The sequence below is a fragment of the Euphorbia lathyris genome, chromosome 3 (genome assembly GCF_963576675.1).
Source record: "Euphorbia lathyris chromosome 3, ddEupLath1.1, whole genome shotgun sequence".
Lineage (NCBI taxonomy): Eukaryota > Viridiplantae > Streptophyta > Magnoliopsida > Malpighiales > Euphorbiaceae > Euphorbia > Euphorbia lathyris.
The window spans coordinates 70200601-70272689 of NC_088912.1; the positions used below are offsets into that span (position 1 = coordinate 70200601).

Consider the following 72089-nt stretch of genomic DNA (forward strand, 5'->3'; position numbering starts at 1 on the left):
GTTGTCATGGATGTTGAAGTGGGTGTAGAAGGCGTTGGTGAAGGCGTCAAAGTTAGCCCTATCCGCTAGCCTTTGAGCCTCGAGGGCATCGAAGCGGGAGTCGAAATGGGCCCGATTTCGACGTTGGTTATCCTCCAAAATATCCAACCGAGCATAGAGAGAGCTGAAGTCGTGGAGGGGTGGAGGACTAAAATTGAGACCCAAGCTCGAGTCAGAGTCACCTTCCGCATTGGAGTGGGCCGCTCCCGAAGTCTCGCCCGGGACGGAGGTCGAACAGTTAAGAGACTTAAAGGCGTTCTTCTCCACGGGCCGAGGCAAAAGGCTCGGGAGGCGATCGAGGGCAGCTTCACCGAGAGCGGTGAGGGCAAAGATGGTGACGAGGTGGCCAAAACCGAGCTTGGCCCGCTTCCAGACGGGCGTGGAGTGGAGGTGAGCAGCCACGTGATAGGCGAGGTCATAGGTGAGCCTATTGACACAACAGTAGAGGGCCAACAGTTCGTGTTTGTTGACCTTAGAGGCCTCGGACTTCCCCGAGAAGTAAAATAAGATGAAGCGGTGGAGAAGTTGGAGGATAGGGTCACGGATGAGAGATGGGCGGAGGTTGGAGACGTGATAGTCATCGGACCTGGTAATGGAGGCCCAAAACTCATGAGCGGCAACGCCGTCGGGCCAACTGGATCTGCCCCCTTCCGTTTGGGAAGTGAAATGGTGTTGGAGCCATTGAGTGTCAATGGAGAAGGGGTGGTTGTGGAGGCGAAAGTTGAAGAGGGCGGCTCCGGGGACGTTTTTGGAGGTGAGGGTGGTGTAGAATTCCACCACTAGTGATGGGTACACCCGCTGATGCGTAGAGTAGATGTCGTACCAACCGAGGGCACGGAGGCGAGCTTCGAAAGGAATGCCCAAATCATATTGATCAAGCATGCTACGTTGGATATAGGGAAGCTCCATGATAGTGGTGGCACAAAGATCTTCGTACCTTTGGGCCTCCTCCTCGGTTAGGAGATGAAACGGAGCCCGATATTGGCGGGTGAGTGGTGGAGTTTCCTCCCGTTTGGGAGGTGGAGGTGGCGGTTGGTTTTGTGCGGACCGGGAGGATCGGGCCCGAGTGGACCGTGGGGGGCGTATGTCGGCGGCTCTTTTTCGTGCCATGGAAATAGTGAGGAATGGAGAAGGAGTAGAAAGAGTGGGAGAGAAGCGTTGAGGAAGAGTTGGGGTAATGAGTGAGGAAAAAGAAGGGAAAAAGGAAGGATATATATAGGAGGGAAGTGGGGATCCAAGTGAAACTCGGACCCCTAGGAGGGGTACGCGCGGCGTGAAGCGGCCACGCCACGCGTATCCCACCTCTTGAGCGCTAATTACACAATAGGGGCGCGGTACGCGGGGCGTGCATGGGAGTACGCCACGTGTAGTGCACCTCCTGCCCTTTTTGATGGTAGAAAAAGGCAGGGACGCGGGGCGTACAAGGGAGTACGCCGTGCGTAAAACGGAATGTGGAAAATCTTTTTCGGTTTTTTAGAGGTATTTCGAATTTTTTTTTTTGGAGTTTTGATTATTAATGAGGTGTTAATGCTTTTTTATGGTTTTTATGTTTAATTAATGTTTTTGGGTGTTTTAATTTTGAAATTAAGAGGGTAGTTAATGTAACTTTATTGTGGAGGGAGGTTGAGGATTTGAATTTGAAAGGATGGAAGTTGATTGGATGGAAGAAGAGGTGGAGTGGAGAAGTGGGAAAGATTTTTGGGGAAGAGAAATGATGGGAGGTTATGAAGGAAAAGCTGCCTTGGGGAGTTGTGATTCACAACTCCCCGAGGATACACGCGGCGTACCCTAGGGTACGCCCCGTGTGTCCTCTACGTGGCATTTATTGGGATTAATTGGAAGACACGCGGGGCGTATGGGGTTATACGTCCCGCGTACCTGAAAATTTTTTTGGATTAATGTGAGATTTGTTTTTCTTTTGGTTTTATAAAAATAATAGAAACTAAGCTAAAAATAAAAATGAAAGCAAAAATTAAAACACAAGCGAAAATAAAATGTAAAACAATAACTCAAAAAGGAAAAATAAGGAGAAGAGAAAAGAACAAAAATTTATAATACATATAAACAAAAAGGGTTCGAGTAATTCAAACCAATGCTACGTTTATAGTCGAAGTAGCTCGACTTTCTCATGCCGCGGCTTAGGGCAAGATGTCCGGGTTGGAACTTGACGGGTCCGAACTCCTATTGTTGAGGAGCGTTATCACTTGTCCGGATTCCTGATTCTTACCCCGCGGGTTTTGTTCAGTGTTCGCCGGGAGGGTTCCTAGTGGCCTTTCTTGTTGTTGACGGTTTAGGTGGGCCACCTGGTGGCTAAGATCCCTGTAAAACACTTCGCTATCAGAAAGGAGGTTAATATGTCCTTCAATAAAGACGTGACCGATTGGTCGTGTACATTGTTGGAAGGTGGAGCGTTCCGATTACCGGGCGTGGCTTGTGATTGGGGTGTTGGTACCGAGGCCTCCACCCGCCGTTATTATTATTATCATTGTGGTGAGAATAGGAGTTCGGATGGGAATTATACCTTTGGTTGCCTCCTATATAACTTACGTTTTCAGCATCGCCGGCGAAAGGGCTACCAATTTGGCAATTAAACGCATCATGGTATCCACCACAGTGAGTGCACATCAGGACCTGCACACTTTTATTGAGGCTCAATTAGGCGATCAACGAGTCAAGTTTCTTGTTCATTTCTGCTATGGAGCTTTTCGGAGCCTCTTTCTCCACAGCGAACGTCTGGTGTCGCGACGGGTCGGCAAGCCGATCCTCTTGCCATTGTACACTTTTTCTTGCGAGCTCATGAATGAGCTCGTAGGCCTCACTAGCTGACTTCCGAAATAGATCCCCACCTACAGCGGAATCAACAGTTGCACGGTTAGTGGGGGTTAACCCGTGGTAAAAAGTGCTTACCAAGTCGTGCTTCGGGATGTCATGGTGGGGGCAGTTTTGGAGCAACTTCCGGAACCTAGCCCAAGCTGCATGAAGGGCCTCGCATTCCAACTGCCTGAAGGATGTGATATCGGTCCATAACTTGACTGTTTTGGACGGCGGAAAATAGTAGGAAAGGAACTCTTTTTCGAGCTCCTCCCATGACGTGATGGATCCCGCCTCCAATGAGTGTAGCCATTCCAGCGCCTGTCCTGTCAATGAAAAAGGAAACAATTTTAGTCTCACAGCCTCAACGGGAACACCATTTTGCCGAGAGGTATTGGAACACATAAGAAATTTATCTAAATGCTCATTGGGGTTCTCATGGAGTTCCCCTCCGAATTGACCACATTGTTGTATCAATTGGATCATTCCGGTCTTGATCTCGTATGTATTGGCCGAGATCGTGGGAGCGACAATGCCATTATGATTTTAGGGACGATGCGGAGCAAGGATCTCCATCATCGAACGCGTATCATTGCCCCCGCGGATGTTGTTCACATGCGGCCTTGGGTTTCCGTTGGGTTGGTTGACCTCGGCGTTGGGGTTTGCCATTCTCTCTTTTCGAATCCTACAAAGAGTACGTTCAATTTCGAGATCAATAGGAATAAGAGAATCACTTTTCGATCGGGTGTGCATAAAGTAAAAAGAAGTATAAAAGGTTATCAACAAGAAAGAATAATGTTAGAGAAAATATATATAAACAATTTATACAAAAAGAATGCTTAAACTAACACTGAAACGTTTTTGTCTAATATTGTAGGAGATTATAAATCCCCGGCAACGGTGCCAAAAACTTGATAGCGCGACGCCTAGTGGTAGAGTTTCTACGACGAAATGTATATATTATGAGTGCGGACTCTATATCTATGGATGTGATCTTTATAAATTGCTCTTAACTCTACTAGACGCTACGACTACTTAGGGGCAAGTGTACCCCATCGTATCAAGTAATAATCCGGTTAAGACCGGGTATCGAATCCACGAGATTTATAATTAAAAGTATTAGACGACTCGGTTTCGTATGTTATTTAAGCGGCGATTACTTTGGGGTAAAGTAAGATACAACTACACACTATCCCTAACTATTGGCGACTCAGATTTGTGTAGCTAAAACCCTATGAAGTGGGATGGATATCGATAAGTTATAACCACGATAAATAATGACTCTAAATGTATACGGATAATAATTTACTCTTGCAAAGACGACTAAGTGTAGTAGGACCGACCCGTGAAGCACTTAGACTACGTGATTCCTAGTCAAGGCGTGTCTAATGCGGGGGAATTAGAAACTAGGGCCCGTAAGTTCCGTGGTTTGTCAATTCCTATGGTTTTCGGTTTGTCACTTCCGGTAGGGCAACACCTATATAACTCCCTAAAGATAGCCCGAATGGCATCGGAAATCGCGTTCTCCTACACAATAATCAATTATCAATATCAAAACAAGTAGCAAACACTAACACGTAAAGGGAAATAGAGATTATAAATCATAAAATTATAAATATGAAATGTATATAAATGGAATACAACCAAGCCTAGTACATAGGAAGAGTACAAGCTAATTAGCACGTAAAATGGGAGAATCCGCCCTTGAAACTAGCTAACCGGACTCAAAGCCGTCTCCTAGGTCGTGGAGGTGGAACTCTCGAGCTTGGTGACGAATGGTGGAGCGGAACTCTGATGGAATGCCGAAACAACCGAACAAGCTCTCGAGGTGGAAAGTTTAGCTACAAAAACTGAATCTATACTACAACAATAATCAAAACAAGTATAGTTTGCTCTCCAGTGTGTAATTATTTCTTGGTGTCAAATGAAGTTCAAGAGCTTCCTATTTATAGACATCAAGCAAGGGCAATGTTGTAACTTCACAAAGTACAAGTATGGAGCAACATTATTTGGTGCAGAAATCCCATGATACGCCCCGCGTGAGGTGGTCTACGCCCCGCGTAAGTGCCCATTCCGTCAGAAATCTCCTGCATGTGGACCAATTCCGTGTCTTGTTGTCTTAAGCACGCCCTGCGTAGCTAAAGTACGCCCTGCATGTTTGAGTCTCTGAAGTTTTATTGCTTGAATTGGAGCTTTTACGCCGTGCGTAGCTGAAGTACGCCCCACATAAAAGAGTCTCTGAGTTTTTATCATTGAGGAATTGCCTGGTATGCCTCGCGTGTATGGTTATACGCCCCGCGTACGAAGAGTTGACTCAGGGAGACAGTGCAGTCTGACTTTCAGGATTAGGCAAATTATTTCCGACATGTGTCATACGCCCCGCGTAGGGTGGCATACGCCCCGCGTATGCTGAGTCAATTCCACATGGTGCCTGCGGATAAGGCAATTATTGCTGACAACATGTTTCACGCCCCGCGTAAAGGATTATACACCCCGCGTATTTGAGTAGATTTTTGCTCCATGCTCGTACCTGAAATACAAATCTTGCGAGCCGAGTTAGCTTGACGTTTTTATTTCCTAAACTAATCAAAAGCACGGAAAATTAACTGAAAGTACGAGATTTATTTTTATTTCTTTATTTTATCAAAACACTTTATTTTTGTAATTAAACTTATTTATTTTATCCAAAATCAACCCGTAAATCACGCTAAAAGATAGGGGTAAAATACCCCTATCAGGCGTCCTCTCCGTGGAGATCTACTTGGAGAAGATGAAGAGCTGGATCCAAAAGACGGATCCGATGGTGATCGTCCACCTCCGCTTCCACGTCCGCCTCCTCCTCCACCTCCACCTCCTCCACCCTGTCCGCCCGGGGGAGCTTGACCGTTACCCCCTCCATGGCCTTCTGAAGGAATGTGCCCATCATCCCCTTGGTGTGGCGGTGGCGGTGGCCCATTCGAACGCGGTGTCTCTACTGGCCTTTTGCTCTGTCTACGTCCAGTAGATGAGGGTGATCTACCCTTGCGGGAGGATCTCGGTCTCCGAGGCGAAGGTGATTCGGACCGCCTACTTTTCTCTTTTCTATGCTTTTTGTGCTTTCGCCCTTCTGATCCACCCAAGGAGAGATTCGACTGTGGTCGCCTTGGGATACCTGATCCGCCTAGGTTTATCCCCTGGCTTGCAGATCCGCCAGGAAGAGTTTGATCGTTCCTTTGACTTCCTCCTGCGCCAGCAGGGAATAATTCCTGATTGAGCGGTAGTTCCCCATGCGCCGCCGTGGAAGTTACCATGGATTCTGTATTGTGAGCTTGGAGAAATGAAGAATTGATGGCATTTGGTCCTAGAGTCATCTGGGGCCATGAAGATATCGTAGACGTGGGCGCCATGCTCCAAAACGGAGGAATGGTCATGAATGACCGTAGGCGATTACCCATCTCAGAGCCAAACTCCTTTCCTATTGCTTCTGCACACATGTTGATGAATGCATCTGGGGGCATACTACTTTCATCTTGTGTTGTGGGAGCATTTGAATCAGCGCGTCCAGCACTAGTTACAGGTTGACTCGATGGTGTTACTAATGGTGTTTCTTCCCCCGATGTGGGGTTCGATTCCCCATTTTCCATGTTCTTTTAAAGTGAACGAAAAACCCTTTATTTGATTAAGGATTCCACGATCACCGCACCAATTGATGACTAGTGGAGAAATTCCGATCAGCTTCCGTCCCTGTGGGGGCGTCGTTGGGTTCGATGGGGGGAAGCTCCGATGCCAAAGTCAGTAAGGAAGAACAAGAGAGCAAACTGAATTGACAAAGGATAAGTGAATGTGTACCTTGATAGCCTGAGACGCAGGCTATATATAGCTATGAAGTTGTAACTTCCAGTAACTAGAAAGTCTCCATTAATGCCCCATTAATGGCGTTTACTGGTTACCCTTAAGTTGGCGGTTAGCTAATTGATAGCTCATTAATGGTCTTTATTGCCGGATCGGCGCAGCCGTTCTAATGGCGGATTGAGAGCTTATGGAGATCCGCCTCACAGGTTCGCCCGCGGGTCTCTCTTGGCGAGTCCTAGGTGATCCGCCCGTCGGATCTCTTTACTTCGATACGCCGCGGAATTCCTTTATATCAGGCTACCAACACGTGGCGTTCTTTAGGCAAATATCCCTTTTGATCCTTGGGATAATATCACAATGTTATCAACTTTTAAAGAAAAACAAAGAAGTATAAACCTTCTATTTATATTCATATCAACTCGCTGTGTATGGATAGAATTCAAGATGAGAAAAAACTGAATGGAAAATTAATGTTTTGAGATAATGAAAGTTGTCATATATTTCATGGGAAAATGCATCTACAAAAATTAGATATCTAAGGAAAATATTTTATTCAACTGTTACTATGAAATGAGTATAATTCAATCCAATAAAAAGTTGTAATCTTTTGGAGAATAAAACCAATAAATGGATAATTCCCTCTATGACCGGTTATTTGTATGAATATTTTATATATATACCTGATTCAGAATATCAGCCTTGGGCCCAGCTGGCCCATAGGCCCAACAGGGCCCAGGAGGAAAGGGGAAAGAGACCTCAAAGGCCCAAGGGGACTTGCTATAAATAGGAAGGAGACTACCAAGACAAGGGAGATCGGGTAACATATTTCCTAACTCATTTCCAACGAATATACAATTCTCTTGAGTGACTAACTGTCTTGATCGTCGGAGTGTACCCAGGGACCGCTCCCCGCATAGAGACGACCCTCGGAGAACACGAGCACCTTTCCCGAAGAGATCTCAGATCACTGTTTCGCGTATCCTAATTATTTGGTGCGGTGAGCGTGGACTACAAGTGACTTCGGAGCCTCCAGCAAGATGCAAACGCCAACTGAGTCCACTCCAACACAAGCGCTGAAAGTGGGAGCAGCTATCTCCATGACAAACATCGAGTGTTCCGGACCGACCATTCTAATTTCCCCTAGAAACCTGGGACCTTTGATGGAAGAGGTGAGCCCGGAAGAAGAAGAGACTTACAATACCACGCAGCTCCTCAGTGCGATACAAGGCTTTCAGACCACTCAAGCTATTCATACGGCGGCTCAAATGAAGATCATAGACCAACAGAGAAGCTTGCAGGAGGAAAACGCCAAAATCTGGCAGTACCTCAAAGAAGCAGCGGAGATACAAAGAGAAGGCGTGCCCCCGGGGGAGTCCTTGCGAACCGGGGTACCCGCAGGGAGAGGGGCCGGTGCGCGACGTGAGGAGACGGCGGTCGCGAGTAGCGAAGACATGTTGGAGCTAAAGATCCAACGCTTTCTAGACAAAAGAGCTCTCAGAGGCGTCATGGGAGGAAGCATCACATCCAGTAAGACACCGCTGGTGCAAAGGATCATCGAGACACGGTTCCCACGAGACTGGAAGGCTCCTCGCCTATCACAATATTCGGGAACCGAAGACCCAAATGACCACGTGGCATCTTTCATGAGCACCATCAACTTATATTCAAAAGATGAGGACATCATGTGCAAAGTCTTTCCCACCACCCTCTTATCTAGTGCCCAAGAGTGGTATCGAGGACTAGCTCCTGAGTCAATTGACTCATTCGATCTCCTAAAAGACTTTTTCCTCTCCCGTTTCGCCGCGGCAGCAAAAGTAAGGAAGATCAGTTCGGACCTCAACGGGCTCAAGCAGCGAGCAACCGAGCCACTGTGCAACTTTCTTTCCAGGTTCCACCATATGGCCTCTCAAGTCAAAGGCCTCAACCTCGAAGTGGCTCATGATGCCCTAGCAAAAGGGACCTCGTGTGAGCCCCTGAAGCAGAAGTGCTTCAGAAAGATGTCGCGATCCTTCGAAGAGCTAATGACCATGGCACAGACCTTCGTCCGGTATGACGACTGCGACCGGCCGGCAGGGTACGAGGAATCAGAAAGAGACAAGGCCAGAGGAGACTCACACAAACAGGAAAAGAGCAAACCAACCACAGAGGCACGAGACGAGGGCCGGGCACGTAAGGAGGCCCCGATGCCTTTTCCTGCTCGGGTTGAGCGAGCAAACCTTGAGCGCAGAGGGGACCGAACTCGCGGAAAGGAGGTGCATTATGCTGCTCAAAGCCAGCCTCGCCGATTCGCACACCTGACTCCACCGGCCGACAAAGGCAGAACCCGTGTCGAGAAGGAGTACTGCAAGTATCACAAATCCTCCGGGCACTCCACCGAGAACTGCTACCAGCTGCAGAAAGAAATTGAGCGGATCACGGAGCAAGGTGCGCCACCGAAGGCAGTTAGACAGAGGGAGAAGAGCCCGAAGCAACGGGACACCAGCCAAACAGACGAACCAAAGAGACCAAGATACCATGGGGAAATCCACGTCATAAGGGAGGGAGCACCGGCACTCTGCCCGCCTCCGGAAAGCTCCCGAAAAAGAAAAGCAATTGATCAGACCCTGACGTTACAGCCACCACTCCGGACCAGCCATTCGGAGGCCCTCGTTGTCACCATCAACATCGTCGGCTTTAAAATGCATCGAGTGCTGGTGGACACAGGAAGCTCGGTGAACTTGCTCACCTGGAGAGCGCTCCGCGCAATGAAAAATACTCACACGACCCTCCGAGACGGAACTTTTCCCCTAGTTGGCCTATCAGAAATTGAAGTCCTCGTAAAGGGAGTCATCTCTTTGTCAACAATCTTTGCCGAAAGCAACAAAGAAGTAGAAGACACCGCAGAATGGGTGGTGGTCGATATCCCCTTGGCCTACAACGCCATTATTGGGAGACCTCTACTGGCTAGCCTAAAAGCTACAATTGATATCGCCGACTTATGCTTGACTTTGCCGCTTCAACACGACAAGATCACCATCCAAGGAGATCGCATCTTGGCCAAAAAATTGCAATGGGAGGCGACTCAACCTCGGACATCGCTTTACCTAGAAGACAGTCTGATGGATATGAGGGGGTACAATCCCACACCAATTGAGCCGATCAGCGACTGTACCATCGGGGAGAACAAGACACTGAAGATTGGGACCAAGCTCCCACCTCCTCTGGCTAGCGAGATAAAGGATGTACTAACAGAGCATTCAGACGTATTCTCTTGGTGCACCGAAGACATCACAGGAGTCTCACCCGAACAGAAAACTCATAGATTGAACATCGACCCCTCCATCGAACCCCTGAAGCAGAAAAAGAGGGTGCAAGCGAAGGACAAGAAAGCTGCAGTCAAGGCAGAGATCGAGAAGCTACTAGCTGTAAAATTTATTCGCGAAGTCCACTATCCGGATTGGCTTTCTAACGTTGTACTTGTAAAGAAAGCCAGCGGAAAGTATCGCATGTGTGTAGATTTTATCAATGTTAATAAAGCGTACCCCAAGGATTCCTACCCGCTGCCTAACATAGATCAGCTTCTCGACCAGACAGCTGGTCGCAAAATCTTATCCCAGTTTGATGCCATTGCTGGTTTTCAGCAAATCGCTCTGGACCCAGCCGATTCCGAGAAAACCTCCTTCATTACGCATGAAGGCACTTATTGCTACAACGTAATGCCCTTCGGTTTGAAGAATGCGGGAGCCACATACCAGCTACTAATAGATAAGATGTTTGCTCACCTCATCGGTAAAACGGTACAGGTATACATCGACAACATGGTCGTCCTAAGCACTGTCAAACGTGACCACCCGCGTGACTTGGCGGAGGTGTTTAAAATTTTCAGGGATTACAACCTCAAGCTGAACCTGGAGAAATGTTTCTTCGGTATTCGTAGTGGCAAGTTCCTTGGTTGTGTGGTTTCAGAGAAAGGTATTGAGCCTAATCCCGCAAAGATCGAGGCAATCTTAGGGATGGAAGCACCGCGTAATTTATAGGGCATTCAGAGGCTCAACGGAAGGATTATCGCCTTGGGCCGATTCATTTCCTACTCGGCACAGCGGTGCTTACCTTTTTACAAAGCGATCAAGAAGGAGCATCCCTTCAAATGGTCTACGGACTGCCAGGCAGCATTCCACGCCATTAAAACTTTCCTTGCCATGCCCCCTCTATTGTCGGTACCAAAGCCAGGACGGGACATTCAGCTATACTTCACCATCGTCGATGAAACGATGGCAGTCGTCTTAACTCAAGAGGAGGAGACGGAGATCTACCCAATTTACTTTTTGAGCAAGGTCCTGAAAGGTGCTGCAATCCGATACTCCGAAGTTGAAAAGGCTCTGTTCACCATCACACAGGCATCCGAGCGTCTCAGACCATATTTCCAAGCACATACGGTTATGGTCAGGACCAATTACCCTCTCAAGAAGGTAGTCCAGAAACTAGAAGTCTCCAGTCGGATTACCAACTGGTCGGTTCGACTATCCCAGTTTGACATACGTTTTGAACCTCGCACGGTGATCAAAGCTCAAGTGCTGAATGATTTCATTGTAGAATTTACCGGATCATCAACTAGCAACCTCACACCGATAAAAGCTTACAACAGCCATATGTGGACGGGTCCTGCGGCCTAGGGCGGGCAGGCGCAGGCATTGCCATTCAGGGACCTAATAATCTCCGACTACGGTATGCCATACAGCTCGACTTCCCAATCATGAACAATCAAGCTGAGTATGAGGCCCTGATCGCAGCTCTTCGATTATCCAAAACAATAGTAAGCGGACATCTGACAGTGTACTCGGACTCCAAGCTCGTCGTTAGCCACGTCAGCGATACTTACAAAGCAAAAGACCCGACGATGTGTCAATATTTGGCCCTCGCCAAATCCCTGCTCAAGGATCTCAAAGACAAAGGAGTAACCTTTGACCTCACACTTGTACCACGAGAAGAGAATGAAGAGGCAGATGCCATTGCCGCTCTCGCAGTAGGCGAGTAGTCTAGTGATCCGCATACCCTTATAGAAACTGCTGCTGCCCCAGCCATTCACACAGAGTGCTCATTACAGATAGACACAGCAGACGCAGCAGCGAGCGGGTGGAGGAGTTCGATAGTCAGGTACCTACAGGATGGGACACTGCCGGAGGATCGGACGCAGGCATCCCTCGTGGTTCGGCGTTCCTGGCGATATGCCATGCGCGATGGCTTACTCTATCGGAAGTCCTCCATACACCCTTGGTTGCGTTGTATATCCGAGGAAGAAGGGGATCACTGTCTAAAGGAAATACACCAGGGCGTATGCAGCTCGCATCAGGGCGCTCGGACAATAGCAAAGAAAGCCCGTCTACAGGGACTTTATTGGCAAACCATGGACTCCGACGCAATGCGTTTGGTTCGTAGCTGCCAGGCGTGTCAACTACACGCCAATACTCATCACGCACCGGCGGCTCCGCTCAAAGGCATTGTCACACCTTGGCCGTTTGCAGTATGGGGCATTGACCTGCTCGGCCCGTTTCCCATGGCCTTAGCACAGAAGAGTTTTGTAGTAGTAGCGGTCGACCACTTTACCAAATGGATCGAGGCAGAAGCAATCGCCAAAATAACCGCCGACAACGTAATCGGTTTCCTTAAGCGAACAGTCATATATCGATTCGGAGTTCCTCACTCTTTCATCACAGATAACGGGAGGCAATTCTACTACAGTCAATTCCGCGATTTCTGCGCGGAATGAGGTATCAAAGGGCGTTACACCTCAGTAGCGCACCCTCAGAGCAACGGGCTCACTGAAGTAAGCAACCGAACAATCCTACGAGGAATAAAAGCATGCCTGTCTGACCAGGGTCGAGCATGGCGTGACCATATCCTGGCAATATTATGGTCATACCGCACAACCCCACACTCCGGCACCGGGCGCACTCCTTTCTTCCTCACCTATGGGGCAGAAGCCATAGCACCATCCGAGGTCATCCTTCGCTCTCCTCGACAGATCACTTTCGAAGAAGCTGGCAACAACGTGGAACTTGTCGAGGCAGGTGAGCGATTAGAGGAAGAGCGCCTTGAGGCCTTGCTTCACATCACAGCCCATAAGCAAAGCATAGCTCGATACCACAATAGACGGGTCCGGCCCCGAACTTTCCAAGTCGGGCACATTGTGCTCCGAGATGCCGCTGCTGCTCAATCTCCGCTAGCTCAGGGCAAGCTCGGACAATCATGGGAAGGGCCATACAAGATTGATACTGTCCTCCACAATGGAGCCTACAAAATCGCCTCCTTAAACGGAGCGGTCTTTGACAATAGCTGGAACGTCCAAACACTGAAGAAGTACTATCAATAAGCTCCTGTAATCTGAATCATGAATAAGAATCCATATTTACAAACAACCCCATGTTTTTACCAATTAATCAAGAAAGCGAGCTACCTGATACGGTCCTCGCACTGAATAACTCAAAACGTTATTCTCAGGCTTCTCGATCATCTCGAAATGCCTCTTAAATCGCGCAAACAACCCTATGTTGCTACCGATTAATCAAGATAGCGAGCTACCTGATACGGTCCTCGCACTGAATAACTCAAAAAAAAGTTATTCCCAGGCTTCTCGATCATCTCGAAACGCCTCTTAAATCGCGTAAACAACCCCATGTTGTTACCGATTAATCAAGATAGCGAGCTACCTAATAAGATCCTCGCACTGAATAACTCAAAACGTTATTCCCAGGCTTCTCGATCATCTCGAAATGCCTCTTAAATCGCGCAAACAACCCATGTTGTTACCGATTAATCAAGATAGCGAGCTACCTAATACGGTCCTCGCACTGAATAACTCAAAACGTTATTCCCAGGCTTCTCGATCATTTCGAAACGCCTCTTAAATCGCGCGAACAACCCCATGTTGTTACCGATTAATTAACGAAGCGAGGTACCATATGTGGTCCCCGCTCAAGTCGCGTCGAAAATTATGCTAGGGCTGCTCGAGCATCTTGAAAGACTTAGTAATCGCATCTCTCAAACGGCGTCTCGCACATTTTAGTGCGCTAGCTGCATACCCATAAGGGAGCAATAAGCGGTCAAATATGATCCCCCAATCGACTTTGTTCGCAGTAATAGAAAAGGAAATCCGAGTTTACAGCTTTTTCATTGAAAATAACAAAACTACATAAATATTGAGAAGATTGACAGGAAATAACTAATACAACGCCAAAACACAGAATAATCCAATCTCCTACACCGATACATTGGCACAGTCAGGATTAGGAATGGCCTCAGCATCCATTAAAGCCAGGTACACTGCCCGCCAGTCAGTACACTCATCAGTGTTGTGCCCATTCTGTCTATGATACAGACATGCTTTCCCAACATGCATCACTCGATGCGCCGGATCGGTCGGAATAGGCCCCAGAAAGCCATGTCTAGAGAATTCAAGAAAAACCACACTACGAGGTTTCAAAGGATCGACAAACGTCGGTCCATGGGGACGAGTCCGCGAAGCATGGCGTCCAGCATGACGATTTTCCATTTCGGGAGGAAGATTCATGACTCTGTCAAGCTCATCGGTAAGAAGCCTCCTTACCCAGGCAGGGTGAGGATTGGTCACAGGCACAACCGACTCGTCGGGATTCAGAAAACCAATCCCATCATACGACCAAGCTTTCTTCTCAGTAGAAGACAAGGCACTGACGACCACGTCGCATGAATCTGTCGCAGACCCAATATAGGGAGCGGAACTTTCACTCTCCCCGTTTTGGCTTCTCCGCGAAACACCCCGATTCATCCACACCGGAGAGGCATATCACACCTTTCTGTCCAGATCAGGATCATCCCTTGGTGAAAAATACACATAAGGGTGAGGCATCACCGAGATAGCTTTCTGCACCTCAAGCACCTTAGCGGAATCCACAACATCCCGAAGTGACATCGCACGAAGACAGGAATAAATAAACGCCTAAGAATACAAACAAAGCAAGAACGCCCCATGAACGAAGAACACAAACAAGAACTAACTCCTATTTATAGAAAGAATAGACAAGACTTGACAAACACATCAAAGAACCTCAAATCAAATCAACATGCAAAGTGATGTTCAAATTTAGCTGCCAAAAGATCCCCAAAGATTCCAACCGTACAAAACATTATTACATCTTTGAAATCAAAAGAAACAAAAGAGCATGCTAGCTCCAATTACAACTATTTCTTCTTAAAACGGTCGCAAAACTCTATGGCTTTTGCCTGGGCCACTTTATCATACACGTTCGGAGAGAATATGACCTCCAGAGGAACCTCATACCCAGCAGAGTGAGCAGCAGCAATAAGCATCATTCGATCCATTTTGATCAGCTTATCCTCGCGCTGTACCGCAAAGGCATGCAACTCGCTAGCCTCTTTCTGAGCCACCTCAAGTTCTCGCTTAAGTCTCTCGTTCTCATCGGACAACGCGACTGCTTGCCTGACTCTCTCGTCGAACTTCTCCTTCACTCGGCGGGTCCATAAGGTGGCAAGCTTAAGCATAACCTTGTAAGAACGGAGCTCCTCAGCATCATATGCCAACTTCTTCGACAGCTCCATTCGGCCTCCTGTCTCCACTTTCAGCTGCTCGGTCAGCATTGCGATCTCGCCCTCACAGCGCTCCAACAACTCTCCAACAGTAGCTAACTTCCCATTCGCCAATTCCAGCTCCTTCACAGCATTCCGCAATCCTTGCTCCATTTCCCGAAACAAGTTCTCATCATTGACACACATGTCGAATACCGTGTTAGCATTTTGAATGGCCTACATCAGAATGCATGAATCAGGACACGATCATTAGAAGCAAACCTGAACGAGCATGTCAAGAGAACTTACCGCACCAAGCGCCGACAAAGTTTCCACACCGAGGTTCATTTTGGACACATCATCCATTCGATGAACTTCTACGGGCACCTTAGCAACACGAGCCATCGCCCGCGCAAGGTTCGACGTCGCCATGTCTGAATGCACCAATAACCCTATCACATATTCCCGAAACTTGGCAATCTTGATATCCATTCTTTTTATCATCTTGGGGTGATCACCTACCTGATCCATCATCTCCGCTGAAAGCTCGGCCCCGCCATCAGTACATGCTCGCTTAGAGCCGTCGCTTGCCCCAGCGGTATCATCGCCCGCACATACTTTCTCGGCTTCAGTTCCGGCTACTGACTTAGCTTTATCTTTCTTACGCTTCCGGGTAAGCACTCCTTGAATCTGGTTCTCAACCTGTTCAGGTTCAGCAGCTATCACCTCCGCAGCTTCCTTCGGCTCACTTTCTAGCACGGGCATACCTTGCGGTATGTTGTCAGTCACATCAGTATCCTCGTGCATAGCAAGCACCCTGCCTATGCTCTGAACCACCTGATTCGCATCCTCAAGCGAAGAGAAGGAGGCCAAGGAACCTGATGCATCGGCAAATGTTTCCTCCGCAGTCTCCAAGCCAACACCAAACTCGTTCGGGTCGAAATCCATACTCACGCGAGGATCACCTGGACCTACATAACTAACAACATAATCAATATATTTCAAGCAAACACACGCAACATATGAAAAAACAAAACCCACAACCCGGACCCCTCACCTACGACAGCAACATTTACAGATATCGCCTCCAACTCCGCTAGCTCTCCGGCTGAAAAGTTATACCCACATTTCCACTTCTCGAAATCCGCTGACGACCAGCCTTTCAGCTGAGCCATTCGCCACTGGTTCCAGATGTAATACCCTGCGGCAAGGAAATGACCAACGAGCTCATCCACATCTTTCTTGCGCTCCTTATCCGTTGGCAGATCCTTTAGATACTTTACGAGGTTCTCCTCCGATGGCAACATAGGTCGCGTTTTTAGCCATCGACTAGAATCCATGGGGTCCCCGTTCCATGACACCCGGAAAGGGAAATCTCCATCCAACTTCCTCACCAGGAAGTAGCGATACCGATACTCGAGAACCTTATCCTTCAACCCGCCAAGAACCTTGAACTTTTGATGCGAGAGGGTCACATGTTGAGATCAGGGTCCTTTTTTCGGACGAAAGAATTCGTGAAAAACCAACCCAGTAGCTCGATATCCAGCTGATCGACATAGTGAGTAGAACTCCACCATCATCCTCCACCCATTTGGATGGATCTGCCCGGGACACAAGTCATACTCCTTCAGTACCTCCACGAAGAAAGGGAGAAGAGGTAGCCGCATCCCTAACTCCAACTGCTCTTCGTACACAACTAACTCGTTTGCTCCACCAGTATGATGAGCTCGATCATCTTCTTCAAGCGCAACCAACTTATAGGGCTGCCCCAATCGGTACACTGCAGATATGGCGGCCAATTCCGCAGACACTATGATGCTATACGCATCGTACAGCGAGAAGGACTCCGGCCTCTTCGGACGTTGCCTCCCCTCATAATGCTTACCGTCAACACTAGTCCACCCGGCGACCGCGTCCACACTCTCTCATGCATCTCTTTGTAAATCAAAGCTAAGGGTCGGTCTTTGGTAATCACGCCCTCCGGTACAACCACGGTCACTTCGAGAACGCCAGCGGCAACTCCTCCTAACAGTCGCTTAACACTGGGTGGCGCACGTACCACGACGGATTTTCTCTTCTTTCCAACAGCGACACCGCCCTCCTCCTCCGTCCCTACTCGCCTCTTTCGTTTCGCAGATCGCGTCCGAGATGCGTCACGAAGCGTAAAGTCACCCGGTGTCACTGGCGGCAGTCGTTTTAAGGCTCCCCGCGAAGAACCCTCTGACATACTCTCCCTCCCAAGATAAACTAACGAAAGAGAAAAGATGAGAAAGAGGCACGACTGACCTTAAACGGCGTCTCGACAACAAGGGGAAACCACTCTCAAACGACCGCCACGAGTAGAGAAACCCGGCGCTCAACAAATTCCGACAGAGAGCGGAACACAGATCACAATACCGGCAAAGAAACAAGGACCCCAAGGAAAAAAGTAGACGAAGGATACACACCAAGTGAAACTTTGCAAAAAGAAATACAAACTCTTTTCCCCTATTTATATCTCAAACGGAGGCGCCAGCAGAGCACGGTATCCAACGGCACTTTATGGCGCATGTAGAAGCATTAATGAAGAGGCAATTAATTTTGCGTTAAAAACTAGAAGCGCATGCGGCAATTGGAAGGGTCTTTTTCTCTTACGACGCGAGCAGCGTTTTCGCAATTTCCTCTTGGTCGCTAAGCAGGCAAAAGGCTACCAGCTCCCTGACTACACCTCGCATGCAATACTCGGTATCCATGGCCGGGGGGGACTACCTGGTTCGGAATATCAGCCTTCAGCCCAGCTGGCCCATAGGCCCAACAGGGCCCAGGAGGAAAGGGGCAAGAGACCTCAAAGGCCCAAGGGGACTTGCTATAAATAGGAAGGAGACTACCAAGACAAGGGAGATCGGGTAACATATTTCTTAACTCATTTCCAACGAATATACAATTCTCTTGAGCGATTAACTGTCTTGATCGTCGGAGTGTACCCAGTGACCGCTCCCCGCACAGAGACGACCCTCGAAAAACACGAGCACCTTTCCCGAAGAGACCTCGGATCACTGTTCCGCGTATCCTAATTGTATATATATATATATATCAATGTAATTCAATTTCAACAAGATTTTGATTTTGATTGTAAATAACTATATAACATTTGTCTTCTCACAAATTTTCATTGCAAACACATATTTCACCTAATCGACTTTCACTTTCGAAACGCACTGAATGTTACCTCTTAATCCTTTCTTCCTCTCTCAATATCTCATTTAAAAATATTTGAATGATGAAATACTTTTTCAAAATCAGAGACATTTAAATAAAATAAAAGGTTAGAAACCAATATTGCATAAATTATAAGTCACATTGAAATAAGTCAGCATGAGAAAAGACTAATCTTACCAAAAATAAGGAATAACACATCGATTTACTCATGAAATTCAAAAGAAGTAAAAGAACTTACTAAAATTAATAAAAAAGACAATAGGCAACGTCTTTTATGAATGAAAAGGAGAATGGAAAGTGGAATATAAAGGGTGAAGAAACTGGTATAAGGAGATTAAAGGTTAGGGAGAATGATTGTTACAGCTCAGAGATAATATAAACTCATCTATTCTCTTTACTCGTAATATTTATGATATTAATATAATATTTATGATGACAGAGATAATGTAGATATCAATATAGTATTTATGATTACAGAGATAATATAAACTCATTTATTCTCTCTACTCCTACGGTGTCAACTAACCAAAACGTCTCTAAAACACTTCTTGTAAATTCTCTCTACTTCCACTATATTTTATATAGTATATATATATAGATGTTGGATCTCGAAAGGACATGTCGGGTATTTTCAAAGTTGTAAAACAACTTGACTCTAGTCGGGTATAAGGGCCTTTGAGGATTAATCAAATTTGTAGTTTTGTGTGTTTTTATTTGTTAAATAAGCAAATTATAATATAAATGCAATTAAAATCTGTAGTATACTATCTAAAAGTAATAACATAAAATGATTTAATATAGAAAAACATATATATTTATAACAAATATTCATCAAAATGTGGCAACAACAATATCATTGAAACAACTCAAACAAGTAAAAATAATGTCGATAAATCATTTACTTCACCAAAAACTATAAAACAATGTACTTAAAGTCTTAAATGACCGACTCTGCTCCTATCACAACAGTTGCACATTCAGCAAAAACCTGATCCTAGTTAGGATATAGGTCTAACTAAAGTCATATTCAGTATATAACATGCTGAGTAGCAAGGATGAAACTTTTGAGATGTTCACAACATTGATTAAAAAGTATGAAAATGACAAAGACCTAAGATTAGCTCATATTAGAAGTGACAATGGTGGAGAATTCAAAAATCAACAGTTTGATGAATTCTGTGAAGTCAGTGGTATTGACCATAATTTCTCTGCTCCAAGAACACCTCAACAAAATGGGGTTGTTGAAAGGAAGAACAGAACAATTTTCGAAATTGCTAAGACAATGCTGAGTGAAAATAGGCTTCCAAAGTATTTCTGGGGTGAAGCTGTCCACACAGCATGTTATATACTGAATATGGCTTTAGTTAGACCATCATCATGTAGCAATAAATAGGTTGACGTGTAATAAAGATTGTCTTTTCTTCATCAGAATCGATCTGGATGAGGTGGTATTCAAACTAAATATGAATAAACTGAATGTTCTCTCGTGTAATCTACTAAATAATCGATGTTTGGAAGAGAATATTTATCCTTTGAACATGTCTTGTTGAGGTCCGTGAAAGCAACACACATCCGATAACTCTTGTTGGGCTTTTGTACTAAGATCACTTATTAAACACTTTAACAAAATTATAATTAAAATCACTAGTTTTGAATTGTCATAATAACCACTTGTCTAATAGTAGGAGCACTTAGCAAGCTAGTGCAAACAAAAGAGAGAAAATCCCATCAAATTGGAATAATAAAGTATTGTATAAAAGATACATATATAGTAAAGAGTACAAATGTTTTAGCCATTAAAGAAAGATAAAAGAAAAGAAAAGAAATACAAACTCATCATCAACACCAATCATTTCCAAAAGAAAAAGAACCATTGATGGCTGAAGAGGAAGGAGACTTAACTAGTGGTAGTAATATGGAAAATGCGAGCACAATTATAGACTGAGCAAAAAGCTTGTAATGTCATCAAAATCAAAAGCATAACTGCAGCAAGTAATGTCAGGAATTGCCAAGATCCAAACACATATTTCTTCATAAAAATCCCTACTTTCACTTTCCATCTCCCATTATAATGCTTGTTCACATCTTCAATCACCTTATCCAAAAACGGCACTTTGGTTAATCTAATTGACTTGTTCATTCCATTCCACACATCTGCAACTTCTTTATCACTCTTCAATCGATTCAGAATAATACCCTTTTCTCTAAGCAGCTTCACATCTTCATCTGTGTCAATGATTCCATTCATCAATTCAGTATATCTAGTGAAAACCAACGGTCCTGATGCATTCGAAGCTTCGTATGCCACCAGATTTCTTAACACAACCTCTGTGTTTCCATCCAAACTCACTACAGGAAGATGAAAAGTAACTGTCTTTGGATCAAAACTAACGCTTTTTATGTTACCTGTTGTTGCTAAGAAACGGACTCCTGATTTTGAAAGTTCTGAAACACATGGAATTGCTATTTCCTCCACTAATGGTGGCTTGTCGGCGTTCGAGGCATCGTTTTCGGGTTTGATTTCTTCCTTGTTATCCTCAGACATTAACAATATGTTTACAGGCTGTGTCAGGAGAGAAAATCCAGGAAGTTTTGAGAGGATTTTCCATGGTAATTTAAGTATGACTTTAAGAGCTCTTGATTTTAGCAGTTTCTGGACAAGTTTAAAAGGACCTTTTTGTAGCTTGGAGATTATTTTCCATATCTCAGTAAACAGATCTTTTATATAGCTTGAATTCCCGGAGATTGGATCTTCATTTCCATGATCAAACCCTCCTTCTTCAGCTTCGGTGATTTCGGGCTGTGGAGCTTCGATTTTGGGAACCATTGCGTGATACAAATAGTCTAACAAATGTGCAGCATCTGTAACACGAACTTTTCTTTTCTCCATATTCATCATCTTGAATGGAGAAAGCTCTTTACAGAATCCTAATACCATAGCTTCGAGCATTTCGTCGGATGATTCTAGATTCGGGAATTGAAATTCGAGAACTGTTCGGAGAACAAAGAGAGGGATTTGATTCTCAAGCATCATCATATCTCTTAAAATTGCGTTGTGTATTGATTTCTTCCCGGCGTAATCAACCAAATGAGACATTCTTGAAGAAACTCTAGTCAAACTCATACCTTCTTTGACAGCATAAATTTGCAGAAAATGGAGCAAGAATGATGCATCAAGTGCCATCATCCAAGCTAGAGTCTCGTGGCTCATATCTAAGAACTTGTGGTAAGAGCCTCGAATTCGGGGATCATGTTTGGTTATTTGATCGACAATATGCTGGAACTTGAAATCAAGACGGAGTTGTTTTTGGATTCTACGAGCGGCGGAAAGCTTGTAGCGCTCCATCTCGTAGAGCTCGGGGCGCCAGTAATGGTAAGGGCCGAGGGAGACTTGTTGAGGAGTGTAGGAATCGGGATCGGTAGTCATGAGGATTTTGGGGACATTGAAGATGGAGACGGGAATTTCAGTGTCGTATTCGAGGTCGTCTTCGATGGTTCTACGGATGTGAAGAATCCATTGATGTTCATCGAAGTTAGGGTTAGGTCCGTTTGGAATGGAAGGCATGGTGGATATGGAAGATGACATGTTTCAGTTTAATGTCTGTCTTGTATAGTAATTAATAACTACTATGGTAGAATGGCAGTTTTGCTTCTCTATTTATTCAGAGGAAAGTTTCTAATTAAGCATTAAATTATTCTTATTTTGTTTTTTTAATTTTTTTTAACAATTTTTGTTTTTGTCAAGAGAATATATGTTTTGTTTTGTTCGGATTATTCAATAATTTCTTAATTCTGCGTAAGATTTGTTTTATGGGATTTTTTTTTTTTTATAAATATAAGAATGTATTGTTTTTGGTGTTGAGCTATCACAGTTCAACTATAATTAGTATTATAGTTTTTAAATTTCATTTTGTAATATAAAAAATATTAATGAAAATGCGGATGTTATTTAGATAAGAAAAGTGCATTTATAATAATAAAAGTAAGGAAGAAAACCTTACATAGGTACGGATTACGTCTAGTACAGAATCTATAAATAAGAAAAAGAATGAGAATGAGCAAAACAAATCATTAAATATACAATTAACACATAATATATAAAACATATACTTTTTGAGACTCTAAATCATGTAATCCAATCTTCATTGTTTAACCTGCGGATAAGATCTACTATTTCTGCTCTTATTAAATCATAAAATGTTACCAATGAAAAAATAATAAGATGCAATTCAAGCGGATTAAAAAATTTACAAAATATATATGAAACAATTTTTCTAAATTCTTCAAAGTATCTTTCGAGTTAAATATTTGTTTACATGTTGAGTTTTAGCATCACGTTCCAAATGGCATGTTAAATTTCTCGCATTGCTTAATAATGGAAGTAAATCTTTGATTTTTATTGATATATTAGTTTTATGTTCCAAATGAATTGAGCGTGAATAGAAAATATTAAATATTCCACATTAATAAATTGAAAAATCATATAATTCTTTAAATATGAGAGTCAATTCTCACCTTTTGAAATACGATTTTACATTTTTTATTTTATATCTATCATATCTTATAATTATTATATATATAAAATATTTTACTTTTTATTTTTTTTAGGGATAAAATGTAAAAATACAACTGATATTCAACGGAAGCAATTTACCATTAACGTATAAAATGATACAATTTTACCCATAATGTTGGTAAGTTGGGTCCATTTTAGACGTATTATAAAATACAGATATTTTATCGTTCTAAACAATTTTAATCCTTGAATATTTTTATTTTGAGATCGTTAACGGTCACTTTAAGGAGTTAGTTAGAATTGAGTGGCCACCAGTGCTAAAAAGTGTAAAATTCAGTGGTCATACCGTTAAGAATTGAAGTTCAGTGGCCACAATGTTAAAATGGGTAAAGTTGAGTGGTCATGGATGTAATTAACCCATTTAATAATAGAATTGGATATTAATATTTAGAAATTCTACGACTTTTTTGAATTTTTTTTGTCCAACTCGTACAATAGATAGTATATTTATTTTTTATTTTTTCACGTCTAATCATAAATTTATGATTTGTTATTAATGAGTGATAAAAGTGACTCACATGTGAAGTGTAGATGAGAAGATTCATTACCGATAAGATAGTTGGTGAATTATTACTCAATTTGACAACGTTAGGAATAAAATTGCACCATTTTAAACGTTAGGGGTATTTTTGCACCTTATCATTTTTTTATTATGTCTTACTTTTTCTTTTTGTAACATTTTACTGATATAATATATTTTATCTTATTTTTTCAGAAAAAAAAAATCATCTAATTTTTTTTTAATAATTTAGGCTCCTACACTTAAATGTGTCGGTAAATAATTCAAGATGTTGGTGATATCACCAACAATGAAAATTACCTACTAAAAATGTCGGTGAGGTGGGCGGGAAAAATCCCGCCAAAAATCTCCTACATATTCTAAGAATGTGTAGGTGTATGTGTAGGTGAATTCCGACACATATTTTCCATCGGTGTTCCGTCGGTGATACCAACACATAAAATTCCGTCGGTCCATTCCGTCGGTGATAGCGAATTTTCTTGTAGTGAATGAGTTAGATATTTATTTACAAAATCCTTATATTAAACTTGTTAAGCAACTTTTTTTTTTTTTTTACTATGAATGAATTTATTTATGAATCATCAAAAGCAACCTACGGCATAAAAATAATAAAAAAAAAAATCAGTACACTTTTAAGTATACGTGAATTTTTTAAAATTCATAGGACTTATATTATGAAAGTTCTGTGTGCAGTAAACCACTTTGTAGGTAATGGATTAGCAATATACTATGGTGTAATATTATTTATAATATAGAATATTTAAAATTCTAAAGAAAAGAAACGTGTTTCTAACATGACAAGATTATATGATGGTGTAAATAATTTGTAATGAGAGGTGGATTAGTTGGAGACCCCAATGCTTGACTATGTTTTGTTTTGAAGTCATGAAGTTTTTGCCGCTAACAAACTGAACCGAGCTCAAATTTAGGTAGGTTTGATATTGGTTCGTTAATATTTCAATCTAAGCTTTGACAAGTTTTGATCAAGCTTTTATCGAAATTTTAACAAGTTTTAACCAAATTTATTACACATGCATAAAATAAGTAGCATATGAGATTAAAAAAAAAAACTCTTATAACATATTTCATATGAGTTTAAAATATTAAAAAAAACAATCACATGTTATGGTGGAGATTCAATAATAGTAAATGTTACTCGTGGTGAAAGCAATGAAATATATATTAAATTTTGTAATGTACTTGTTATTTTGTTATTTATCAAAATCTAATTTTCTAACTAAAGGTCTAAAGGCCAATGACATCTATTATGTATTTTTTTGGTAGAGACATGAAGGCATCAGGAGCCGAGGGAAAAAACAACAGAAACAAGAGACAAACCCCACCAAAAGAAAACTAACTGTTAAGTCTCCTTGTTATCGCACGACCGCTATTATCCGCGGAGAGGATATTCTGGATGCCTGCAGGAGGCCCACCACACTTGTGATGACCCAAATAAAGCACGCATGCAAAATTCGCCAACTGGTTAGCAACTTGATTTCATTCTCTGTAAGTATGAAGGAAATGGATCTCCCAGTCTATATCCCTAAGATTGTGACACTTAGAGATTGTTTGGATGATGGTGTTTGAACGCAGATGAGGGTAAGTGTAATTATGTAACCTTGTTTGTTTTAAGGTGTAATTGAAGCATAGTAAGTGATGGTAGGTGATGTGAATTTTGTGTAATTTTGCTTACACCTCAAATTGGAGGGGAATCATTGTACATATCTTTTTCTCCAAAAATTACACTTTGTCTTTTATTTTATTTAGGGTAATTAATTTATTAGTTCCTATATTTTGACAAAACACACTGTTTAGTCCCTGTATTTTTAAAAACACATGGTAAGGTCCCTAACTTTTTCTCAGTGAACTGTTTAGTCCTTTCGTCTGTTTGTTAGATTTTTTTACCGTTTATGACTTCGAAAATGACTAAATTACCCTTTACTATTTACCTTCAAACTTTAGAAGAGGAAATCCAATTTAGAATAAGAAGCTATTTGTATGAAGAACAAGAAAAAGAACAGACCCAATGCTTACGAATTTGAACGATTAAGAAGAAAATCAAGAAGAAGAATACTCAAAGTTGATTTCAGATGCATTAGAGTTTAAAAGAAAGGAAAATCAAGGAAAAGAAGAACGTAAATCCAAATTGACTAACAAAATCTTCATGAGAGTCTAACGGCAGGGACTAAACAGTTCACCGAGAAAAACGTTAGGGACTAAACAGTTCATCGAGAAAAATGTTAGGGACTTTATCATGTGTTTTTGAAAATACATGGACTAAACAATGTGTTTTGTCAAAATATAAGGACTAATAAATTAATTACCCTTTTATTTATAAAAATAAAAGAATATAAGAGTAATTTTATATATAATTATATTATTAAACCATCATTTCACTTACCTTACCTTACATCCAAACACAACAAATTATACATATCACTTACTTCACCTTACATTATCTTATTTTAAATACACTCCATCAAAACCAGCCTTTAAGGATACGCAAGAAAGAGGATGATCCACATCAATGAAATTATTCATAAATGAAAGCACCAAGCTCGAGTCCAGTTCAACGATCACATTCCCATACCTTTTACCCTATGCTAACATGAGCCCAAAATAAAGGCCCACAACTCCGCCAAAAACGCCGTACATATGCCTATATTAATCGTGAAACACCCCATCCATGAGACATTGTGATCCCGAATCAATCCCCCTACAAAAGCGAGCCCCAGATTACCCTTCCTCGCCCCAATTGTATTCACCTTTACCCAACCGATCTCTGGTGGTTTCCAACGTATCCACTTACCTTCCCTATTATGAACGTTCTTGAGAAAAACCTGTTGAAACACCTTTCCAACATGATTTTGATTTGACAAAATTATTTATGTTAATCCATGATTAAGACAATTAAATTTAAGTGCTTTGATTTAATTGTACTAATGCGTTTGTTCAATATTGAGTATAAGAATAACAGGAATCAAATTAAGACAGAACATAGTCAGCATGATAACACAGCACGGGCTGAGTAAAGATGACTCAGTACGAAAGAAGGAAAGTCTTCTTGAGGACCGAAGCTTACAGAATGAAGCTGACCATAAAAGCTGAGTGAAAAGCAACTCGGCATGAAAGAAGAGAAGTCTTCTTCGAAACTATATCTTGCAGAACGAAGCTGACCGTGGAAGCTGAGTGAAAGGCAACTCAGTATCAGAATTGGCAAACAATCAAAGACAACGGTTATCAAAGTCATGCTGAATGATTTTAAGGACAGCACCAATGATTCGTTTACTTAAAGACAAGATCTGACAACTGTCTGCACCAATAATAGAAACCTTGGAATTACGCAAAGAGTCAATTTTGAGATGCATGGGTCAACTGTTCGTTAGCTAAAAGATGAAACCTGTACAAGAAGACAAACCTGCGAGAATAAGAAGACAAGCTTGGCGCCTGCGGAAGTCAGACGACGGGATTGGCCTGTAAATCTGAAGCTGACCAGAACATGTCGCAAGAAATGACCGTTTGAATTCAACGGATAGATCCTAATTCAAATGATTGTCTTCAGATTTCAACTATAAAATGACAAGTACACTTCTTGGATCCTTGGCTGAAATACAAGAGAAAAATAGCATACATACAAAGCACATCAAAACAAGAAAAAGATCTTACACCAAATTTCTATCTCTGTGTAAAAGCTAGTTTGATTTTGTAATCATCTAAAGTGTTCTTTGTCTGAAAAAGAACAAGTTTGTATCAATTGTAAAATTGAGAGAGTGAAGCTGAGTACTCGGTTTTAATTACTCAGCGATAGAGAAATCTAGGTGTTCGGTTATAGCACTTAATAGGAGTTGAGTAGACGAATAGAGGAAGGTACTCTTGCATATTCAACTGCCTTGTAAATGGTTTGTGCTCTACCTTTAAAGAGCTCAGTATTGGATTAAAAAAGCCCGGAGGGATTCTGGGGACTGGACGTAGGCGGAGAGGCTGAACCAGGATAAGTCGTGCTGAGTAATTTCTAACTCTCTCTTAATATATATCTGTATGTGTTGCTTGTTATATTTACTCAGCATATAAATTTTTCAAGCTGACACTGAGTAAATCAGAGTGCTGAGTTGGAAGCTGACCACAAAAGTGTCATTTCCCAACTCGCAAGTAAAACAGTTCTAGTCAGTACCTGACTAAAGCCGTCTTACGCCTCACTCGGCCGTGCTGACCAAAATTGAGTTGTGAAACTCAAAGAATTATATTAAGTCAGCATAATTAAAACGAAAAAGTTATTTTAGTTCCTAAACCCCCTTGGAACTAATTACACGGGACCAACAAGTGGTATCAGAGCCTAATAGCTCACTACTCAAAGATATAACTATCTTGAGCTGATCCCGATAAATGGCTGAGAACAGCACTTGTTTCCTTCCAGGGAACCAAACAACATAGATACTCCCTGAGGGATTATCAATTAGTCGGCCTCCCCTATTCTTTGGATCTAACTATACATTCTGGAAGAATAGGATGAAGAACTTTATTCAAGCCACAAACATGAGTGCATGGCTTGTAATAGTTCAAGGCCCATATGTGCCTTATAAAACTGTTAACAATGAGAAAGTTGTTAAGAGTGAAACTGAGTGGTCAAAAGATGACCTTAAGAAATTACAAAATAACGCTTCGGCTATCAACATGCTTCACTGTGCTCTAGATGCTGCAGAGTACAATAAGATTTCAGGTTGCAAGTCAGCACATGAGATATGGAAAAAGCTGGAGGTGACCTATAAAGGCACGAGTAAGGTCAAGGAGTCTAAGGTAAATCAGCACATCAGACTCTACGAGCTGTTCGAGATGAACGAAAATGAAGACATCTCGGAGATGAACTCAAGATTCACAAATATCATAAATGAGCTCAAGAGGCTCGGGAAGAATTTCACCGAAGAGGAACATGTGAAGAAAATCTTGAGAAGTCTATCCAAGAGCTGGCAAGCTAAGAAAACGGTTGTGGAAGAAGCCCAAGACTTGACCATGTATAAGTATGATGAGCTGATCGGATCTCTACTGACTCATGAGATCTCTATGAAAAACTTCGAAGCAAAAGAGAAGTCAGAGGACAAGAAACAAAAATCACTTGTCATGAAAGCTGATTCAACCGAAGCTGACTCATCAGACGATGAGGAAATGGCCATGTTCACAAGGAAGATGAAGAAGCTGTTCAGAAAGAATGAAAGGAACAGCAAGAGGTCATTCAGAAGAGGCGATAGGAACAAAGCTGAGTCCAGTGACAAATACAAAAAGGACAGCTCCAAATCTGTCACGTGCTTTGAGTGCCATCAAACTGGGCACATTAAATCAAGATTCCCTAATCTGAAGAAAGAAAAGAAGGGAAGCAAAAAGGCAATGGTGGCCACATGGAGTGACATCAATGACTCAACATCATCAGAAGCTGAAGCCACTAAGTCGGCAAACATCTGTTTCATGGCCGACGACACTGCTGACCACACTCGATCTGAGCAAGCTGACCTCTCAGAAGAATCTGAACAGGAGGAACACTCCAATGAGGTAACATCTCTACTCTTGCTTAGAAATGAAATGGTTAACGCCCTGAGTGATTTGTATACACTGACTAAAAAGTGTAACAAGAAAATAAAAGCACTCAACAGGCGGTGTGACGAGATTTAAGAGGTCAAACTGAGTGACCTCCGATATCTTCTCCAAGACAACTCAACTTTGCATGACAATATGGAAATCATGTACAAGTTTATGTTGGAAGTCCAATCAGATTCAAAGAAACTGAGAAAGGATGTCACAACCCTACAGAACCAAATAAAAGGTTCAACTAAAAATAAATCCCATGTTGAGTACTCAGGTACTGGTCAGCGTAGATAGTTCACTCAGTGTGACTATTGTGGGAAAAGAGTACACACAATATATGTGTGTTGGTATAATAAGTGGATTGTCCAATGTGACTTCTGCGGAAAGAAAGGTTATACCACCAAGGTATGCTGCCATGCTCAGCAAAACGGTGCTGACCAAAAACAAAGTCACCCCAAAAGGGTAACATTTTGTGACTTCTGTGGTAAAGCTGGCCACACAATAAATATATGTCGTCACAAACTAAAACATGATATAGCACCTGTTTATGCTAACAAACGAGGACCCAAAAAGAATTGGGTACCTAAAGATGAATAGTTTAAAATGCAGGTGAGCCTGAGATGCGTGGAGAAATCGAAACTATGGTATATTGATAGCGCATGCTCGAGGCATATGACTGGTGATGAAACTCAGTTCATCACACTTGAGCTTAAACGAGGTGGAAGCGTAAGCTTTGGAGACAATAAAAAGGGTAAGATAGTAGGTTCAGGTACTATCGGAGGTAACCCTAATATTGAGTCAGTCTCCTTAGTTAAGGGTCTCAAATATAACCTATTGAGCGTAGCTCAGCTGTGTGACAGCGGTAGACAGGTTATATTTGATGCTACTCAGTGTCGGATACTCGAGGGAAAAACAAATAATTTGATTTTAACTGCCCCTCGTGTTGACAATGTATATATGTTGAGTTTAGAAAAACAGTTTTCCAAAAATATATGCTTAGTATCTAAAGAGGATAACTCCTGGCTATGGTATAGGAGACTTGGTCATGTAAGCATGGACCTCCTTGCCAAATTAGCTAGAAAGCAACTAGTTGAGGGATTGCCCAAATTGAAATTTGAAAAAGATCAACTATGTAATGCTTGTCAGCAAGGTAAACAAACGAAAAAGTCTTTTCAAAGTAAAAACATTATCTCAACCAAGAGACCATTGGAATTACTACATTTGGACCTTTTCAGACCTGTCCAGCCACTCAGCTTGGGCGGTAAGAAATTTTCCTTAGTCATTGTAGATGATTTCTCTCGGTACACTTGGATCATCTTGCTGAGTAGCAAGGATGAAACTTTTGAGATGTTCACAACATTGATTAAAAAGTATGAAAATGACAAAGACCTAAGATTAGCTCATATTAGAAGTGACAATGGTGGAGAATTCAAAAATCAACAGTTTGATGAATTCTGTGAAGTCAGTGGTATTGACCATAATTTCTCTGCTCCAAGAACACCTCAACAAAATGGGGTTGTTGAAAGGAAGAACAGAACAATTGTCGAAATTGCTAAGACAATGCTGAGTGAAAATAGGCTTCCAAAGTATTTCTGGGGTGAAGCTGTCCACACAGCATGTTATATACTGAATATGGCTTTAGTTAGACCTATACTCAAGAAAACTCCTTATGAACTTTGGAAAGGACGAAAGCCCAACATTGGCTACTTTCGTGCCTTTGGGTGTAAATGTTTTATACTCAACACAAAAGATAATCTTGCTAAATTTGATGCTAAAGCTGACGAAGCGATCTTTTTAGGGTACTCAACTAACAGTAAAGCATATAGGGTATATAATAAACGAACTCGAGTTGTAGAAGAGTCTATCCATATCGAGTTCGATGAAACTGACCCTGCAGGAAAGACAACTCAGTCCGTCGAAGATGACCCAAGCTCAGCTTCTGCTGACCAAATTGGAGCCTCTGAGTCATCAGTACAAGGGCTGACCAAAAGTAAACACGAAACCGAAATTACCTTTGCTGACCAATCTACTCCTGTAGATATTGGAGAAACACCTATTCCAGACAACTCAACATTACCCAAAGAAATAAAAATTCCAAGAGGACATTCAGAGAAGTCCATTCTTGATGCTGCTGACAACAAGCTGGTGACGAGAGATCAGCTTAGAAAGTATCTCAGTAATGTTGCATTCGTCTCAGTACATGAGCCAAAAAGTTTCGCTAATGCTGAGCACGATGAACATTGGATCAATGCTATACAAGAGGAGCTTGATCAGTTCAAAAGAAATGAGGTATAGGATTTAGTACCAAAACCTAGGAATCAAAAGACCATAGGAACTAAGTGGGTCTTTAGAAATAAGCTAGATGAGCAAGGCAATGTAGTTAGAAATAAAGCCCGACTTGTAGCCCAAGGCTATAGTCAGCAAGAGGGCATTGACTATGGTGAGACCTTTGCTCCCGTTGCTAGGTTAGAGGCTATACGTATTTTATGTGCTTATGCTAGTTACATGAATTTCAAATTATATCAAATGGATGTTAAGAGTGCATTTCTTAATGGCTTTATAAACGAAGAGGTATATGTTAGTCAACCTCCTGGGTTTGAAGATCCAAAGTTTCCAAACCATGTTTATAAACTCAAGAAGGCCATGTACGGCCTGAAATAAGCACCTCGTGCTTGGTATGAGAGGTTGACCAATTTCCTGCTGACCAGGAACTATATCAGAGGCAAAGATGACACAACCTTGTTCATTAAGAAAAAGGGTAAAAATACCCTGCTGGCACAAATTTACGTAGATGGTATAATATTTGGTGCTACTGACGAATCTATATGCAAAGAATTTAGCAAACAGATGCAAACTGAGTTCGAAATGTCTATGATGGGCGAACTCAACTTCTTCCTAGGACTTCAAATCAAGCAAGGGAAGAATGGCATCTTCATTAGTCAGTCTAAGTACGCCAAGGAAATGTTAAAGAAATTCGATATGGAAGATTATAAACCCATATCAACCCCAATGGGTACTGACACTGTCCTATGCACGGATGAGAAAGGTAAGTCAGTAGACAGTAAGTTATATCGAGGTATGATTGGCTCTCTACTCTATCTTACTGCTAGTAGACCTGATATTCAGTACTCAGTTTGCTATTGCGCTAGATATCAAGCTGACCCCAGAGAATCACACCTTATAGCTGTGAAAAGAATTTTTAGATATTTGCAGAGCTCAGTTAATGCAGGTTTGTGGTATCCAAACTCAAATGACTTCACACTCATTGGATACACGGATGCTGACTATGGATGGGACAAGCTAGAGCGTAAGAGTACTTCTGGGGGATGTCACTTCCTTGGAAGCTGTCTAGTGTCTTAGTTCAGCAAGAAGCAGTCATCAGTTGCCCTGTCTATAACTGAAGCTGAGTACATTGCTGCTGGAAGCTGTGTGGCCCAAGTATTATGGATTAAGCAACAGCTTGAGGATTACGGAGTTAAAACAGAAACAATTGAGATCAAATGCGACAACAAGAGCGCTATTGACCTATCTAAGAATCCAATCCAACACAGCATGATGAAGCATGTCAGCATAAGGCATCACTTCATCAGAGATCATGTACTCAAAGGTGAGATCAAACTGACCTACGTACCAACAGATGAACAACTTGCGGATATCTTCACTAAGCCATTGGCTCGTGAGCAATTCAGCATATTAAGGGAAGCTATCGGTATGTGTAATCATGTTTAATAAATTATTGATCAATATTGAGTGATTATACTATATGCCGAGTAGTTATTGCATGCTAAGTAACTTACTCAAACTGAGCCAAACTGAACAACATAGAATCACCCCATGCTGACTAGACATACATGCTGAGTGATTACTACATGCTGAGTAACTTTTGTATGAAAAATTTCTTCTACGTAAAACTGAGCACTAACTATCTCAAACGTTTGGAATTCTAAATGCCGAGTAACATTCACTTGGACATTAAATAGCATGCACGCATTAAATAGCCACCTAGGATGATGTAAGCGCATTAATTAGAAAACAATTGCGCCGAATGTGTCATAAAAGTCAGATTATTGTCGTTTGATCAACTCGAACCTCTATAAATAGTGGACGAATTCCCACTCACACCTCTTTACACTTTGAAATCTCTAGCAAATTGATTTCTTTCTAAATCCCTAATCTTCGGATACTCTCAAAGAATCCTTAAAAATCATGTCGGATTCCCAAAACATCTCCGAAGCTGGTTATGACGACAATCACTCCGATGAACACCCTCCATCTCCTGCTCAGCAGGAATACATTGAGACTCCCACCAAGTCTCAAGGACAAGGTCAGCATGACCAAACTCCAAGCAAAAGCCACCAAGCTGACCTTGCATCCTCTTTGAAAAAGAAGAAGAAGGAAAAGAAAGAACCAGAAAGAACATATTCTCCAGTCTTCGGCAGCGTTAGGGGATGGAAGATTGATCGCTCCCGATGGTTCTCTAAAGGGTTTGTCGAAGCTGAAAATCCCTTCTACGAATGGATCTCCAAGAATGGCTGGACTGGGTTGTTCTCTATCCGTGAAGCCACCTATCCTGAGTTAGTAAGGGAATTCTATGCCAACTTGCGAGCTGCTGATGATGATAGTGACTACATGGTCACTGAGGTCAAGGGGAAGAGGATCTTCGTTAACCCTCCTTATCTTGCTACACTACTAAAACTAAAGAACTAAGGAGCCGAGCTCAGAACCACGAACGATTCCACCAAAATTGACTATCCCGTGGAGTTCTGTAAACCGAAAGATCACAAGGGAGAAATAGCCAGTACGAGTATGAGTCAAAATCAAAAGAGGTCTCACTACATACTGACCAACTTCATCTATCCCAAGATTAATGCTCAATCCTCTGCCTCTAACTTCGAGCAGTGCTTCATATGGCATATGCTGACCTACCAGCCACTCAACATGCCTGTATTCCTTATTGGCGGATTTCAGCGAAGCACAGGGACACTCAGGTTAGGGTCCATTATTACAAAGATCCTTCAAGATCACCAAGTGAGCTTAGTAGAAGAAATCCAAGTTTGGGGTACGGAAATTTCTGCAGGTATTCTGTTCGGCTTGGCTTATGATCAACCAATTGTACCAAAGAAAGGAAAAGGAGCGGCGGTCGAAGAAGCATAAGCTGTGCCGACCAAGAAGGGAAAGAAGGCTGTGGAGCAACCTCGTACTGACCGCACCAGGCAAGATAAAAATCAAAAAGCTGACCAAGCAGCTAAAGACATTAAAACTGTCCCAAAGAAACTTCGGATCGTTTCTAGCGTGCAGAAGGCTGCTGCTGAGCAAGCCACGTCAACAGGAAAAAGGCCCGCTGAGCCTGAGGAAGAAGTAGAAACTGAGGAGACTCCTGAAACACCTCTAAGGAAGAAAAGAAGAACATCTGGTCTGAGTCCCATTAATGCTGCCCCTCTTGACTTTGTCGTCTCCGACGATTCCCACTTCGTGAGAAGTCAAAGGATTGATCTTGAGAAAACACCCTCTGAACAGGAAGATGATTTGGGAGATTTTGGAGGCCAGTTTGAAGCTGAGCAAACAGCTAATGTTGATGATGAGGATGCTACTAAGCAAACTAAATCAGTTGATGCTGAGCCAATTGAACCACATGCTGACCCAACTGTAAGTGTTCATGCTGTGAGGAACTTTAATGATGTCGTATGGCTCAATTATTCATCTGGGTCTCTTGACTCAATTGCTGCTGACCCCTCACCTCCAACCAACAAAGTCAGTTCTGAAAAGCGTTTCAAACGCAAAGCTTACAAGTCCAACTCCCTAGATCTTTTGGCTGACTCTCCTCTTCGAGAACCTATTACTGACCTGACTGGACTTCAGTACGAATTTTTCTCTTTCATCATCGAGCCAACTCCTGATCAGTTTCAGCAAAAACAAGCCTCTGTTACTCATACTGAGGAACACGCCAAAACCCCTGAAAATCCAATCCATGCCGAGCAAGAGCTCGAAGTTCAAGCTGCTCAAGAGGGTGAGCAAGCAAAGGAAAATTCTGTAAGTTCTGAAGTACCTCCTCCTGCACCAACTCAACTTCAAACCAATGTTGAGCAGGTCAACATCTCTGCCGATCCACCTCTTCCTAACCAAGCATCGTAGAATGTTGAATAGTCAGTTTCTGGTGCTGACTTGAACAAAAGTCCAGTTGTTGATCATGCTGGCCCATCTGGTTCTGGTAAACAACCTCCTCCTCCACCATCTGGCCCTATTCCTATACCAGCTGCTGAGAGAACTCCTGAGGCAACTTATGCCTACCTAACTGCTACTGAGTCTGGACGTCGAATCATTGACTCAGCTCAAACCATTCTCCAAGATTTGAATTCCTCTCATGCCGATGCTGATTGGTTCGTTAATGTTGAGTCAACCCAACTTTCTTCTGTCACTCAGCTCTTGAATAAGATCAATGGTCTCAAAGATCTTGTGAGTGTCATGACAACAGTCCAATCTCAACAGCCCAAGCAAGACTCCATCGTGAAGCTGGCTAAACTGCAGTTAATGATGGTGAATCACATGGATTCCCTCCAAGGCCAAATCAATGATCTGTCTGTAGTCAACACGGGTTATGCCACCTCTGCTGAGGTTGACCACCACTTCACCAAGCTACACTCTGAGCTGACCGATACTCGTGGGCTAATTTCCTCCTCTTCCCAGTGTTCGATCGAGCAAATTAGCGAAGCTGTCCGTCTACTCAACTTGAGCAAGGAAGAAATGGACACTGACTTGGTGAAAACAAATGAAATCCTGCAATACTCCCAAGCCACCTTCAAACATGTGCGCCACACGAATGCTCAACGTCAGTTCTACGACTCAGCCTTCCTCAAAATGTATCATCAAGCTTATGCTAGGCTGACTGACACACTGACCTGGATCGGGAAATCACAGGAATACATTCTCAGTATGCTTAGTGCATCTATTCGAGTCCCCGGATCCATTATAGACGATGGCGTTCCTGTTTTTGATGGTCTTAGGGAAAGCACGAAGCAGCTTAAGGCATATTCAGTGAGATTAACTCGTGCTGCTCTCAATGACACCTTTATTCCTCCTCCGTCCGATGCTGGCAAAACGGGGGAGAAAGAACAAGCTGATGGAACTCAACATAGATCAGGAGAAGCATCAGGTAGTCAGCAACAACGAAATGCCAAAGGAAAAGGCAAAATGAATCCTGCTCATCAAGCCCAAGTTAACAAGAAGAAATAGCTTAGTCAATCTTAAAACTTGGCTTGTATTCTATTTTTGTATGCTGACTCACCAACTATCTATTTTAAACGCATCTTTTTATTTCAAACTGACTTATCTATCTGTGATGCTAAATTGTTGTGCTGAACTGTCTTAAATGAACAAATAATTGAACTTAAAAGGAACATGTATGAAACTCTCAACACACATTTACTCAGATACCTGAAAACACTTTACTCTAATACATGAATAAATTTTGCGATATAATCTCTCTGATACCTAAAGTTGACCATGTATCAAACTGAGTAAATACATGTTCCAACATATTGATCTCTTCTGAAAGCTGACCTAGGCTCATCTGAATTAGATCTTAGAAGGTCTATAATTGAACTTAGTCAGTACAAACATGTTTTGATTTCTCTCAATTAAATCTTGGAAGGTTTAGAGTTAAATTGAATCAAATAGATGCAACCCTTACGGGGGAGTAATTTCAGAAGAATGTAAGGCAATTCAATCATGGGGAATTTCAAAACTGAGTTCCATAAACTAAATATTTTGCCAACATCAAAATGGGGGAGTTTGTTGAAACACCTTTCCAACATGATTTTGATTTGACAAAATTATTTATGTTAATCCATAATTAAGACAATTAAATTTAAGTGCTTTGATTTAATTGTACTAATGCGTTTGTTCAATATTGAGTATAAGAATAACAGGAATCAAATTAAGACAGAACATAGTCAGCATGATAACACAGCACGGGCTAAGTAAAGAATGACTCAGTACGAAAGAAGGAAAGTCTTCTTGAGGACCGAAGCTTACAAAATGAAAGTTGACCATAAAAGCTGAGTGAAAAGCAACTCGGCATGAAAGAAGAGAAGTCTTCTTCGAAACTATATCTTGCAGAACGAAGCTGACCGTGGAAGCTGAGTGAAAGGCAACTCAGTATCAGAATTGGCAAACAATCAAAGACAACGGTTATCAAAGTCATGCTGAATGATTTTAAGGACAGCACCAATGATCCGTTTACTTAAAGACAAGATCCGACAACTGTCTGCACCAATAATAGAAACCTTGGAATTACGCAAAGAGTCAATTTCGAGATGCATGAGTCAACTGTTCTTTAGCTAAAAGACGAAACCTGTACAAGAAGACAAACCTACGAGAAGAAGACAAGCCTGGCGCCTGCGGAAGTCAGATGATAGGATTGGCCTGCAAATTTGAAGCTGACCAGAACATGTCGCAAGAAAGGACCGTTTGAATTCAACGGATAGATCCTAATTCAAATGATTGTCTTCAGATTTCAACTATAAAAGGACAAGTACACTTCTTGGATCCTTGGCTGAAATACAAGAGAAAAATAGCATACATACAAAGCACATCAAAACAAGAAAAATATCTTACACCAAATTTCTATCTCTGTGTAAAAGCTAGTTTGATTTTGTAATCATCTAAAGTGTTCTTTGTCTGAAAAATAACAAGTTTGTATCAATTGTAAAATTGAGAGAGTGAAGCTGAGTACTCGGTTTTAAGTACTCAGCGGTAGAGAAATCTAGGTGTTCGGTTATAGCACTTAGTAGGAGTTGAGTAGACCAATAAAGGAAGGTACTCTTGCATATTCAACTGTCTTGTAAACGGTTTGTGCTCTACCTTTAAAGAGCTCAGTATTGGATTAAAAAAGCCCGGAGGGATTATGGGGACTAGACGTAGGCGGAGAGGCCGGACCAGGATAAGTGTCACACCCGACCCTAGACGACCCCAATCGGCATCGGGCGTGAAATAGAAAGATCACAATCAACACCTAAAAATCTCTAAAATATCCAAATATCATAAATTTCTAACTTTTCAATTATTTCTCTTAGATATATATATTCTAAATAAATCAATATCCTTACTACATTAGTCATTCAAGAACCTCAACATATATTTATCAACTCCATTATGTTACAATTGAACTACCAAAGTCCTAATGATAATTCTAACAATAAGCAACCCACTTCTAAATCTCGCCTAATCAGTCGGTAACCTTCTCTACCTGTACTTTCTCACCTAAAAACATTAAAACATTTAAAAAATGTGAGACAGAAATCTCAGTAAGCAATTATCAACTACATAAAATATTTATACTCAAAATAATTATATATATATAGTTTAATTTGTTAAAATCTCAACAATACAAAATAATTAGGTTTTAATTAACCATTTACTAAAATCAACCGTAAATCAATAAACACTTCATAAACCGTATTACGATAAAATACTTCATAAATCGTATTTAGATAAATACCTCATAAACTGTATCTCCATAAATATTTCATAAACCGTATATCAATAAACTGTATTTTAATAAAATACTTCATCAACTGTATATCAATAAATTCATCACAAATCGTATATCAATAAATACTTCATAAATCATATCTCGATAAATACTTCATAAATCGTATCTCAATAAATATTTCACAAACCGTATCCATCCGAGAGATAATCCCCATATGTATCAATCCCCACAATATAATATAATCGAGATATCTCATAATTTGCCTAACCCGCATGGTCTTACTCAACACTTCTTTGCCATACCCGATAGGTCTTTCAACTGTGTACACAGACCGTATTTCTCACTAAATACGGACTTTAATTAATGCCACCTATCCGGATTACTCTTGATGGATACTAAAAACATTATAATTTCATAATATAACTTAAAATCAGAAATATATCATAAATCAACATCATAAAGTTTCCAAGTACTTTTCTCGATCAATTTCCAAAATATTCAATCATAAACCATAATTGTACTAAAATCACCAATAAATAATTTAAAAATATATTATCAATACTAACTTCAATTTCTTAAAATAAGCACATAAATCATCTTATATAAAAACTTTATTCATAAATCATAAGTTATCAAAAACAATATTTTAACCATCTTAAAATCAAATATTAGCTTAAGACATAAAATTTATAAAGATCACTTAACATATATGTATAGATAATCAAAATCATAAAAAGGTAGTTGATAAATTACTTACTTCGGCAATTAATCGATGAAAGACACAATTCGAGTCTTAAATCTGTCTAGAATTGTCCCGTATGATCCGATTCTAAGACTCTCTAAACCCGATCTCCGAGCATTGAGAATAATCACACCATTGGATAAATTATGAAGAAAGAACACAATGGGTTGAATAAATTCTTAAAAATGAGAAAGCCATGTTTCAAAAACAATCTTTTTCTTTTCCATAGAAAAAGACTTTTAATTATGAATTTGGTATCATTTTCTTTTTAATAGTTTTGGACTCCATTTCCTTTCTAATCTCATCACTAATATTTATCTATATATATTATTTGATATGAAATTTAACAAAACAAAATTAAGATATATGACATGTGGATTAAAGTATTGACATATGGCTTAAAAGTAGCCAAAATTAGGACAAGTATTTGATATATGTCAAAGGTATATTTCCTATTCTATTATTTTATTTTTATTTTTTATTTTTTTTATTTTTTTTATAATATTGTTTCCATTGATTTTCGAAATTGCATGTATGGGAAGTTGAAATTTATGATTCCAATAAGGGAAAATATCCATTTTAATCCCTTTAAAATTTAACTTCTCTTAAAACTTATCCTAAATTTTTAATTTTACACTTAAAACATAAAATTAGTTTTCAAACTATATCCATAATACTCAATTAACTCTCCAATCAATAAATAACTATAATATAACCTAATGTTAGGGTATAATAACTAAAAATTAGGGACACGGATGTGACAATAAGTCGTGCTGAGTAATTTCTAACTCTCTTTTAATATATATCTGTATGTGTTGCTTGTTATATTTACTCAGCATATAAATTGTTCAAGCTGACACTGAGTAAATCAGAGTGCTGAGTTGGAAGCTGACCACAAAAGTGTCATTTTCTAACTCGCAAGTAAAATAGTTCTAGTCAGTACCTGACTAAAGCTGTCTTACGCCTCACTCGGCTGTGCTGACCAAAACTGAGTTGTGAAACTCAAAGAATTATATTAAGTCAGCATAATTAAAACGAAAAAGTTATATTAGTTCCTAACCCCCCCCCTTGGAACTAATTACACGGGACCAACAAAACCTTCTCGTTGACTCTCCGCACTTAGTTAGCTTTAGAGAGGATAAAATATTTCTTAGAGCCCAAGATATCCTTCCATTAAAACACTCATTGATTCCTCCATTTCCAAATACACCACACTCCCATAGCAAAAATTATAGTCAAATCTTCCCCATCCACCGCAACACGAATTCAAATATTAGCTACAAACTAGTCCGGCCAATTTAGACTAAAAAAACCCTTTGGAGAGATAAAGGCACAAGTTGCTGCCAAATAACTCGAGCCTGAGCACAATCTCAAAGCACATGCAGTTGGGACTCCTCCCCATAACAGAAGCAACAATTTGCATCTAATGTTAGGTGTCGACAAGCTCTACCCCAATTACAAAGCAAACCCTTATGTTGCATAACCAACAGGAATAACGTACATGCTCTAGAACTTTCAGGTTTTAAATAATACTCCAACAAGCCTCCCCATCCCCTTTGATCTGAACACATGTTTCAATTAGCATATCCCGATGCTACCATATAATTTCCCAAAATTGAGTGGTGCCAGAACCGCAAGTCTTATTGATCCCCTGTCGAGAGGAGCATAAATGATGTTATTGATAAAATCACAGTCGTATGGAGAAAAGACCGCACCAACTCCCATCGTCATCATTTACCTTCCTCCCAAAAGCAGCTAACCTCCATGTTCAACTAATCTGTAGGGACCGCGACAATCGACTGACTCAGTTGAGTTGATTCCCCACACCAAATATCCCGACAAAAGTAAGTAGATCTCCCATTATGTAGGATACGATTGAGCCCTTCATTAAGTAGTGATAAGCAAGCACAATGCTCCGCCAAACCAGGGAGTGGCCGTTTCTGACTCAAAACATACATGTACCCTCATATCTCCTACAATATTTTTCCCTCACTACTTTAACCCAAAGACACTTGCCTTCATTTAACAGTTTCCAACTTAGTTTTGCAAGTAAGGCCAAGTTTAAATCTTATCCAAAGGCCTCCTCGATTTCTAGGCAAGCACACCTTCGACCATTTGACTAGATGCAATTTTTGTTGAGTTAAGGATGAATCCTAGAGGAACTACCGATTATAAGTATCCATTTTTTTTCAAATACCTATAGGTAAAGCAACAATCTGCATCGAATAAGTTGGAATAGCAGAAGTAACAAACCTAATGAGAGGATATTCAACCAGCAAAGGACATGAATTTTTTCCTTCCAACATGCCATCCATGAGTAGACCTTATCAGATAATTAAAGGTTTCCTTGTTCGCATTGTAGGAAAATAGACAAGCCTAGGCGCAGCGGAATAATAAAATTTTATCTATTTTATCTATTTCCCTTTTCCAAGATCTGTTAATTGTTATTTCATATAAAGAGGGATATAAAGTAATACCTTCGGTGAAGAACTATCTACGGTTGCAAACGAAGTGCCCACAACTCTTAATCCGTGTATCACGAACAACAAAAGAAACAACACAGAAAAAGATAACTAATCAGTAATCAACCTTAATAATAGCAATCGCAATGATTGCCTCTAACAGAAATCGATACGAGATCAAAGAGAGAGTAAGAAAGATTGTAATTAGCCGAGACGGTTGCGGAACGATTCCTCTAGCCCTTCTATTTTGTGTTAGCTGAATTATGGGGTTAGGGAGTCTATTTATAGACTTCTCAAAACCCTAATCTCAGTTGTGTTAGGTAATTAAATAATTGGAATCTTATTCGGAATAGGATTCCTAATTAGATAATTAAATAAACACTTTACTATTATCTAAATAATAACTAATTATATCTGGATAATTATTATTAATCAAATTAATAATTAATTAATGTTAGGGATAATTAATTAGAATTTCAATCACATAAAAACTTATAATTAATATTATTAGATAATCCTTTAATTTAATTCATGACCATAATCAAATTATAATTATTAATCAAATTAATTTATCCCTAATTAATCTACAAATTTCGGCCCATATATATAGTGTCTCACTAATTACATTTTCGTCCTCCGATTCCAAGTCCCATATGCGACCTATTAGGTTCTTTATTGCCACTAGCCGTATATATCCTTTGAAATTATTCATCACGATTAATTCCAACATATATATAACGGAATACCGTTGCGAGCTGTTACTAGCAGAACCTATGATATTCCCCTAAAGCAATTAAGGAGTCAGGTTGATAACTGACGTTAACCTTTCTGTATTAGATACAGTAAAATACGATCCTTCATCAACTATATCATGTCGGTCAATTCCTTATAACCATGGAACGTGTCAAGGTTACATATAACGAAGAGTCCGGTTTTACTTGTACAGTTTGAATTCACTCTGAAAAGATAAGTTAAGTGAAATGTTCATTTCTACTCTTAACTCTATCACCTTGCAAGGATTTCAGTCAATTCACCACAAGCGGCCATTTGGATATATCTCCCACTTATCGGGAGTGACGAATGCTCAATCTGACATTAACTATTCTGCAATTACTTCGTGTGATACCCAACCCTGCTCTCACACACCCCAGGCTCTCACCTGTTGGATCGTGCTCGCACAGAATCAAAGTATCAGACTCCATAATCCAGAATCACTAAATAACGAATGTTTGAGTCTGAGGATTAGTTATACCTACTAATACCAATAAGATGAACAGTTGACACATTAGATAAATCAATCCATTCTGTTATCTCAAGTCGGGTCCCAATCCTAATGAACTCCTTCATCGGATCCATGTAACTGTCTAGATATCTGAATATCTAAAGCTTGTGAGATCAGCTTTCTGTCTCGATAGAAAACACTGTTACATGCAAGTCTCAACAGTAATATGCCAACCCCTATAACATATTACTTGACTTGGGTTTACTTTAAGTCTATTGGTCTATTATAAAGTACAATCTCACTTCATGCTTGTATGAACACTTTATAACTACTTAAATAAACTTAGGGTTACTTTCTTTATGAAAGATTTGTGCCTTTATATATAGTTACAGTTTAATGCTATATATCTGATTAAACAAATGATTAAATAAACAATTTATTCATTAATATTTATATCCTAAAACAATTGTCTATAGGACATAAACCCCAACAAGCATGGCCAGGGAGTAAGGGCATTCCAGTAAACACCTAGATCCACCATCCACTCAATGCCAAGCACATCATATATACAACGATTGATAACATCAAAGACATTAGACGAACAGAACATCTTGAAAATGGCTAGATTTATATGTTGGACTAAACAATCACAAAACTAATCAAGCACTTGCCTTATAGTAATAGACTACTCAATGCTAGCTTCATCTAGAAGAATGATATCATCCGAAGAAAATGTGGGATAATGGAGGCCCCTCGAGAAAGACGGATTGGCTTCCAAGCTTTACGGTCAATTTCATCCTCAATAAGGTGACCCGGCCTTTCCAAGAAAAGTACGAACAAATATAGAGAGAGGGGATCCCCTGAAAGAGCCCCTTGGATGGAGTAAAACTTGGCAATTGCTCCTCATTCCACGACACGCGCATAAAGAAAGCAAACACATAGTTCATAATGAGGTTAACCTAGTGTGAGGCGACTCACTAATGGTGACATCCGACCGCCAGTTGTCTGTAAATAAATAAGCAAATGCATTTTTCAATGTCTTCCTTTATGTGGAGTAAAACCCGACAATTGCTCCCCAGAATCTAACACCCCAACTCAATGCCTTTTTCAATATCAAGATCTACCAAATCCATGTTATTTATCTAATTGGAAAACGGAGAGCAACGATTAAGAATCCGTATAGACCTTCCTTGTTTTTCATCTGAAGCTTTAATGCAATTATCACATATAGCTAACCAGGGGTTCACAATTTGAGGTTTTAAAACACTGAGCTGCTCCATAAACTGTCGCTTGAAGCGCATCGGTGGCCTGACATAAAAAAAAGCATCAAAGCTCCTCCTGTGCAAAGGACCCCGATATTAGTAACTTGATAGTGGAGGAATTGTTTGTCATACATTTTTACTTCAAGCGTAAGTCTCAAACTATGCTAGAAAACCCATATTCCCCCAGTAAACCCATCCATCTCCACAATCTCCACATTAGAAAAAATCAATTGATAACAGAAATCAGAAGCACGAGCCCTAGGGAGCCATGGCTCTAGTAGAATGAGAATATTAGGGTTATGCAAAGATAACATATGCCTTAGTTCATGAACAAACTTAATATTGCCTGCACCACATCAATTCTAAGAGATCAACTTTATTGACAAAGATATGGGAAAAACGGAACTTTACCCAAAAATGTACTTAAGAATATGAGTTGGTATATCCATGCTTCCATAGGCTCCTCGAGCTCTCACTGTTATCTCTAGGCTGGGCACCTCGGAAAGGAGGAGTCTCCGTACAAACAAAACCGTTTGCAGACTTGTCATTGGCATTGCCATCCTTAGTCTGCCTTGGCAGATCCCTTGGAATACGACCTTGGCTTTGATTTGGGTGGACATTTTCCTTAAGGATCTCTACTCGACTATGCTTGGCCCTCGAGATGTGGACAGCACAAGCTTCCAGGTTAATTACCAGATCAGAAGCTTCAGTCTATAAGTCTGCAAATATGTTATGGCACGTGATGTCGTGGAAAGAAAATGAAGTTTTGTTACCGACAATCCCCTTCCACTTGTGTGCTTCTGAAGCTAAAGAACTATTGTCATTGCGCGTATTTAAACTCCCTCGATCCATATTATGTTTGCTCGTCAAATTCTTATCCTTCACCCTCAGACCAGTTTTGCTATAAGTAAACCTGGTTACTGCTTTAGTGATTTGATCAGTACTCTCTTGTTGTTTCCCCTTGTGAACATACTTTCATCTTGGAATCATTCTCTAGGGACCATATTCCATTTCATCTCATTTCTCATTTCCTTCCGTAGTCTCTTGATCCATCGCTCCCTCAGGCTCAAAGGATGTTGCAGAAGTCATACAACTTCATGACAAAGTGGCTTTCTCATAAGAATTCGAGTGAAGAATGCTAGGGTGGACATATGATGCATTATCATGGTCGTACTTCCCACACTTTGTGTTGACTAGTATGAATAACCTCATACTCAATCATGTACTTTGGCTTGAGCGGGTTAGCAAGGGACATAGCCACGAGACCTTCAGCCTTTATATATATATATATATATATATATTAAAAAATAATCGAGTTTGTTCATAAGCTTTCGAGCCGAACCTAAAGAAGCTCAAGCTTAGGCTCGTTAGTGCTCGAGCCGGTCACGAACTCGAATCGAGCTCTATCGAGCTGAGCTCGAATAGTTTACAAACTACCAAGGCTTGTTAATACCCTACTTGAGCCATGGTGGGTCCGAAGGAGGAGAGTGGATTAGTTGGACATCATTTGATGGGATTTGGGTGAAAGTTAATACAGATGGTGCCAGTAAGGACATCCGACTTTTGCATCTGCGAGAGATTTTATTCGAAATCAAAATGGGAATTGGTTTAGTGGTTTTATAGTGAATCTTGGAATTTGTACATCTTTTCTTGCGGAGTTTGGAGTCTTTACTTTAGTGTCTCTCTAACTTTGGATAAAGGGTACAAAAAGGTGGTGGTGATAGACTCAAGCTCGGTTCTCAATTTTATGACCGATAAAGTTGGTGCTCATCATCCATTGGGTTATTGTGAAGATGTTGGGACCTTCAGGACCAGGAGGTGACATTTTTTTCATGATTATCGAAAAGGTAATCAGGCTATTAATTTGATGGTGAATTTCGTATGCTTTTTTATTTTGATCCTCACGAATGTATTGTGCCTCTGAAATATTCTTCTCGAAAATCGGTGTGGCCAATAGTCGAAACAAATAGTTTCATTTTTTTCGGTGAACAAACAAATAGTTTCATTAAGCTTTTTCTTTTTGTTTGTATTTAGTTGTCTTTATTCTTTTTTCTCTTCACTTAGTAATTAAAAAAAGGATAAATTTCAAATAAAACCCTTGTGGTTTCACTAATTTTCAGATAAAGGATTCTGATTTACTTTTTTTTCAAAATAAGGACTAAGGTTTTCAACTTTAGCAAAATAAGGACTTTTTCGATTGATACTATTAAAATCACCATCAACGACTTCAAAAATGATATATTTTAAGAACTACTAATATTTTAAGCAACTTTAATTCTTCAACTTTTTTATTTTGAGATTATTTAGATGATGTTTGGTAAAGAGAGAGAAAGTTAATGTTTAGAAAGAGAAAGTTCCAAAAAAGATGATTTTCGAAAGGTAAAAATGTAGTTCCATAGCAAATATGATATTGAACAACTTTAATTCTTGAAAATTTTCATTTTTAGGTCGTTAAAGATGGTTTTAATAACATTAATTCAAAATGTCATTGTTTTATTAAAAGTGCGAAACATCAATCCTGGTTTTGACAAAAAGTAAAGCATAGTCCTTTATCTGAAAATTAGTGAAACCATAGAAGTTTTATTTGAAATTTACCCTTAAAAAAATTCGAAAGTCAGTCTCTAGATTAAAAAATTCACAATTATTTGGAAAAAGAAAAAGTAATTAAAAAATAACTATGCATGTAAAACGGGATTTATTTAGGAATGAGAAGTTTGACATATATACCCATTCGGTGGGAAAAGAATGACATTGACAACCACTTAACCTGCTTTAATACATATTTAATTAAATTAATTAATTCCATTCACGTTTTAGGCCTGTAAAACATATGCATAATATGTTCATCTCACCTCATTTACAAGCAGTGGCGTTACTTGGTTGGACGGCTGATTTTATAAGTGCGTTCAAAAAAAATTCCTAAATCAAACTTATTCAAAAAAAATTTATATATATGCATGTTATAATTTAAGTGGTCAAGAATCAATATTTTAGTATTAATGTACAATTTCTCAAAATTAAACTAGATTTTGTTTAAGATTATTAACATGTAAAAAGAATTTAGATATAGGGAGGATTAAACAAGTAAAAAAAAATTAAAAATTTTGATTTGAGATGGTCTACCATGCTAAAAAACATTAATAATTTAGATTTAGAGAGGTCTGACATGCCCAAAAAAATTAAAAATTTGAATTTATGGAGTACCTAATAACCTAAAATATTAAAATATTAAATTTTAGACAAACCTAACACTTTATGGACCATCTTCGGGAGCTAATTCAATACCCCGATAAAAAAAATCGAGACAGGGAGGTCGAATCTATCCAGGATCAAGGTGGTTACGGCGGCCAGAGGGGTCCGGGCTCCCCCAGGCCTCCCCGTCTACGCCCCTGTTTACAAGACGAAGCTTTTCAACATTCTCTCTTTAATTAAGGATTTTTGTTTCATATAAAATACTATGATTATCTTATAATATAATGTAATTGAAGTTGTAATATGTAGTTGAAATTATATTATAATAAAATAAAACAGTGATGCGTAAAAAAATGTAATCATTATTATAATATTTATATTTATTTAGTTCATTTAAGCATATAAAAACAACGAAAACAAAAATAACAGAAAAGTTGATAAAATTGGGAAAGGAAAAACGAGAAAAGTGGATAAAAATAAGAAAATATAGAAACGGAAAAATGAGAAAAACAAAAGGATAAAAAAAGATGATAAAAAATGGGGAAATAGGAAAACGAAGAAAAATGTACGAAATGGAGAAAACGGGAAAGATGGGGAAACGGCGCAAAAAGAACGAGAAAAACATATCATTTTTTCCATTTTTCTCGTTTTCAAGTTTTCTCTTATGTTTTCATGTTTTTTATTCTTTCCATTTTCCCATTTTCTCTGTTTTTCTCATTATTTTTTATGTTATGTATATTTTTCTCGTTTTCACGTTTTCCCCATTTTTCTAGTTTTTTTTTTTTAGTTTTTCTTATTTTTTTTATTTTTCTCATATTCGTATTTTTTAATGTGTTTCACGTTTTCCTCATTTTGCATTTTTTTCATTTTTCTGTTTTTCATGTTTTCTCTTTTTATTTATTTTCTCTTTTTTCTTGATTTCTTGTTTTTCATGTATTTTCTGTTTTCTCACTTTTTCCTCATTCATTTTTTTTTCATTTTCCTCAGTAGTTTTCATTTTTTTCGTTAATAAGAACTGTGAATAGCAATTATTTGTAATAAAAACACAAGAGGTACTCAACCATGCCCTTTTTTCTCATTTGTCTCGTTTTCAGGTTTTTCACGCGTTTAACGCCCCACCCTTGACACTTTTTTATTTATTTTTCTTTGTTTCCCGTTTTTTATTTTTTGTTATTCATTTTCCTCTATTTTTTTCATTTTTCATTTTATTTTCTAATAAAAAATTATGGATAATAATTATTTATAATAAAAGTATAAGGTCTACTCATAACCAGAATAAGTGTTTGTCTTTTCGTAATACCTATTACATATATTTGTAAGGAAAAATTAGCTAATATATGTGTGATTTCATTAAAAAAAATTAATAAAGAACCTAGCATGGTCATAGATCTTCATTACCGCATACTAGATCTGGACATGGGCCGGGTTAGGCCGGGCTCGGGCCGAACCTGTCGGGCTTTTAGTAAAGCATGATGAGCCCAAGCCCATGCCGTAGGTAATTTAATTGGGCTCGGACTCGGCTCAGACCTGAGATATAAATCCCAAACCCGCCCGTCCAAGCCCATCTGTATATTTTAAAAAAATAATAATTAAATATGTTTATATATATTGCCTCTAATGAAATCACTGGACGGTATTTAATGATGCCAAGCATGAATCAGACATAGAGAGGATACAGTAAATAGAATCGGAAGGTAAGCATTTACAGTAATGAGGGGTAAATTTCATCAATTGTGTACAAATTTTGCCTAATTTCATACTTTGGTGTAAAATCTTCAATTTGTCTCAATAATATGTACGACTTTATAGGTGACCTCCCACTTTAGTGTACAGCCGGTAAAAATGACCGGTCAACGCCTGGTCAACACGCCACCTCATCATTTTTATTCAAATTATTAGTAGTGTGGGACCCACAAATTATAAAAAAAAAATCATTTTTTTTTTCATTTCTCTCTTTTATCCTTATCCCTCCATCTCTTCATCTTCTTCTTCTCTATTTCTTTCTCACTCTTCAAATTTCTTTTTCTCTCTAACCTCTCTCTTTAAATTTCTTTCTCTCTCTAACTCACCTCTTTCAAACCTCTCTTGAAAGCATAGCTAGTGAGTTATTTACCGTATAACAGCAATATTTATGTTGTATTTTTTATGAAAAAATTGGTGTTGCTGTCCAGCATAAGGAAAGGAACGAAATGATTATACAAATAGCAAATGACAACCTTTAAATATAAAATTAGGCTGTTAATGGAAAAACATCAAATTGGACAAATACGTTTGCTTTGGAGTCTTGATCTTTGCATTTCCTCATTCAAAAATGATAAACTAAAACTTTATCAATACAAGAACAACAACTGGTTTAGTATTTAATTATTTAAAAAATTTAATTAATATATATTGAGAAAATTAAGACTGAACTTCTATCTTCTGCCACTTCTAGCTTCTTCTGTCTGATAATGTTGTAGAGTTTATCTTGTAATCACTTCTATTTCTCCTATTATTGATTTTTGTGGTTTTTAAATATCTTGTAAACTTCGAAATTTAATAGTCATTAATATTTGTCTAGCTAATGAGTTTGCTTAAGAACACAGCAAACATCTGGACTACTTTTATTTCCATGGAAGTCTTTTATTTCAATTGATAGAAACACAACTTACGAATTAAACCATAAGTTTAAAGTGAGTTTAATGTGCAGTTAGAGTTGTTTGAAGATCACATTAATTCTGCACATTAATGATGCTTAGCAAGTGTTCAATTTGAAGAGAGAGGGGTTTGAGAGAGAGAGAGAAGAGAGTTAGAAAGAGAAAGAAATTTAAAGAGAAGGGTTAGAGAGAGAAAGAAATTTAAAGAGAGAGGTTAGAGAGAGAAAAAGAAATTTGAAGAGTGAGAAAGAAATAGAGAGAATAAGATGAAGAGATGGAGGGATAAGGGTAAAAGAGAGAAATGATTTTTTTTTTATAATTTGTGGGTTCCTTTTTACTAATGATTTGAATGAAAATGATGAGGTGGCGTGTTGACCAGGGGTTGACCGGTCATTTTTACCGATTGTACACCAAAGTGGGAGGTCACGTACGTACATATTAGTGAGACAAATTGAAGGTTGTACACCAAAGTGTGAAATTAGGCAAAGGTTGTACACCACTGATGAAATTTACCCCAGTAATGGTGAGGATGAGGATTAAAGACTGAAAAATGACAAGGCTGCTAAAAACCACACAGGGCTTTTACAACTGTAGAAGATATTATTACGTCTAACCTCTATTAAACCCAAAAAAAAATCATATTACTGTACAGATTTAACTGCTATAAGCTGCTCAAAATTCCTATATATCTCAAGTATGCAAATAATCACATTGTGCTCCATTTCTACAGTGCCCACTTTCATGGTATTTGCAAATAATCACCACCCTGAGAACCACCGTCCCTTCTGCTTTCGAATCTGTCTCCACCCTTTTTCACTGCCCAAATGTTTATATATTTATATTTTTGTTTATATAATTATATTATAAATTGTAATTAATATTTATATAATTAATAATAATATTTAAAAACAGTATATATTGTATCAGGTCGGACCGGGCCGGGCCAGGCCGATGTAATATATGCAAAGCCCAAGTCCGCCCAGTTTTTAACGGGCTTATACGGGCTTGGGTCGGGCCTAAATGCATTTTTATGTGTCCAGGCTCGGGCCGGGCGGACGGGCTCGTCGGCCCATGCCTAGGTCTACCGCATACCAAATGGGGCATATACGGTCCTTTCTCATAAGTCTTAAAGTCTGTTTGATAAAGTAATTCAACACTTTAAGTTAATCCATTAAGTGTTTATTAGTTTAAACTTTTAACTTGTTTGATAACACCAAATCAAAAAAAAATTACTTATTCTAATAAGTCAAAAATATTGAACTTAACATTTATTTATTTTTTAAAGATATCATCTTAAATTGAACATTATTATCAATTAATATTAATTATTAATCCAATGTTATTTTTCGTATTTATCAAACGGTTAAACCATTTAATATATATATATATATATATATATATATTTAACATTTATAATATTCAATTAAAATTTAATATTTATTTTTTCAAAATTTAATTTTCACTTTTATCATTTAAAGAGCTCTAAAGTTTATATCATGTTAATGCCATTTTATTAATAAAAATAGAGTACATGTTAATTTACACATGCTTATATGTGTATATATATACACTTTAAGTTTACTAAACATTAATGTGTGCAGATATATTAGAGATAATAAAAGTGTTGGCTTAATCGTGTTTGTTGTTAGACAACACGTTCTTATTCACTGCTCTATTTTGTAGGAGTTTTAGTTAGTAGAGCTTTCTAGAATTTGTAGTGGTTAAGAGAATGTGGTTTAGTTGTTTAGTTTAGTGGAAGTTGTTCCTATTTTAACGTTTGCCATTATCTTGTACTTGGCCTATATAATGGCCTTTTATTTTTGAATTGAATCAGAGTCTTTGCAGCAGCAAACACTTACTCTCTTTTTTATTATTTTAATTCCTGTTTGTTATCAGTGGTATCAGAGCCAGGTTATCTTTTAAGAGAGAGAGAAAAAAAATATACGTGAGGCAGAAACGAAATTGTTCTATGGCATCAGATTCAAATTTCGTTCAAGCTGCCATCCCTGACTTTGATGGTCATTATGATTATTAGAGCATGTTAATGGAAAATTTCCTACGATCAAAGGAATATTGGCCAGTTATCGAATCTGGTATTCAAGAGCCGGCTGCAAATACGAATGTAACAGAAGCCCAGAAGACAGAGTTTGAAGCTCGAAAACTGAAGGACCTGAAAGAAAAAAAATTACCTTTTTCAGGCAATCGATCGATCAATCCTGGAAACAATTCTTTGCAAAGAAACTTCCAAGGATATTTGGGACTCTATGAAGCAAAAGTATCAAGGCTCTGCAAGAGTGAAGCATTCTCAACTTCAGTCCTTGAGAAAGGACTTTGAAACCCTAGCAATGAAGGATGGAGAATCAGTGACCAGATATTGTGCCAGAACGTTGGAGATCAGCAACAATATGCGATTCCATGGTGAAAAAATGAATGATGTTACTATTGTAGAAAAGATTTTGCGCTCTCTGACATCAAATTTCAATTATGTTGTTTGCTCAATCGAAGAATCAAAAGACATAAATGAACTTTCTCTCGATCAATTGCAAAGTTCATTGTTAGTCCATGAACAAAAGATGAACAGAAGTTCAACCATAGAAGAGCAAGCGTTGAAGGCCACTACCAATACCAATACTCACAACTATAGAGGAAGGGGTAGAGGTAGAGGTAGAGGCAGAGGAAGGGGAGACCGAGGAAGCAGAGATGACAACAAGTTCCATAGAGAAGGCAGAGGTAGAGGACGTGATACTGAAAAATCCAAAGTGGAGTGCTTCAGATGCCACCACTATGGTCACTATGCATCTGACTGTTACACAAGGCTGCCTAATGTCAGAGAGAAGGGAGAGACTTCAAATTTTGCTGAAAAGATAGAAGTAGAGACATTGTTGATGGTTGTTCAAGGGGAAAACAAAGCTGAGTCAGAAATCTGGTATGTGGATACAGGTTGCAGCAATCATATGAGTGGAAGTAAGTCTTCATTTTCTTATTTAAATGAAAATTTTCATTCCACTGTGAGTTTTGGTGATAATTCTACTGTGGAAGTGATGGGAAAAGGAGATATTAAAATAAAAACCAAGAATGGTTTTGTTGAGATAATCTCTAATGTGCTGTATGTTCCTAGTCTAAAAACCAATTTATTGAGTGCTGGTCAATTGCAAGAAAAGGGATATATAATCACTATTAAAAATAGTGCTTGTGAGATTTACGATCCAGTTAGAGGTGCCATTGCAATTGTCCAGATGAGTCAAAACAGATTGTTTCCATTAAAAATTGAAAATATTCAATCTTGTTTATTGGTTGAAAATAAGGAACCATCCTGGTTATGGAACTTTCGGTATGGTCATTTGAGTTTCAGTGGATTAAAAACTCTCAATCAAAAGAACATGGTGATTTGTCTACCTCAAATCACTCCTCCTGATAAAGTCTGTGAAGAATGTGTTGTTGGCAAACAACAACGTTCCCAATTTCCTAAAGGAAAGTCATGGAGAGCAAAGGATGTCTTGGAGTTGGTGCATTCTGATATTTGCGGTCCAATAAACCCATCTTCTAATGGAGGTAAAAGATATTTAATTACCTTCACTGATGATTTCTCTAGAAAAACTTGGGTTTATTTTTTGCAGAACAAATCAGAAGCTTTCTCTACATTTAAGACTTTTAAAGCTTATGTGGAAAATGAAGCAGGAAAAAACATCAAAACTCTTCGTACAGATCGAGGAGGTGAATATTGCTCCAAAGAATTTGGAGAGTTCTGTGCAGAATATGGAATTAGAAGAGAATTGACAGCTGCATATACACCACAACAAAATGGTGTATCCGAAAGGAAAAATAGAACCATCTTCAACATGTTGAGAAGCTTGTTAGCAAAAGGGAGAATTCCAAAAAAATTCTGGCCAGAAGCAGTAAATTGGAGTGTCCATATTCTAAATAGAAGTCCCACTTTTGCTGTTCAAAACATGACACCAGAAGAAGCATGGAGTAGGAGAAAACCAACTGTAGATCATTTCAGAGTTTTCGGATGCATTGCTTACGCACATGTCCTGGATGAAAAGAGGAAGAAACTTGATGACAAGGCTGAAAAATGTGTGTTTCTTGGAGTAAGTGACACTTCTAAGGCCTATAAATTATTTAATCCTTTAACAAAAAAGATTGTGATTAGTAGGGATGTAGTTTTTGATGAGGAAAACACATGGGATTGGAATAGGCAGCAGCCTACCCTTGTGATTTTTGATAATGATATTGAGCAAGAGAAGACTCTAGCACCATGCATGCCTGAAAATTCACCAATGATGCCTGAGAATTCACCAATTTCAGCTAGGACTATGCCTAGAAATTCACCAATTTCAGCTAGGACTACGCCTGAAAATTCACCAATTTCAGACAGAACTTCACCAACTGGGGTTGAAGTGAATGAAGAAGCAGTGCAATCCTCCCAACGTATTAAAAGAAGGCCTGTCTAGATGGAGGATTATGAGGTTACTGGAATTTCAGATCCTGTTACTCACTTTGCTTTGTTTGCAGATTGTGATCCTACAACTTTTGAAAGTGCTGTTAAAGAACAGAAATGGCGGAAAGCAATGAATGAAGAAATTGATGCTATTGAGAGAAATGATACATGGGAGCTATGTGCTCTTCCAAATGGAGTTAACACTATAGGCGTAAAGTGGGTCTTCAAAACAAAGTTGAAAGCAAATGGTGAGATTGACAAGTACAAAGCACGTTTGGTGGCGAAGGGGTACAAACAACAATATGGGATCGATTATAAGGAAGTATTTTCTCCCGTTGCAAGGCATGATACAATTAGATTGGTGGTTTCTATAGCTGCACAAAATTCATGGCCTATTTTTCAACTAGATGTAAAATCTGCATTCTTGCATGGATTCTTGGATAAACATGTATATGTTGAACAACCCCCTGGTTATGTCAAATATGGAAATGAGCATAAAGTTTACAAATTGAAAAAGGCTCTCTACGGACTAAAGCAAGCCCCACGAGCTTGGTATAGTCGTATTGAATCTTATTTTCTTAAAGCTGGCTTTTCGAAATGCCCTTATAAACATACCCTCTTTGTCAAGAGTGGAGATAATGGAAAAATTCTCATTGTGTCTTTGTATGTTGATGATCTCATATTTACTGGAAACTGTGATGTCATGTTTCAAGAATTTAAGAAATCTATGATGGATGAGTTTGAAATGTCTGATCTAGGTATGATGCATTATTTTCTTGGCATAGAAGTGGTACAATCAAATGATGGAATTTTTCTATCCCAAAAGAAATATGTAGGTGAAATTTTGGACAGGTTTAAGATGCAAGATTGCAATCCTGCAAACACTCCAATGGATTCTAGCTTGAAGTTACACAAAGATCTTGAAGGGAAGAAAGTTGACAGCACATGTTATAAACAAATTGTAGGCAGTCTGATGTATCTAACTGCTACAAGACCAGATATTATGTATTCTGTGAGTGTAATCAGCAGGTATATGGAGAATCCCTCACATTTGCATTTGTTCGCTGCTAAGAGGATCCTTCGTTATTTGCAAGGAACAAGGGACTTTGGACTGTTTTACAAGAAGGGTTACACGTCCAAGTTATTGGGATTTCTGACAGTGATTATGCAGAAGATCAAGATAATAGGAAGAGCACTTCTGGGTATGTGTTTAAGTATGGGACATCTGCAATTTCATGGTCTTCTAAGAAGCAATCAATTGTCACTTTATCAAGCACTGAGGCTGAGTTTGTCGCTGCAACAGCTTGTGCTTGTCAAGCAATTTGGTTAAGGAGAATTCTTGGGGAACTGAAATTCACACAACCAGGAGCTACTACCATTTATTGTGATAACAGTTCTGCAATTAAACTCTCTAAACATCCTGTGCTACATGGAAGATCCAAACACATTAATGTGAAGGTGTATTTCTTGAGAGATCTTGATAATGATGGAGAGATTAAATTAATCTACTGCAGAAGCGAGGAGCAGGTTGCTGACATATTCACCAAAGCCCTCAAGAGGGAGTCTTTCATGAAGCTAAGAAGGTTGCTAGGTGTTTGCAACTTGAATGAGTCCAACACTTTAAACTGAATGTTAGCAAACATTAGTTTAAGGGAGAGTTTGTTGGCTTAATCGTGTTTGTTGTTAGACAACGCGTTCTTATTCTCTGATCTATTTTGTAGGAGTTTTAGTTAGTAGAGCTTTTTAGAATTTGTAGTGGTTAAGAGAATGTGGTTTAGTCGTTTAGTTTAGTGAAAGTTGTTCCTATTTTAACGTTTGCCATTATCTTGTAGTTGGCCTATATAATGGCCTTTTATTTTTTAATTGAATCAGAGTCTTTGCAGCATCAAACACTTACTCTCTTTTTTATTATTTTAATTCCTGTTTGTTATCAAAAAGTTATATTTTCATACTTATTTTAGCTTAAGTTAATAAATAGTTAGTTAGTATTAATTAAGGTTGGTTTGAGTGGATGTTTTCTAATGGCTTAAACTAAGTGTTAGCTTTTGATGATATGACGTATTAACTTGTTTACTTTGTTGACATTTGTACTTTTCTTTTTTTTTATTTATTTAAAAATATCAAATTCCTTTACATGCAAATTCTTTATTGTAATTTTCCCTTAAGAAAAACAAATGTTTTCATTTGTAAACCTTAAATCTGCATATCTCTCTTAATTTTTTTCTTTTCAGACACAAATTAAAATAAGAAAGAAAGAAAAAAGACAGATTTGGGCAAAACATAATAAACATGTGGTAAGTTTTGGAATTTGGTTGAATATCCCACATTTTTAATGATGATATTGTAGATCTTACAATATGGTAATGGAATGGATTCTCACTTCAACTCCACTCATTTAAAGGGAAACACTTTGGTATAATTATGCAATTTTTTTATATTTTCATTCATATAATTAATAAAATAATTAACATTCTTTATATTTAATTAGTGTCACTTTAACATCACTAATTATGTTTATTCCCCTTCTCTTCTTTGTTTTTGCTTAATTTAAGTAAAAGATAAGATAAGATGGTCCTGCTGAATATGTGCCAAAACAACATTCTAATCAAACTTTTCATCATTAATTTCAATATCTTCCTAACAAAGAGGATAAAGTACCTTGCAATCTTCTTCTTTTATATTTACCTAGTTTTGAATGGGATAATCTAAAACAAAACAAAACAAAATCTCTATCCTCGGCAAACTCGACATATGATAGATAATATTAATAGCAATGTTTTTAAAAATGGGACTCTAAGTCAAATTAGATTTACAATTAGGTTAGAAATTAATACGCCCATCTTGACAATGTTAGACTATAAATTGTACCATTCATAAACATTAACGGTAAAATTGATCTTGTTCGGCAGTGATTGGAATATTATTAATTTGATTGACAGCACATATACAATATATACAATTTATATAAAGACGTGATGATGGGGGATATATTATATGATAAGATCCAGCAAGAGGCAAGGGAACAACAAGGATCTAAATTTAAGATTCGGAATCAAGGGGATCCTAATTTAATAACGAACAAAGTCTAAATGAGCGAAGGTACAAAAATCAAACTATCAAAGATTATGAGAGCTGAAGGAAGGGAGGAAAGGTTTGAGCCCCAAGGTGAGGAATGAACGAGAAGATAGAACTTTCCTATATGAAAAGGATTTAGCCATAACATAATGAAAGGGTTAAACCCCCGAAGGTCCAAAAGTCCAACCTTTAAAGGTAGAGCAACCGAATGTGCACCATTACGGAGATCCAAAGTTATTTAGATAACTTCCCTTAGAAATTATTGGGTATTTTGATCATTTTATTGTCTACTTCACTATGAAGTATTCATGTTACAGTTTTTTGTCCTTGTTAAGTCTTTTTTTATCCTTCCATATTTATTGTCTAGGTTTTGAACCAATCCTATAAATATATTAGTTTGAGGATTGTAAGAAATTTTTTATCAACCAGTAAAGGTTAACCTTTGTTTGAAGAATTGTGATTTTTTTTTTCATCAATTTAAGTTTAGCTTGAGAATCTTTTTTAGGTTAAAACCCTTTCTTTGTTAGTTTTTATTAAAATCTCCAAACCTCTTTCTTTGAATTCTTATCGATTTGGTTTCAGAGCCTTATTATTTCCTGACACGAAAACTCTTTGAGCATGGTCCAATCTATAGTAATGCAAGAATAGATAGAAGTTTTGGAGAAACAAAATGGAAGATCTAAGCCAAAAAATCCAGAGTTGTATCCCAACCCATAAGAATAAGCATCAACAGGTTACGAAGAGAGCTTTTTTAATGTATCCAATCAATCCATGACTCAAAACCCATAAGGTGAGGCTGAAGGTGTTCCTCCTAGAGACCTCAACCACATTAAGATCGAGTTTTTGTGCAAGATCTAAGATTACTTAGAGTACTGAAGGTAAGACACCATGATCTTTATTTTCCTAATAATAAAGATGGTGAAATATTTCCTAGTAAAATTTATTTTGGGTTTGATAAAGGAATGATAGGCATGTAGGTAAGGATGCATATATGATTATGCTAGGAATGGTAAGGGGTACGAAGGCAAAGATGTTTCTAGGGGAGGACGTGATAATTTGAACCAACCTCAGCAAAATGTTCGATAAGGATAAAGTGTATAAGCTCAATATTGATTTGCCTATGTTTAGGGGAGATATAGATAGCGGAGGCTTCTTGAATTGGCTATATTTCGTTTCTTTGAATATGTTGAGATACGAAAGCATAGAAATTGAAGGAAGGAACTTCAGTTTAGTAGGATCAATATGTCCAAGACTAAAAAGGAGGTGGAAGGAATCCAATTTCGAGAAATGGATGAGACCCATGCTTAGAGAAAGGTTTTTATACCGAATTATGAGCAGTGTATCTTCAAATACTACCAAAGATGCCGTTAGAATTAGTATAGGGTAGAGTATTTGAGACTATCCTCCTAAGCATAATAAACTGAAACAAATCCAACGAACACCATGTTACCTTAAAGGATTGCATGCAAACATTTGAGAAAAAATTGGGATCCAAATGATATTAACGATCCAAAATGCCTGGATTTTGTCAGTTGAATTAAGTAAACAAAAAAAATATATAATTTCTTTTATTGTCATGTTCATATTTTGGTTCATGTCATAAGATGTGGCTAAGTTTTACGCTGGCCGCCACAAATCTACCGCAACCCTCCTCTTTTGTCCGGGCTTGGGACCGGCTGTAAGTGTCACCAAGTGACCCTCACAGGCGGAAAGGAGGGAGAGAATTTGTGTCGCTGACACGATTTGATTTCACGGTTTTATATGATGGTTCATGTTAGCCGACCCCGAATCATTTCGGGACTAAGGCTTTGTTGTTGTTGTTGTCATGTTATATAATAATCAATCATTTTCAATATAATTGCCACACCATAAAGCACGGACACTTCCCCGGGTCGTTGTGGCCGAGTCGGACTCGCCGGACTCGAAGACACGGCCGGAAAGTGGGACACGGCGGTGGACACGGGGGGAAACGGGGGACTCGGATCTGGACTCGGCTGGGGTAAAAAAAGTTAAAGATTAGGGTTTTTTTTAAAAAAAAAATTATTAAATTTAAGGATAAATTATATAATTTACCAAAAAACCTAAATCATATTCTATCTCCTGCAAATTGTGATTCCATCTCCTTCCTGCGCAAATCAACATTACGATTTCGTTTGGGGAATAATCAGAAACAATTTCTTCTCTCCTGGATTCTTCCTTCTCATGCGTTGCGATCTTGTTTAGTTCTTGGTTTGATTTGATTTGTAATAGATATTGTTTTTGTGATGAATTAATGACTTATCTTATTATTATGGATGTTTTTTTTATGGATCAGAGAATGATTTATTTGTGATTTATCAAGTTTTTTATATATTTTTATATCTAATATATATAATTAATTATATAAAATTTGTCGTGTCCCCACCGCACCCGTGTCTCATATTTTCTAAAAATATCGTTTGCCGTGTCCGTGCTTCATAGTTGCCACATATTGTAATAATTTTCTCTGCTCAACAACAAAATAAATTTTAGTATCAACCACCATCATTGCAATTTATCCATTTTCCAAAAGAACCAACAAAGTATTAATTAGAGTATCAAATAATTGATTTATCATTAATATTTTTTCATAAAATTCTTTTCCCTCCTAATATTTTGTTCTTCTCAATTATTTCTTAATTATTATAGAAGTAAATGACACTCATGATCTTACTTTCCATATGGTTAATGAACTTTAAAACTAAACATTATAAGTATGTAGTTTACACTTTACTAAGATGATGACATATTTTATTTTTCAAACAAGATAATCACTCTATAGCAAATTAATAAATCTTAGTACCCGTATAATACAAAACAAAGGATGTAAAGTGTTATTGGTCTTGTTTCCTAACTTGGCACTTCAAATTTAAATGTTATAAGAGCAAAAAATCATCTTTAACCCGCTAATTTTTTCCAGTTTTCATTTAATAAGATGTTTCAATTTAGGTAGGTTCTGTAGTTACTTTGTAATTAGGTAAGTGAACTCCGTGATCTGGGTCTTCGGAAAGAGGCTTTATCGTCTGTATGGATCGTCCCTGCGCCGGGAATGGTCCCTGCGGATACTCCGATGAGCAAGACAGTCAGAGGTTCTCACCACTATTCAAAGTAAGGTGCTCAAAATGGTTTTAAAGTGATTACCTCCCTTTTCTTGAATGTGAGGTATGTTTTTATAGAGGTTGCTTGGGCCTATGGGTCGTCTGCCCGATTGGGCCTATCTGCCCGAATGGGCCTGACTCGGCCTAACTCATATTCTGAATCAAGTAGTCCCCCCCAACGAGAAGCCTGGTCGAGTATTTGATGCGAGGGTTCAGCAGGTGATGTTCGCTCGGCAAACGACAACATCGATTCTTTTGACATTCCAAAACGGCTCTCTCTCTTTAAGCGTGCCTCTCTTTTTTAGCGCCATCATTTATATGCTTTAAATTGCACGTGCGCCGTCGGTATTAAATGCGAATTGACAACTGTGCCGGCGTGATGATTTTGCCTCCCACTATAAATATTTTGAGGAGGGGAAAGGAAATCTCTTCTTCTCCAAATCTTCTGAAAAATTCGCGTCGTTTTGCTCCTGTTCTCTGCGACCGTATTCTTCCTACCTGTTTTTTGTGCATTTGCAAGGAACCGCTTGCTCATTTGTCGGCCGTTTTTCGTCGTCGGGGGCTCCTTTCTTGCTGCAGAACTTTGTCGTGTCCTTCGAGAGGTTAGTCGTATTACTTTTTCTCTGATTTGTGCGTTTTTCTTGCTTTTATTTCGACTTCGGGGGAGGGGTATTATGTCAGAGGAGTCTTCACGGGGAGCCCTAAGTAGACTGCCGCCGGTCGCCCCGGGTGACTTCACGCTCCGAGAGTCTGCGCGAATCCGGTCAGTTGTGCGAAAGAGGCGAGCGGATAAGGTGGGTGAAAATAGCGCGGCGGGTGAGGTTCAGAAGAAAAGGAAAGTACCCGTTGCTCGTCCGCTACCCACCGTTGATCGTCCGGCCGGGGGAGTAGCCGCCGGTGTACTAGAGGTGGTAGTGACGGTTCCGGAGGGTTTAATCACCGTAGGTCGCCCTCTCGCCGCAATTTACGAGGAAATACGCGAAAAGGTGTGGACGCGAGCACCTGGCCCTGCTGGAAGCGAAGGTAAGCGTTTCGACAAAGCTGAGCGCCCTAGGAGGCTAGAGTCCCTCGTGGTTGAAGATGCTCATAGTATCATAGTTGCGGCGGATCTTCCGGCGATCTCGGCGGTGTACCGGCTCGGGGAGCCCTATGAGTTAGCGGCGCTAAACGAGGATACCAGAGCTCATCATGCGGGTAGCGCTAATAAACTCATAGTCTACGAAGAGCAGCTGGAATCGGGGATGCGGCTTCCTCTCCTGCCTTTCTTTGTGGAGGTACCGAAGGAATATGATCTATGTCCTGGCCAAATACATCTGAATGGCTGGAGGATGATGGTCGCCTTCTAATCCTTGTGCCGTTCGGTCGGATATCGGGCCACGGGCCTAGTGTTTCGTGAATTCTTCAAGCCGAGCAAAGGACAACGATCGCAGCATGTTACTTTTTCGCATCAGAAATTCAGAGTTATGGGTGGTCTGAAGGATAAGCTATCGGAGTATCGTCACCGCTTCTTTCTGGTGAGAAAGCGTGACGGTGACTTTCCCTTTCGGGTTGTGTGGAATGACGATCCTATGGATTCCAGTCGGTGGCTGAAGACCCGACCAATGCTTCCTTTCGAGGAAAAATTGATCACGCACTTAAAAGGTCTCCCGACAGATAAAGAGCATAAGCAGGACGTTGACGAGCTGGTCCGTCATTTCCTCTCCGCTGGTTACTATATTTGGAATAAATGGCGAATGGCGGATGTCAAAGGGTGGTCGGCGGATGACTTTGAAAAATGGAAAAAGGGGTACCACTTCAAAGCTGGTGAGCTGGCAGAATTAGAGGCCATCTCTGTAAATATTGCCGTAGTATGTGAGGGGCTGGGCTCATTTCCTGTTTTGTCCATTATGCGGCATGTTGTTTTTATTAATCTGAAGTCTGATGTTTCCTTCGTTGTTTTGGTTCGTGCAGGTCCAGGAGATCCCCGCGTCAGCATGGACTTCGATCCGAATGAATTCAGCGTTGGTCTGGAGACTGCCGACGAGGCATTTGGGGGAGCTTCCGGATCCTTGGTATCGTATTCCTCACTCGAGGATGCGCACCAAGTTGTTCAGAGCATGGGAGGTGTTCTTGCTGCCCGGGAAGGTGCTGACGGGGAGAGCGATGTCCCACAAGGGAAGCCCGTAGTTGTTCCGGCTGTCGAGGAGCCTTCTGGGGGAGTGGAGATGATTGAGATGGGCGAAGAGGTCTCTAGTAGTCCCGATCGTGGGATGGTTACTCGGAAAAGGAAAAGGGACGTTGGGAAGACCGTTGTCGAAGATGCGGGCGGAGAGAGAGATGCTGAGGAAGTAAACGCTGGTTGTAGCGAAGGTGGGGAGAAACCTTCCTCCGATGGTGCTAACCAAATGTCCATGGATGTAACGGATCGGATACGGGATCATCCGGAGATGGTAAAGAGGATGGAGATGAAAATTGCCAAGTTCAAGGAGTATGTGATGGATTTGTCTGTGCATTCGGATATGATGACCTCCGACCTGGCCCGTGCAATGGCCCGTGTGGCCCGTGTTCCTGGTGAGCAGCAGCAGATGGATGGTGCGTCGAAAATGAACTTGGGTTTAGAGACTTTATCGGCCCTTGGCGTGGTGAGTTCTTTCGTTTTCTTTTGCTGTAGCGAGTGCCCCGATTTTTGTTGTCTTATTTTGACTTACATTCTTATCTGCAGTCCATTCAAAATGCAACCCGAGTGTTCGATATGTGTGTCAACGACGAAAACTCTTTTCGTGATATGGAAGCGGGTCTGCGAAGATCTGTCAAAGATCTTGAGGAGGCGAACCAAAAACTGATATCTGCGCGGGAAATTTTAGATCATCGCGAGGCTGAGATCGTGGTGTTGTCGGAGAAGCTGAAGGTAGAAACTGCCGGTCGGGTGGAACTTTCGCAGCGCTTGAAGAAGGATGTTGAGGAGATCTGCGCATATCGGGTGCTGCTGAAAATGGCCGTTGGGTGGACCCGTCATGTGGCAGGTATTATGAAGGAGAAAACGAGACGCTCGTCGGAGCTGGTCGAGGAGAATGCGTCCCTGAAGCGACAACTAGAGGCTGCCCGCAAGGAGGCTGCCGATCTCCGTGCTTTGGCGGGTCAGCGTGAGGCGAAACTAGTGAAACTAGATCGTATGATGCTCATCACCGCAGCGCACTCCGCAGGTTATAATGTTCCTCCGGAGGTGATCTTTTCTCCGGATATCTACGACAAATCTGCACAGGCGAAAGCTGTTGAATTTTGTAATCGTTTTAAGAAGTGATAGTGAGCTTTGTTCCCATCTTCACTATCATGCCGTCTCTGAGGACACAATCCCCGACAGGCTCAATAGGTATGGGATTGTATCCCCTTACATCCATCAGTCCGTCCTCCAGGTAGAGAGTTGCTCGAGGTTGAGTCACCTCCCACTGCAGCTTTTTTGCCAATAATCGGTCCCCTTGGACAGTGATATTTCCACGAGGTGAGGGGAATGTCAGGCATAACTCAGAGATATCCACCGTGGCCTTTAGGGCGGCCAGGAGCGGCCTCCCGATAATTGCGTTGTAAGCCAGGGGGATGTCAACCACAACCCATTCCACAGCCTGCTCGATTCTCTCAAGTTCCTCGGCCAAACTCGTTGGTAGTGAAATGACTCCTTTTACTGGCACCTCGATTTCCGACAGTCCGACCAGGGGGAAAGTCCCTGCTCGGAGGGCAGTGTGAGTATTCTTCATAGCGTGGAGGGCCGACCATGTGAGCAGATTCACCGAACTTCCGGTGTCAACCAGCACCCGATGAGTTTTGAAGCCTGCTATGCTTATGGTGACCACCAGTGCTTCCGAGTGACTAGTCTGGAGTGGGGGTTGCAGTGTCAATGTCTGCCTGCTTGCCTTTCTTTTTCGGGAGCCTTCGGGCCATGCGGGAAGTGCCGGCGCTCCTTCTCTGATCACGTGTATCTCTCCTTGGTATCTTGGCTTCTTGGATTCCTCTACCCGCCCCGTCTCCCGCTGCTTCGGGCTTTGCTCCCTCTGCCTGCTTGATCTGGGCGGCGCCCCCTACTCCGTGATTCGCTCGACTTCTTTTTGTAACTGAAAGCAGTTGTCTGTAGAATGTCCGGAGGATCTGTGATACTTGCAGTACTCCTTTTCTGCTCGGGCCTTGCCCTTCTCACCGACCGGGACTTGCTGAGCATATCGGCGTGACTGAAGTTGTGTGGTGTAATGGACCTCCTTGCCCCGGGACCGATCCCCTCTTCGCTCCAGGTGAGCGCGCTCTGCTCGGGCGGGATAGGGCATTGGAGCCTCCCTCCGGACTCGGACATCCTCGCGCGACTCCGGGGCTGCTCGGCTTCTTTCTTGTTTCTGTGAGTCACCCTTGGCCTTATCCTTCTCCGTTTCCTCGTAACCGGCAGGTCGGTCACAGTCATCGTACCGGACAAAGGTCTGCGCCATAGTCATCAGCTCTTCGAAAGACCTGGGCATTTTTCGGAAACACTTCTGCTTGAGAGGCTCGCAGGTGGTCCCTTTTGCTAAAGCATCGTGGGCCACTTCCAGATTAAGACCCTTAACTTGTGATGCCATGTGATGAAACCTTGAAAGGAAGTTGCGCAGAGGCTCAGTTGCCCGCTGCTTAAAGCCATTGAGGTCCGAACTGATCTTCCTAACCTTTGCCGCCGCGGAAAACCGAGAGAGGAAAAGGTCTTTCAATAGATCAAATGAGTCGATGGACTCCGGAGCAAGTCCCCGATACCACTCCTGCGCGCTGGAGGAGAGAGTGGTGGGGAAGACCTTGCACATGATATCCTCATCCTTCGAGTATAAATTTATGGTACTCATAAAGGACGCCACATGATCATTGGGGTCCTCGGTTCCCGAGTACTGGGTCAGTCGAGGAGCTTTCCAATCGCGCGGAAATCTCTTTTCGATAATCCTTTGCACCAACGGCGTTTTGCTGGATGTAACGCTGCCTCCCATCACGCCCCGAGCGCCCTCTTGTCCAGGAAACGCTGGATCTTCAACTCCAACAAATCTTCGTCGCTCGCTGTCGTGGGCCCAGCTCTTCGACCCTCGCCTTCTCCGGTGACTGTAGCTGCGGCTCCTCTCCCAGCGATGGTTATTTCTTCCGGGGCAGCTCCCTCCCTTTGTAGTTCCGCTGCTTCCTTGAGGTACTGCCAAATCTTAGCGTTTTCCTCCTGTAGGCTCCTCTGCTGGTCGATGATCTTCATTTGAGCCGCTGTGTGCACGGCCTGCGTCGTCTGAAAACCTTGCACCGCGCTGAGGAGCTGAGCGGCGTTAAAGGTTGCCTCCTCCTCCGGGCTCACCTCTTCCAGTAACGGCCCAAGGTTTCTGGGGGAGATCGGTACGTTCAGGACCACAACACCGGCGTGCGTGACGGAGCTAGTTGCTCCCGCCTCTCGCTGCGTCACTGGCGTCGAGTCATTAGGGGTCTCCATCTTGGTTGAAGATCCAAGGTCACTCGTTGATGTGATATCAAAAGCACAAGAGCATGGAACAAAGGAGCTTGGAGTTAAGGAGCCTAGTAGAAGCATGAGGGATCCATTGGAGCTGTCAATTGGACCTATGACGAAGAATCGTGCAAAGAAAGACCAACAAATGCTTAATGGACTCATCTTGAGCTTCTTTAAACAAGGAATGAATTCTAGCGAAGTCATTAAAGATGGTGTGTTTTTGTGTTGTATCCAAGCCCAAGCCCATAATAGTGATATGTAAAAAGGTTGATCATATTTTAAGAGAAGCTTTGGACTTGCATGTGTTTGGCATGTGCAAAACCCATTGGGACTCATTAAATTAATGCTATAACCTTATAGGTTTGATTGGGCTTATTTCTAGCTAATTAAAAGGCCCAAATAATGTTAATTAATGGGCTGAAATTGGGCTCTAAAGGACAAAAACGAATTTAATGTTTTTCCTTGTCTAATTAGGATTTCTTTTACCTTGATGCACTAGGATTCAACTTTCTTTTTAGTTTAGGTTTAGGTTTATTTTGTAGCCTATATAAAGGCTTGTATTCTTCATTATTTTTCATCAATCAGAAATCAATATTTTTATGAACAAAAGTTCTTCTTTTCCTTTGGGAATTATTTTCAATCCGGGATTGAATTCTTTATTGTGAGCTTGAGAGACCGGGTCATCATTCTTGCAATATTATCTTGATCGTGAACAAGTATTTTGGTAAGGTACTTGTGAATCGCCAAACACTCAGGTTCCAATTTAATTATTCGAAGGTGTAAGGTCAGATCTCCTTTCATTGTCTTTAATTCTTTGGGATTGGTTTGTTATCACCAATTTATGTTTGTTATTTGATTCTATTAATTCCTTAAGATAGATCGGGAAAACTTGTTGATTTGGTTATTATCTCTTTTTCATAACCAATATCACATCAATTGGTATCAGAGCTTTGGCTCTTAAGGAATTTGTTGTTTTTGTTTTGTTTGTCGAAATTAAAAAAAAAAAAAAAAAAATTACCCCAATCTAGAGTCTTTAATTATTGATCAAGTTCCTCATATCTTTGCATCTAGTTATTTAGGTTCTTAGTTGTAGCGAACTGATTATTTTTGGATTCTATTCTTACCAGCCAAACCCATTTATGTGTGTGAATTTCTTCAATTTTTTTTTTGCATGCTAAATCATTAGTGCAAGTTTAATTTGTTAATCAATTCCAATCTAGTTTAAAAAAAAAAAGGGAAAAAAAAAAGAAAAAAAAAAGGAAAAAAAAAGGAAAAAAAAAAAAAGGAAAAAAAAAATCGGCTCATTGTTTGTACTAAAGTTACAAGTTTTCTAGAATTTGCATGCTAAACACACATTCTTAAAATTTCTTTCAAACATTTGTCTCTTCTTCGAAAATCGTCTTTTATTCTATTCTTAGTGTGCTAAACTTTGGTTATCGTTACAATATTAGTCTTCTTTGCTTCTAGTTTCTGCTCTACTTTATTTTGTCATTCTTTTGCTTCATTGGCATTTATATTACCCGAGATAATCCTTGTGATCTATCAAGATAATATAAAAGAGTGATTGAACCGGTTGTGAGGTACTTCTTTTACTTTCTTTTTCTTCTTTTCTTGCTTTAGACTAGATTTCACTTTTCTTTCATTCTTTATATATTTTGTCATGTCTAACGAACCTAAAAAGGACAACGTTAACGATGTTGATTCTAAAGAATGGCAACAAGCTATTGTAGGTGAGATGAAGAGGTTAGGGGCTATTGTGGCTGATTTGGTTTCAAACCAAAAGAAATCAAGCCAAAAGAAAGGAGGACGCGGGAGATTGAATTTTGATGATGAACTATCCGAGTCTGAAGAGGAGGAGCAGTTTGGATACCGAAAAAGGGGTAACGATCGAAAAGATAGTAATCTTAATGCTATCAAACTTAAAATGCCTACTTTTCGAGGAGCTAGTGACCCAGAGGCGTATCTTGATTGGGTACGAAAGGTTGAAACAATCTTTGACATACATGAGTATTCCGAGGAGAAGAAGGTGAAACTTGTAGTATCCGAACTAACTGAATATGCGGCTGTTTGGTGGGACCAATTAAAGCGCACAAGAAAAAGAGATGGTGATGAACCCATAAGAACATGGGGTGAATTGAAGAAGGTCATGAAAAAGAGATTTGTGCCGGCTCACTATTATAAGGAGTTGTTGAAAGAACTCCAATCCATGTCTCAAGGTAACCAATCTGTTGAAGATTATCACAAACAATTGGAGATGGCACTAATCCGAGCTGATATACAAGAAGATGAGGAAGCTACCATGGTTAGATTTCTCATGGGAATGAAGAGGGAGATTCGCAACCCTCTTGAGCTACAAACTTATTTCCACATGGACGAGATGCTCCATAAAGCGATAAAAATTGAGAGACAACTTCAAGAGGTTGAGAAAGGGAGATCAAAGTTCAAAGGCACTACTTCCACTCCATGGAAGTCAGATCCAAGAGGTAATTTCAAAACTAAATCTGAATTTAGCTCTAAAAGTGACCAAACGCCTCAGGTTGATTCAAAAGAATTTGGGAAGTTGCAAATTGGTGGAACTACTCCAAAATACAAAACTACTGAAAAACCCACAAGAACTCGTGAAATTGTGTGTTTTAAGTGCCAAGGGAGAGGGCACTATGCAAGAGAGTGTTCGAATCAAAAGGCGATGGTTATGAAGCATGGTGAGTTAATATCCGAAAGTGAGTCCGAACATGAATCAGATGATATGCCCACCTTAGAAGATTGTAGTGATATAGAAGAGGTGGATAGTAAAGGAGGACATGGAGTTAACTTAGTCACTCGTAGAACATTGAAGATGGGAGTGAGTGGTGACATTGAGCAACGAGAGCACATCTTTCATGCTCATTGCAACATACTTGGAAAAACATGCTTACTAATTATTGATGGAGGAAGTTGTTGCAACGTGGTAAGCAATGTGTTAGCAAGCCGATTAGGGATATCAACAATTCCACATCCCAATCCTTATCGGTTACAATGGTTGAATGATAGTAACGAACTCAAAGTTACTAAACAGGTGCTTCTGAACTTTTCTATTGGTTCTTTTTCTGATGAGGTATTATGTGATGTAGTACCTATGCAAGCATGTCATGTGTTATTGGGGAGGCCTTGGCAATTCGATCGATCAGCACTACATCATGGTCGAACAAATAAATTTACTATTGCTAAGGATGGGAAGAAGTATATTTTGCCACCTTTATCACCTGCTGAAGTGTTTGAAGATCAGCTCTACATGCAAAGAATGTTACAAGAACAATCTGTGAGAAGGGAAAAGGTTAAGGCGAGAGAAAATAAGAGTGATAAAATCAGTGAGGGTGTGAAGAGAGAAGAGGTGAGTGAAAAGGCATTAGTGAGGTCGAGAAATGAGGGTGAGAGGAGAGAAAAAGAGAGGAGCATTAACAAAAGCCAAAATCTATCTTTATATGCTAAATTGAGGGATGTAAAGCAAGCTGATTTTGAAAACAAAAATTTATTATTATTTTATTGTAAGAGTTTTTGTTTATCTTCTGTAAGTCAGTCTAACCTTCCTTCTAGTATTTCCCCTCTTTTGCAGGAATTCAAGGATTTATTCCCCGAAGAGATGCCTAATAAGTTACCCCCGATTCGAGGAATTGAGCATCAAATTGACTTTGTTCCCGGAGCACAAATTCCAAATCGACCAGCCTATAGAAGTAACCCTGAGGAGACAAAAGAACTACAAAGGCAAGTCGAGGAACTAATGGCAAAAGGGTTGATTCGTGAATCTATGAGTCCGTGTGCTGTACCAGTCATCCTAGTACCAAAGAAAGATGGAACTTGGCGGATGTGCATCGATTGTAGAGCCGTCAATAAAATCACGGTAAAGTATCGTCATCCTATCCCTAGGTTAGATGATATGTTGGATGAATTAAATGGGGCTGTTATTTTCACTAAAATAGATCTTAAGAGTGGGTACCATCAGATTCGCATGTCATTAGGAGATGAATGGAAAACGGCTTTTAAGACTAAGCATGGTTTATATGAGTGGTTAGTTATGCCTTTCGGTTTAACAAATGCACCTAGTACTTTCATGAGATTAATGAATCATGTTTTGAGAGAGTTTATAGGTAAATTTGTTGTTGTTTATTTTGATGACATTCTTATCTATTCTAAATCTGAGGCAGAACACATAGAACATGTTAAGGTTGTATTAGATGTTTTGAGAGAACAGAAATTATACGCTAACCTTTCTAAGTGCTCATTTTTCATGGAGAAAGTTGTGTTTTTGGGTTTTATTGTTTCAGCACAAGGAGTTTCTGTTGATATTGAAAAGGTGAAAGCCATTCAAGAGTGGCCAACGCCAAATTCAGTTACCGAGGTGAGGAGCTTTCATGGCTTGGCGAGTTTCTATAGGAGGTTTGTGAAGAACTTCAGTACCATTGCCGCACCACTAACCGAGGTAATAAAAAAGAATGTTGGCTTTAAGTGGGGCAAAGCACAAGAGGATGCTTTTGAGATGCTTAAGGCAAGACTAACTTCTGCCCCCGTTTTAGCACTTCCAAACTTTGATAAATCGTTTGAAATTGAGTGTGATGCGTCGGGAGTAGGGATTGGTGCTGTTTTAATGCAAGAGGGTCGACCTATAGCCTTCTTTAGTGAAAAACTTAGTGGTGCAACCTTAAACTATCCCACTTATGATAAAGAACTCTATGCATTAGTTAGGGCTTTGCAAATGTGGCAACATTATTTATGGCCTAAAGAGTTTGTGATCCACACCGATCATGAATCCTTGAAACATCTTAAGGGTCAACAAAAATTGAACCGAAGACATGCCAAGTGGGTGGAATTTATAGAGACGTTTCCTTATGTGATTAAGTATAAGCAAGGGAAGGAAAACGTAGTTGCTGATGCATTAAGTAGGAGAGTTAGCTTATTGAATGTGATGCATGCTAAGTGTTTAGGATTTGAGTATATCAAAGAATTATATGTTGATGATCTAGACTTTGCATCTATTTATAAAGCTTGTGAACTTACTGCTTTTGGAAAATTTTATAGACATGAGGGCTACTTATTTAGAGATAATCGATTATGCATGCCTAAATGTTCACATAGAGAATTTCTTGTGAGGGAAGCCCACGGTGGAGGCTTGATGGGGCATTTTGGGGTTGCTAAGACTTTGGACATGATTTCTGAACATTTCTTTTGGCCTCATATGAAAAGTGATGTGGAAAGAATATGTGCTAGTTGTATTAATTGTAAGAAAGCTAAGTCTAGAGTTATGCCTCATGGTTTATACACTCCATTACCTGTGCCGAATGAACCTTGGACTGCTATATCCATGGATTTTGTGATGGCTTTACCTAGGTCTAAGAGAGGTAATGATTCCATATTTGTGGTTGTAGATCGCTTTTCTAAGATGGCACATTTCATACCATGCCATAAAACTGATGATGCTATTAATATTGCTAACTTGTTCTTTAGAGAGGTTGTTCGTCTGCATGGGATGCCAAAGAGTATAGTTAGTGATAGAGATCCTAAGTTTTTAAGCTATTTTTGGAAGACTTTGTGGAATAAATTGGGGACTAAACTGTTGTTTTCTACTTCTTGTCACCCTCAAACTGATGGTCAAACCGAAGTAGTAAATAGAACTTTAGGACAACTTCTTAGGGCAGTTATTCAAAAGAATCTTAAGTCATGGGAAGAATGCCTACCATTTATTGAGTTCGCTTATAATAGGGCTATACATTCATCTACTAACTTCTCACCATTTGAAATTGTTTATGGTTTTAATCCTTTGACACCATTAGACTTGATCCCTTTGCCTGTTGATGAAAGGAAAAGTTTAGATGGAAAGAAAAAGGCAGAAATGGTGCTTAAGTTACATGAACAAGTGAAACAAC

At 39.9% G+C, this 72089-nt stretch overlaps 1 protein-coding gene across 1 annotated transcript; it reads right to left on the bottom strand.

Annotated features, from left to right (window-relative positions):
- Nucleotides 1–20317: 20317 nt before the first annotated feature.
- On the bottom strand, nt 20318–22006 carry LOC136222712 (putative UPF0481 protein At3g02645). Its single transcript, XM_066010443.1, has one exon. It carries the CDS (start codon nt 22004–22006, stop codon nt 20318–20320), a length of 1689 nt encoding a protein of 562 aa, XP_065866515.1.
- Nucleotides 22007–72089: the final 50083 nt, after the last annotated feature.

What these genes read in the sequence shown, in the direction of transcription:
- LOC136222712 (XM_066010443.1), bottom strand. Translation starts at nt 22,006, where the DNA reads ATGTCATCTTCCATATCCACCATGCCTTCCATTCCAAACGGACCTAAC.